The sequence below is a fragment of the Perognathus longimembris genome, chromosome 9 (assembly GCF_023159225.1).
Source record: "Perognathus longimembris pacificus isolate PPM17 chromosome 9, ASM2315922v1, whole genome shotgun sequence".
Lineage (NCBI taxonomy): Eukaryota > Metazoa > Chordata > Mammalia > Rodentia > Heteromyidae > Perognathus > Perognathus longimembris.
In genome coordinates, this window is record NC_063169.1 from 31,564,324 (window position 1) to 31,625,271 (window position 60,948).

General features: G+C 38.6%; 1 protein-coding gene, 2 long non-coding RNA genes and 1 other non-coding gene across 5 annotated transcripts; 2 read left to right on the plus strand and 2 right to left on the minus strand.

The window, feature by feature from the left end:
• Positions 1 to 18,811: 18,811 nt before the first annotated feature.
• Positions 18,812 to 35,593, plus strand: Ogfrl1 (opioid growth factor receptor like 1). 2 transcript variants are annotated; one of them, XM_048353900.1, is made up of 7 exons: positions 18,812 to 19,247; positions 24,915 to 25,001; positions 25,139 to 25,220; positions 28,472 to 28,550; positions 28,643 to 28,709; positions 28,904 to 29,049; positions 34,289 to 35,593. In XM_048353900.1, the coding sequence occupies exons 1-7, from the start codon at positions 19,005 to 19,007 to the stop codon at positions 34,926 to 34,928; spliced, it is 1,344 nt and encodes a 447-aa protein (XP_048209857.1). In that variant the 5' UTR covers positions 18,812 to 19,004; the 3' UTR covers positions 34,929 to 35,593. The 2 variants fall into 2 exon arrangements, with proteins under 2 accessions (XP_048209857.1, XP_048209858.1); XM_048353901.1 differs by having other exon boundaries at positions 25,142 to 25,220.
• LOC125357172 lies at positions 22,615 to 41,556 on the minus strand. Its single transcript, XR_007212078.1, has 4 exons — positions 41,434 to 41,556; positions 40,924 to 40,925; positions 33,971 to 33,980; positions 22,615 to 22,625 (listed from the first exon to the last, which is right to left on the minus strand). It is a non-coding gene; the product is annotated as an uncharacterized LOC125357172 (long non-coding RNA).
• Positions 25,534 to 25,636, minus strand: LOC125357835. The gene has a single exon (XR_007212227.1). It is a non-coding gene; the product is annotated as a U6 spliceosomal RNA (small nuclear RNA).
• LOC125357171 lies at positions 35,619 to 53,094 on the plus strand. The gene is made up of 3 exons (XR_007212077.1): positions 35,619 to 37,635; positions 46,325 to 46,330; positions 53,083 to 53,094. It is a non-coding gene; the product is annotated as an uncharacterized LOC125357171 (long non-coding RNA).
• Positions 53,095 to 60,948: the final 7,854 nt, after the last annotated feature.

The following is a 60,948-nucleotide window of genomic DNA, read 5'->3' on the forward strand; positions in this document are numbered from 1 at the left end:
TTGTACCAGGAGGCATCTCAGAACCTGATGTCTACAGTCTCTCTCCCAGGGCCCCTCCTAGAATGAGGTCTCCTGTTCTTTTCCACTTAAGGGCATTCTCCTAGGCAAGGGCTGGGCATGCACTGTGGGGAATCTCTTAATTGGTTCCCCCAACACAAGCACAGGCACCACCCTATGACTAGATCCCTGTCTTTGCATATGGAAGAAGACTTCTGATTAGATGAATGCTAGAACAACACACACTATGCCTCACACAAGAAGAGCCTAGAACTTGAGGCCTGTTGGGAACAAGCCAGTTATCTTTACCAATATCACTCTGCCTAGGAGCTTAATCACTTAGCTAGGAAAGCCTCACTTCCCCTCAGAGGGCTAGGAATTGAGTCTTTAACACAGAAATATTTCAGGCACAACTTATCCCAGAAGTTGTTTGAGATCATTTAAAATTTCTTTGTACTGTTTAGAATTTCTCATTTATATCTCAGAGTAGTGTTGAATTTATTAGTATTTTACCCAATTTACTGTGAACATTTCTAACTAATTTCCCATGTAATGGCAAAATTCTTTATATCATTATATTTTTTCCCCAGTAATCTTAGAGTGGGTAGGGATTAGATGAGCCTGGAATATATTTCTATAGTTTATTTCTTATATGCAATATTGAATCACATTTTATCAACTTTATACCCATAAACTATGGTTATTTCCAAATGTTCTGTCAAATCTCTAATATCTGGAAACATAAAATGTGTTATTTTCACTTTAGATTGCTCAGAGATGTTAAATATTTTCTTGCAAAATCATACTTATGTCTTTCCCAAACTTTTCAGTTGGCCTGACAGCATTGTAGCAATGGTAATTTATTCAGATGATATCTTGCTTATTATGACTTGAGAATCCTACTGATATCATTAAGTACATATACATATATTGTGTACAATGAATATCAAGGTTTGATTTTTTTACTTCAAAGATGATTCTTCAACAACCATATCCTGTATTTGTACATTTCAAACATATTTTCATGCCCCTTTATAGTGTGGACGACTCATTGGCTCATTCATCAATGATCATAATGTAGGTTTAGCTTTTGTAAGGTCTCACTCAATCTGACCACACTCTATCTCTGCTCTTGGTATTTTCATTCAGTCACCTGGTTTCTGTGCTCCACTATGTGTTCTGAAGGAGATTCACAGAAATCTTCTCTTGGTCCATCTTATTTCCATTTGTGTTTTTATGTCAGTACTTGTTCCATTCATATTTTTATGTGAGCTTTTACTGTTCACTTCCTAGTGTCTCACAAGAGCCACACTTAATTAGTAAATGTTGATTAGTGACAATCCAGGATTTTACATAGACATGAGTCTGGGTGATAGTCTATATAGATACTAGGAGACTTATTCTCAAGCTGCCTTAGCAGATCAAGCCCACTGCCTTTATTTAGCTTTCTTAGTTAGGATGGATTTGGGTGAATTGAGAAAGATCTTGAAAGGTTATGTCCTGTTCTACTTTGGTGTGGGAAGCAATAAATAGCTGGGTGTTGAGAAGGAACTGAAGTTGGGTTTAGAACTTTGCAATGGTTCATATTGATACCACATGAGTGCAGTTTGAATCCTGGGCTCTTATTGTTCCCAAGACTCATTCCATTTTGTTCTGGGCATTTCTCCCAGCATTTATTTCTTGATTTATATCAACAACAAACAGAGGAGATGACATTTCTTTATTCTCATGCAATCTGTATGGAACTTCCTAAACTCACATCTGTCACTATCCACTCAAGAAAACAGGAAACAGTCTATTTCAAACAGAGGGAGTGTCATAACAAAAGACTGATTTCAAAAGCAAAGGAAAGAAGCCCTTCCTAAACCAAGGTGTACTGCAGACCCAGTGACTACAGGACAAAACATAGGCAAGACCCTGAAGGAAACTCTCACTAGACACTGCTGATCATGTCACTGCTGATACCATTGTTAGAGCTGCTGTAACTGGAGAGGGACTGAGGGATGAGTATGGTGCCAGTATGGAATAGTTAAGACCGTGGGTTTGGTCCCCAGCCCTGCAAAACAAAACAAAAAGCAAAAAACCTTAGCAAAGGCCTAGAGGGTGCACTGGCTTCATTGCTGTTTTTCTGTTTCCAGGACAGTTATCAGTGCTGGACACAGGAAGTCACCAAAGCCTGAGTTTAGCCCCTGCTGTCAGAAGAAGGGTGGTTTGTTTGTTTTAATGCAACAAATCTTTTTTTTTTTTTTTTTTTTTTGCCAGTCCTGGGGCTTGGACTCAGGGCCTGAGCACTGTCCCTGGCTTCTTCTTGCTCAAGGCTAGCACTCTGCCACTTGAGCCACAGCGCCACTTCTGGCCATTTTCTATATATGTGGTGCTGAGGAATCAAACCCAGGGCTTCATGCATAGAAGGCAAGCACTCTTGCCACTAGGCCATAGTCCCCAGCACCAAATCTTTCCTTTTGCTTCACTTTTCCAATATCCCATTGTTGCCCTTTAGTGGAAGACTTATTACTCAGAAGTCATTTGCCTGAGAAGTATTTCAGTCCCATGGCATGAAAGGGCACACAGGAAGAAGACAAAAAATAGGAGTGTTGTGTTCACCTATCCTACCAAATCTCTGTGTGACTCCAGTTCTCCATCCACTTTCTCCTCTGTGCTAGAAATACACACACACACACACACACACACACACACACACAAAACACACACGTATATAAAAACTTACATTAAATTTCACTTCACACGAACATTTATAACTTGGAAACAATAGTTTTAGCATATTGAAAACATCTAGGTATTTCTTCAGCTCACCATTTTTTTACACATTTTATTATTTATGTCTGTTTAAAAAAAATTGTATCAGTTCTGGGGTTTGACCTTAGGGCCTGGGTGCTGTCCTTGAGCTTTTGTGCTCAAGGCTAGTGATCTACCACTTGAGCCACAGCTCTACTTGTAGCTTTTTAGTTGGTTAATTGGAGAAAAAAAGTCTTAGGGCATTTCCTTCAAACAGTGATCCCTAGACTCAGCCTCTTGAGTAACTGGGATTATAGATGTGAGCCACTGGTCCCCTGATTCCATCTTGCTGTGTGTGTGTGTGTGTGTGTGTGTGTGTGTGTGTGTGTGTGTGTGTGTGTGTGTGTCCTGGGGCTTGAACTCAGGCCTGGGAGCTCTCCTAAGCTTTTTTGCTCAAGGCTAGTGCTCTATCATTTGAACCACAAGTCTACTTCGAGCGTTTTTAGTGGTTAATTGGTGATAGAGTCTCATGGACTTGCCTACAGAGGCTGGGTTCTCACTGTGATCCTCAGATGTCAGCCTCTTGAGTAGCTAGGATTACGGGCATAAACCACTGGCATTTGGCTTTTCATGTAAAGGTCTCATCTTAAATAACATTCAATTCCTCAAAGAGTCTGTCATGACATGTTTATCTGTTTAGATTCTTCCTTCTTTGTATTTTCTATTACTGTATTTCATTTTACGCATAATCCATATGCTAATGGATACAGGTGTTGTTTTTTTAACACATGCATCTCTGCTCACTTTATTCTCTGTCTCTCCCTTAAAAACCTCCAAGTGTCACCAGGCACTGGTGGCTCAATACCTGTCATCCTACCTGGGAGGCTGAGATCTGAATATATAGTTCACAGCCAGACCAAAGCTGTGGTTCAAGGGGTGTTGACCTTGAGTACAAAAGCTCAGGAATAGAGCCCATACCCTGAGTTTCAAACCTCAGACCTGGCACACACACACACACACACACACACACACACACACACACAGCCTCCAGATATCAGGAATCCTGTTCAGTTGGTCCACTACTATACAGATGACAAAGTTTAATGATGTCAGATGTTGGTCTTGTGGAGACACTTGAGTTAGAGATCATATATTTGTACAATGTATATATGTCTTGTGCATATTTTCCTTCCTTCCTTCCTTCCTTTCTTTACATCTTTCTTTCTTTCTTTCTTTTTGTTTTTTTCTTTCTTTGTTTCTTGGAGACAGATAGAGATGATAAAGAGAAATTCATGAGTTTGTGGTTTTGATCTAGTCCAAACCCAATAAAGGGTTTGTATTTGTTCTGTAATCATGAGAACTCTGGTTCTCATGATTTACAATGTATTTGGCTTCCTTGCAATACTCTTACTATACACAAGAAATTTCAATATTGTTAACATTCCTGTAAGAAGCACATTATAGTATATATTGTGCAGAATATATCTGTTCAACTTCCTCTATGCTTCAGTCTTATAGGCTTCAATTCTATAGATCTGTTTATTGTCTCAATGCTAATCTTTTACAGAAAGTTGAAGAAATGAAATTATATAATCCATATCTTTTGGAGTGTGGAAGTTCCACTTGTATTTGAGATTCATGAGTGCATGTGTCATTCTTTTTAAACAACAAGTAATACTTAATTGTACCATGTTTTATGTACCTGTTCACTCATTGAAAGACACCTGGGCTTTATTATGAATAGATGAGGGAAACACTTATGTACAGGTTTTTTATGAACATGTTTCTTTTCTCTTGCGTAAATACTCAGGAGGCTTTGAATGCTTCCCTTTTTTCTGTTTGAGTAACTGCTACTGGCTTGTGTTCAACTTTGTGGATTCTTGTAGCAGCCCCTAAGGAGCCCCTAAAGGTGTACTTCTCCTCTGTGATTGTCATCTGCTCTTGAGCATTGTCTTCCTTTCCTGCTTGAGATTTAACATATTTCTCCAATTTATTTAAAATTCTCTGTCTTAGAGTTCCAGCATCTCTGGCATATCTTAATGTGGTTGTGTTGATGATGTGTGCAACTGTTCTTATAACTTAGAATCTTTTGTTTTGAGAAGTTGGGTTAGGACAGTGTAGATGAGAAAAATGAATTTATGTCTGGAAATTAACATGCTTATTCTTCTGCTAGGATTCTAGTGTGGACTGCATTAGGAGTTGAGCAGAGCTTGTTTAAAGAATGTCAGTTATCATATTGACATTGGGCCCTTCTTTTATTCACTGATTGAATTTGTATTGTGTACTTAATTTATTAGACTTTCATTGATGTGACAAATACTCAAGAAAACAGCTATTTAAAGGATGAAAGATTTATTTTAGGGCACAGTTTCAGAAGTTTCACTCAAAAGTTCTATTTGATAGACAAGATCTATTGCTTTTTGCCTAAAGCAAGGCAGAACATCATGGTGGTGGGAGTGTGTGGTGAAGGAATGTACTCACCTTTATAGAAGCCAGTAAACAGAGTGACACACAAAGGGGATAGGAACAAAATACCCTTAAAAGTTATGTTCTCAGTGACCTTCTCCTTCAGTCTGACCCTCCTCTCACTACTGCCTCTTAAAATAATGTCATCATATTTTGGGTTCATCAAGGGATTCATCCATTGATTAAAGAAAAGTCCTATTGATACAATCATTTCCCAAAAGCCAATCATCTAGCAACTAAGCCTTACTTTTAAAAGTATACTACCATTTCCTTAAGAATGGCACAATATCATTCTTTCTGATGGAAGCATAGAATTCTATTGTGTAGATATACCACATGTTCTTGATCCATTTGTCCACTGAGGGGCAACTGGGTTGGCTATGACAAAAAATGCTACATTGAACATGGTTGTGCTGGCAGCTTTAGTATAGCCTTGTTCGTGTTATGTTGTAGTAGAATAAATATATTGGAGTGCCCAGGAGTGGAAAAAATTATACTAAAGTAAGATATATACAAAGAAACATAGGTTGCATGGTTTCCGTCACTGGTTGTAAGTAGAATCTGCCTATAAATCTACAAGTAAAAACACTGGATGATAAAAGATAAAATAATATAATTGGAAATGATAAATCATAGAGGGCTCTAGGCATGCACACAGTGAAACCAAAGGAGGATGTTCTAAGGAAAGATTCACAAAGGCTCCATAACTATGTGCATTTGATCATCTAAAATGGTACTTATTGAAATGAGCTCCAAGAAATGGAAACAGGAGGTTTTGGGTTTTTCTTCTCCTTTGTTGCTGTTTTTGTTTTATTTAACTTTTGTCTTATTTGTAAATTTATGTTTTGGGGAGGGTAAGGGGAGGCACAGAAATGGTGGGACAAAGGGTGAACAAATGCAGCCATGGTACTCATTAGACACTATGTTGAAATGAACTATACAACTTGGGGGTTGCAGGAGGGAAAAACTGGGAGAAAGTGAGGGAAGGGATGACTGCTCAAAAAGAGATGTACTCATTACCTGATTTATGTAATTGTTACCCCTCTGTATATCACTTATACAGTAACAATAAATGAAGAAAAGAAAAATAGTATACTACCATTCTGTAACTTTTATTAAATACATTCAACATTGATCTCATACTTTTAATAGCAAGACCGTCCAAGAAATCTACGTAACAATATGGATGGTTCTAGAATTCTCTGTAGCTCCTTAAATCTAGTTTCTACTTTTTCATATTTTTATTAGCACACATTAATAATATAAGGAGTTCATTGAAATAATTCTAGAGATGGTACAGTGTGCTTTGAACAAATCTCTTCCTCTGTCTTGGCTTGCTGGTGAAGAGAAAGGAAGTTGCATATGAAGATAATATAGTGAAGTATAAGTACATAAACATACATACTCCCAATCCCCTTTACCTCTTCCCCTTACTACTGATTATCCCCCTTCCCTAGACACTCATGTTCCATTATTGAGTCTAGACTCAACATATGAGTGAAAAACCTGATACAGTCTTTCTGAGCTTAGATTACTGCACTCAACATGATGCCTTCCGTTGCATGCATTTTCCTTCAAATGACACCATTTTCTTATACTTTATGGCCAAATATACCACATTTTAAAATCTGTCCATTTGACACCTATGCTGATCCACAGCTTGACTATTGTGAATACTACTGTGATAAACATGAATGTGCAGATATGTTGATTTATACTCATGATATATGTCTAAATGGTATAGTACAGTTGCACTGTTGTTGTAATTTTAATTTTTTGCAGAACCTCCACACTGATTTCCATACTCATTTTACTAGTTTACATACCTACCAAGATCTGTACCAGCATTTGTTGTTTGTTTTCTTTACAATTTCTATTCAGACTTGAGTGAAATGAAATCTCAATGCAGTTTCTATTAATACTTCCTTAACAGCTGAAGATGATGAATATTTCTTCATACATTTTTAACCCACTTACTTGGTCTGAGAACTATATGTTCAATTAATTTGCTCATTTGTATTAATTGTTCTTTAACTAATTTGTTCTTTTGGTGTGTAGCTTTTTTGGATATTTTTACATATTCTTCATACTAATCCTTTATCCTGTGCATGCTGGGAGAATTTTCTTTTATTCTGTGTGTTGTCTCTTCATTGTGGTAATTATTTCCTTTGGAATATGGAAACAATTGGGCTAAAGCTTTATAATTTGATGTAATCCCATTTTTCTTTCTTTCTTTTTTTTTTTTTGCCAGTCCTGGGCCTTGAACTCAGGGCCTAAGCACTGTCCCTGGCTTCTTTTTGCTCAAGGCTAGCACTCTGCCACTTGAGCCACAGAGCCACTTCTGACCGTTTTCTGTATATGTGGTGCCTGGAATCGAACCCAGGGCCTCATGTATACAAGGCAAGCACTCTTGCCACTAGGGCATATCCCCAGCCCATTTTTCAATCTTTGTTTTTATTTCCTGGGTAATTTGGGTCCTATTTAGAAAATAATTGCCTGTGTCTACATATTCAAGTGTTTTCCCTGTGTTTTCTTGTGTGGTATCAAAGTTTCAAGTCTTGCTATTATTGATAAATTTTGAATTGTTTGCACAGGATGAGAGATAGGGTATCTAGTTTTAGTCTTTTGCATGTAGAGAGCCAGTTTTGCTAACACCACATGCTGAAATGGCTATCTTTTCTCCTGTATAAGTATTGACCTCTTTGTGACAAGCAACTGTGGCTGAGGGGACTTATTTCTTGGTTATATTTTATTCTAGTTGTCTTATTTTTGTTTTTATGCAGTACTATGGTATTGTTATAACAATGGTTCTTTAGTATAATCAATCTCCAGAGATTGTGATACCTCTAGTGGTACATCTTAAGATTTCTTTTGCTATTCAGGATCTTTTATGTTTTCATATAAATTTCAGCACTACATTTTTCTATTTTAATGGAAAATTAAGTTGAGATTTTGATGGGAATTTGTTGAATCTATAGATTCCTTTTGATAGTATACTACTTTCTTGATATTAATTCTGATATGAATTAATCCATGGACATGCAGGTCTTTCCATTTTCTGTTGTCTTCTTTAATTTATTTTTTCAAAGATTTATAGTTTTCACTTTAGAGGGTTTTTCACTTTTTTAGTTAATGTTGCTCCTGGATATTCACAATTTTTGGAATATATTTTGAGTGGAATTGTTTTCCTGAGTTATTTATCAGCCAGTTCATTGTTGGCATATAAAAAAAAACTTCTGTTTTAAACATTAGTATAACATTATTATAAAATTTGATATCCTGACCATTGAAGATTTGGGGGGGGGCATTAGAGTCTTTAGGGTCTTTTAAGTATGTGATCTTATAATCAATAAACAGGGATAATTTGACTGCTTCCTTCCACACTTCAATCCTTTATATTTATTTCTCTTGCTTATTAGTCTGGACCATAATTCCAGTACTATATTTAATAAGAAAAGGGAAAATAGTCATCCTTATCACATTCCTCACTTTAGAGGAAATGATTCTATTATTTTAATTTCTACTAACATTTTTTGAACTAGGTGTGGTGGTTATGCTTGTAATTCTCCCACTCAGAAGGCTGAGGCAGGGGAATAAAAGTTTGAGGACTGCCTGAGCAACCTAGAAAGACCCTATCTTTTTTATTTTTGTTTAATTTTATTGTCAAGGTGGTGTACAGAGGGGTTACAGTTACATATGTAAAGTAATGAGTACATTTCTTGTCATACTTGTTACAACCTCTCTCGGTTCCCACCCAACTTCCCTCCCCCAAGTCCACACCTCCTCTTCCTGAGTTGTACAGTTAATTTCCAATATATTGTCTTGGAGTATTGCTACTGCCTTTGTTTGACCTTTATCCTTTCTTCTTAATGTTGAATTATCAGTGTATAAAAATGTCTTTTAAAATATACAATCCTATATGCTTAAACACACTTATAACTACTAACACAAGAGAACACATAATTATTTCATGACCACAGAAATTCTTAGTACTCTATTGAGTTACCATCCTTTCCAACTCCTGACCTCTTTAGCTGCTAATCTGTAAATCTGTTTTTCCTCCTTATAAGTTCCTCTTTTCCAGAGTGTGAATTCAATGGAGTCCTACAGTATGCAGCCTTATAAGACTGCTCTGTCCCTCGCTATCTTGCTTTTAGTTCTATCCTTGTTACTCATGCAGCAACATTTTGCTTCTTACCTTGAAATATTTATTATAATAAGCTCAGCCATCATCAATTAGCATTCATTGTAAACCTCCTCTTTGTTTAGCATTATAGACATTGCAGAGCGATTGGTCCATATTGTAAATATTTGGAAATGACATCTTATTAAAATGGAACATAGAAAGTGCTTTCTTGGGAGGAAAGAAAAAAGTGCAATTTTTTGAGGGATTTTGCTATTTAGATCTCCACAATTCTCAAGTATAGGTCCAGAAAGCTATTATACTCTGAGAGTTTTTCTTCTGTTTTAGAAAATATAAAAGGAACAAGTAAGGAGAAATGCTTTCATTCAAATAGATTGCTACATGCAGCTCATAACCAATGGTTGATATAATAACTTCTGGGAAAAATGGAAAGAACAGCCTAATATTTATTTTTAAATAAATGTAATATGTGTATCTTCTTTTACTTGGCATGTGTGGTTCCTATACCTGGAGTCAGACTCAGCTATGTCTGTAACCTCAAATGATTCTTTAGTGATCAATATAGCACAGTCACAATTTCACACCCCTTAAGGATATGGAAATTCTGTTGTACTTTTGAAACATGAAATCACTTCTTTTTATGTTTTCATGTCTGCAAAGTTAAGATCTCATTAAAAAATGAGAAGTAAATATGAGGTTGTTGAAGTCTATGAACCATTAAGTACTACTAATGACAAGCAATTGGTGAGTTTGTTGTTGTTGTTGTTTTTTGTTTTTTTTTTTTGTCAGTCCTGAGGCTTGGACTCAGGGCCTGAGCACTGTCCCTGGCTTCTTTTTGCTCAAGGCTAGCACTCTGCCACTTGAGCCACAGTGCCACTTCTGGCTTTTTGTATATTTATATGTGGTGCTGAGGAATTGAACCCAGGGCTTCATGTATACGAGGCAAGCACTCTTGCCACTAGGCCATATTCCCAGCCCCAGTGAGTTTGTTTTTGTATAAACATCACTCTCTAACAAAATTTGATGGAAGCAAAGAACATCAGTTATCATGAACATTATTTCTAGGCTAGGTTTTTTTTTCCCCATTCATCTGATTATTCATTAGAAAGCATTTAAGTTACCCCTACAATATATCATAAAGGGCTCTGAGGAAAAAGTGATCAATACCATTGAAATTTGCTAATTTTGATTAGTGGTAATCCTTGGTTTATGAATGGGTACTAGTAAGACTCTGAGTAAAAGAGTTTTGCTCTGAGAACTAAGTTTTGATTCAGCATTAAGCAGATTTAGATAGAAATTAAAGTCACTATGAAAAGAAGACTGGCTCCAACACTTCCAAGGCAGCTGCACTCATACATAAAGGACTGGTAATTAGCTTTTCAGCCATTGAAATCTGAAATACTTAGATCCAGATGATATATATAGACACCACCAATCCTACCTCACTCCCCATGGTCCTCCTCCTCCTAGCCAGGTAGCAATTCCCCTCAATCCACCAGCAAGGGGAACAGACAGCAGTACTGCTCACTTGCTGTCATCCTTTCTACTGGAGCCCACGAAGTATGGATTCTTGTAGAATGGGTATTCTTGTCTGGATAAGCCAATCAAGCTTAATCATTTTAATCCTCAGGAAAAAAAAATTGAATCTAAGGTGTGGTGTATCCAACAGAGCATGTCCTGGGATAGAGGGCACATACATCCTTCAGTGCACACAACAGAGCATGCCCTTGGGACTGGATGGTACATTTACAAAATAGCTTAATCCTATGTCTAGGCTGGCAAGTTGGCACTGCATTGGTTGTGGACCCTCTCTCATGGGCATCTCCATGGGGATGATTGAGCATCCTTAAAACATGGCAACTGGCATCCCTCAGGGCAAGAAACTGAAGACACTGGGTGGAAGCTACTATGCCTAAGAAATAACTTACATGTTTTCTCTCATATGTGGAACATAGAATTGATTTATAAATATATAACTGAATATTTTGTGGTGGTATATAAGTATACAGAAGCATGTTAACTGAAATATGGTAGATCCAGGGGGAGAACTCAGTGTCATTCATTAGAAAGGATAATTCACAGTCCACGAAAATAAACACAAGAAAATTGGTACTCAGAAGAAGGAGGTGGGCTAAGGGGAGGAGGGTAGATAAATGGACAGAGGAAGGGAGGAGATTACCATCATAAATGCAATTCCTACAAAATTAAGAAAATTGAGGGAAGAGGTGGAGTTGAGAGGGATGTGGGAGAATGATACAAGGGGGGACATTGATCAAGCTGCATTGTATTAATTAACTGCTTTGTTGAATGGCACCTCCTTTGTACAACCATTTAAAGATAATAATAACAATACTGTACATTTAAAAAATAAATCACTGCCTGTCACACTTATAGCTAGTTTTTTAGTGGCTTCATTTAGTCTAGAAGGGCTTGAATGTCAAGAAAGGAGATCATTGGGCTAGTTTAGGAACTGGGCACAAGAGTAGGCAAGAAAAAAAGTTGCAAATGGAGATAAAGCTACTATATTCACTCACCTAAAGGTAAATCTATACTATAAAGCCTGGAATAAACAGTGAGTGTAATAGGACACTCTTTCTTGGGAGCAGTTACCACGTGGATGACTTGTACTCTCTGTCTAGATGGAGTGCCTCATGGCAAGGCCAGAGTCTGGGGTTGGTTTAGGCCAAAGCAATCTGGACTCCCCTTTTGGGTAAGGCACAGCTTTGTTTCTCTTGATTTGAGGCTGCCAACAAGTCCTAGGATAATGTGCCAGATTTCTGCCTTCTGGTCTCCCTCACCCTCCAAGCTGTATCCCAAGGCTCATGGCAACAGAACTGAGTGCTGATTCTGTTGTGTTCTCATAGCAGTGTCTGTACTCTGAGTTGCCTGGGGAAAACCTGTTCCTTTAGGGCCTTTCCACAAGGTAATAAGAAGGATAAAAATGTGAAAAAGGGTGGAGGAATACTATGAGAGTCACAAGCTCCTGGGCTATAGATTTTATAAGTACCCTGCTGAGATGAGCTGGGGAAGTCCGCAATGTCTTCATGAACCCATTTCTTTCTCAGTTATCATAGTGCTTTAAAGGACCAAGATCAAGAATTATATAATGTTAAAACCAGGTGCTGATGGCTTATATCTGTATTCCTAGCTACTCTAGGATGAGATCTGGTGGGTCAAATTTTGAAGGATAGTAACGTCTGAGAGACTCGATAATGAACAGCAAAATTCTGGGCTGGAGATGTAGCTAAAGTAGCTGAATGAGAGCATGAGGTCCTAAGAAAGAAAGAATGCAAGAAAGAAAGGAAGAAAGAAAAAGAAGGAAAGGAAGGAAGAAGGAAAGAAAGAGAGAAAGTTAGTGGCAATGATATTCATGAAAAATAAACTGTTACATTGCAGGTAATAAGCCAAACTTCTTTTTGAGTTTCCTTCTTGATCTCAAATATTATTGTTTCATAATGTTTATACCATTTTCTAAAGTCAAAATATGTTCTAAAAGTGGCTGAATTGTCCAAGGAGGGCTGCAAACATTGTTTTTAGAATAAATATTAATACTTTTTAACTATGAATCTATCTTTAATCTGCATGTCGAATTTTGTTTAGTTATGCAAATGTTAGTTTATTAACAACTTCTTAATTTCAACTTCTTCTGATAGCATGAACAAATTCAACATGTAAATTCTTTTTTCTCTTTCTTTATTGTCAAAGTGAATTACAGAGGAGTTACAGTTTCATATGTAAGGCAAGTACATTTCTTATCCAACTTGTTACCTCCTCCCTCATTTTCCCCCTTCCCACTTTCCTCCCCCACATAAGTTGTACAGTTGGTTTACACCAATTGGTTTTGTAAGTATAGCTATATCAACATGTAAATTCTAAGAAGCTCTTAACCACTAGTTTAGTAATGAGTTTAGCATGATTGGTACAAAGATTTTAAGCTGTGAAAATAACTGGTATTGACTATGAATCTAAACTTGGCCTTTGACTTGTGAACACATTCTTAGAAACCAATTAACAAATTATTTTTTGTTTGTGTATCTAATACTGGGGCTTGAACTTGGGGCCTCAGTTCATGCTTAACTTTTGTGTGCAAGGCTGACACTGTACCTCTTGAAACACACCTCCACTTCTGGCCGAGATAAGAGTCTCAATGGAATTTTTTGTCTGGGTTGTCTTTGAAGAGAGATTCTCAGCTATCATCCCAGATTAGGGCTTAGCATTATTTGTGAGTGTGTGTCTAAGTACACATTCACGTGGCAATACTGGAATGTGCCAATACTAGGGCTTAAAATCAAAGTGACCTCAAGCTTTCAGTGTTCAGCCATCTACTCTGCACACTTTCACTTTATTACAAAATAACAAAACCTAGACAGGTGCCAGTGGCTCATGCCTGTAATCCTAGCTACTTAGAAGGTTGAGATCTGAGGACTGAAGTTTTAAGTCAGCAAGGCAGGAAAGTCCATGAGGCTCTTATCTCCAATTAACTACCAAAAAGCTGGCAGTGTCTTTGTGTCTCAGTAGTAGAGTGCCAACTTGGAGTAGAAAAAATTCAAGCCCACAGCCTGAGTTCAAGCCCCAGTACCAGCACAAAACAAACAATAAAACGCCATATAGAAATAGGGTTGCTTTGATAAAAGAGACCAACGAATAGATTCTGAAGAAACAAAGAACAAAAATGTCTGCATTCGCTTCTGTGATCTGCTGGTCCCCTTTTCTCTGGCCCCTTGCCCTGGCCTTATATTTGCTCTGGTTATTCTAGACCCTTGGCTAGAAGCCTTCTTATTGTCTGGGTTGTACAGAATTCCTCCCTCTTCTCCTTTCTTTCTTTTTACTTACACATCACCTCTCCAGGGAAACCTCCTAATTTTCTGGCCTCAACCTTGTGATTGCACGTGGCCTCCATTGAATTTGTAATTACTATTTCCAAATTGCTCAGTTTCTGTCACCTTTGATACCAAAGAAACCCTCTAGGTTGTGGGCTCTGCCTTGGTCACAATGGCTACCCATAAATGAATGCTGGTGAAACCATTAAATGTGTTAGTGGGGGATGGGGAAGATGGCCAACACAAACCACTAAAAACCAGGACCCCACACTCATTGGGTTCTGCCGCTTTGATATATTAAATATGGAATGTTTAGAAATACCCCAGGGATGCATAGGAATCTTGGCAGCAGTTGGGTACCAATGAGGGGATATAATTTATTCTTACCAGGATTTGATAACAATTTTTTGATATTTTATGCCAATAATTAAAAATGCTTAAATTTCTTTGTCACTCAAAGTTCAGTTTAGTTGAAACTAGGTATATGTGTATTTATCTCTATTTTGAGAACCTTGGTTCTGCTATACTAAATTACTTGAATTGCCATTTTGAGAGAGTTTTAAGAAAGAGGTAATAGCAAAAATATTAATACAAATAGCCTTGTAAAGATAAAAAGAACAAGCTAGGCATACATGACTCATGCCTGTAATCCTGGCTCTCAGCTCCTGAGGAGGCTGAGATCTGAGGACCGTGGTTTGAAACCAGACCTGCAGAAAAGTCTGTGACTCTTATCTCCAATTAGCCAGCAAGAAGTCAGAAGTAGAGGTGTGGCTCAAAGGGTAGTGCACCAGCCCTGATTGAAAAAGGCAAGTGAGAGCAGCAAGCCCTGAGTTCTAGTCTCACTACTAGCACTCTACCCCACCAAACAAGGCTTGAGCCCTGGGCAGGCAAGCATTGCTCTCAATTTATCTTAAACATTACAACTTTATGTAACATAAAATTTATATTGTAATATAACTTTACATAACTACAAAGTTTATATTACATTTATATTTATAAATATAAAGTTTACAATGTAAGGTTTATATTATATAAAGTTGTAATCTTTTATGTAAAATTATGTTCTTTAAAAATATTTGAAATGGTAGCTAATACAATGGTAAATGGATCCATTTGCCAAAAGGTATAACACATGGCTGTATAATTACTAGGGCTTAAAATCAAAGTGACCTCAAGCTCTCAGTGTTCAGCCATCTACTCTGCACACTTTTCACTTTATTACAAAATAACAAAACCTAGACAGGAGTCATTCACTATTTTTGGCCCAGGAGTTTGAGTAGGGCTTTGCTGGGTGGCTCATTTGTTACATGTAAGGTCAATAGTGGTCACACCAAAAGCTACTTAGCTGGTAGATGTGCTAGCTGGAGGAATCAATAAAATCCACTAAAATCCATCAGAGGATGCCAGAAGGAAGGCAAGGAAGGCTCAGTGGGGACCAGTGACCAGTCCATACCCGGTGGCTGTTGCAACATGGTAGTTTCAAGAGCTTTGAACTTTATACATGTCAGCTCAGGGACACTGAAAGAAATGCAAGCTCCCTATGGCTTAATTTTGGAAATTCTAAAATACTGTTTCTTCCATGTTACAATTAGCTCTATCTTGTAAAAATAGCTGCAGTTCAGGAATGGAGGACTGGACTCTGGACTCTACCTCTTTTATTTTAAATGTGTATAGGTACTGCTGGGACTTGAGCTTGAGGCCTCACACCTGAATTTGGCTTTTTCACTCAAAGTTGGTCCTTCACCATATCTCCATTTCTGGCTTTTTTGCTGGTTAATTGGAGAAGTCTCATAGACTTTTCTGCCCAGGTTGGTCTTGAACCATGGTCCACAGATCTCAGTGTCCTGAGTAGCTAGGATTACCAGTGTGAAGCAACAGAGCCCAGCTTGCATTCTTATCTCTTGATGGAAAGAGAACAAAGAGTATGTGGTTACCAAAAAGCAGAGCCCCTGGGGCACAGCAACTATTCCTACACTTTCTACACCAGCCACATATTCTTGAATGCTTAAGCCTGGAAGGTCAGCATTAAGTACTTTAAAGTGTGGTCTGCTCCTCTGCCAATGAAAGAATCAAAGCCTCAGCTTTCATTAGATTATGTGTTTTGCAACAGTTCCATGCTTTCTTTATTCAGGCGCTGTTAATCTAAGCAACTATCTTTCAAAGAATTGCATTGGTAGTTGGCATAGCAGAGTAAATTATGGGCATTTTCAGGAATGTTAAGGAAAGGGGAAATTATAAAAGAAAAATGGGAGAAATTTAATTAAGTAGTTTTGATGCAGAAATCTTTGGTTTTAGCAATGAGAGGAAAGCCTCACGGGTGTAGTATTCCTGGGAAAGTGTTCAGTTACATGCATTCCATTTTGACTGTTGAAGTCTTAATGCTAAAGATAAATGGTGTTCCAGAAATCTCTGCATAGTGGGAGGGTTGTGCAAAGCCCCAGGGGCCTGTATAACAAAAATAAATGTTATGACCTTTTAAAAAGTCTGTGAGAAAATGCCCCCAAAGGCCCACTCATTACTGTCTTGCTACTATTTTGTCTCGGTCAAAATTTCAGATTAATATAATCAATTTTATACCACTATGATTTTTAAAAAGATTCTTTAGTGTGCTCTGGAAACGGCCAGCTAGAAGACTTTCACAATGAGCTCACCTCAGTGCCTTCCTCTCATCTTCAACAAATCTGAATCTAAGAATCTTTATATTAACTTTTATACCATTACATTCTCCCCCTCCCCTGCAAAAAGTCCTTTTGTTGCAGAGCTTTTGCCAATCATTAATGTAGAAAGCCACTTCAGAGATCAAATCTGGTCCCATTTTACAGATGAGGACATGGAGGTTGATAGTAGTTATGGGACTTGTCCAAGGTTAGAAGTTGATTAGTGACAGAGCCACAGCCTGGATGCCTAGCCTGAAAGGGCCATCCTGGTATATCTCTAAGATGCCTTCTCCTCCAGCCCCCTGGATTCTTGCCTTAGGAGCAGCGCCTTGATTTGGATTCTTGATTCATCCTGAAGCATTAAAAAGACACGGTAAATTTCCAGTACCACCATTTAATCTTAGGTGTCTAATCCATTTTCTCAGTCCAGGTTTAGTAATTTTTTTTTTTTTTTTGCCAGTCCTGGGGCTTGGACTCAGGGCCTGAGCACTGTCCCTGGCTTGTTTTTTGCTCAAGGCTAGCACTCTGCCACTTGAGCCACAGCGCCACTTCTGGCCATTTTCTGTATATGTGGTACTGGGGAATCGAACCCAGGGCTTCATGTATACAAGGCAAGCACTCTTGCCACTAGGCCATATCCCCAGCCCCGGAGATTTAGTAAATATTTACTGAGTTCTCTGTATGGTTTCCAAAAGTCTGAGAATGGAAAAAGTCCCCATAATACAGGCTGTGGAGCTCCTTTGAGTCTTTCTTCAAGTCATAAAATCAGAATATAAATTCCACCACGTCACTTTCATAACAGAGCTCCTCCTGCTAGAGCAGCCAAAGGGCCAAAGATTCTTTCCCTAGAACCAGTTTATCTTTTCATGTTTTCCCAGTACTGGGGCTTGAACTCAGGGCCTGGGCACTATCCCTTAGCTTTTCTTCTCCAGGTTGGAACACTGCCACTTGAGGCATACCTCTACCTCTTGGTGATTAACTGGAGATGAGAATCTCATGAGCCTGGTGCTGGTGGCTCATGCCTGTAATCCTAGCTACTCAGGACGCTGAGATCTGTAAATTGCAGTTCTAATCCAGCCAGGGCAGGAAAATCCAGGAGGCTTTTATCTCCAATTAACTATTAGAAAACCGGTAGTGGCACTGTGGCTCAAAGTGGTAGAGTGCTGGCCTTGAGCAAAAGAGCACCAAAACAGCACCCAGGCCTGGAGTTCAAGCCCCATACCCCACTGATTTCAAACCACAACCCTCCCATCTCAGCTTCCTGACTATCTAGGATTACAGGCTTGAGCCCTAGCACCTGCTTGATCCACTTTATCTGCTTCTAGGCTTCTGATCATTTTACTTTTTAAACACAGAACCCAAATTTGGAGTGAGTGCTAGTACAAGAATTCAGGATCAATGCCCTGATTTAGCTGTTATTGCTTCTTCTGCTTTAAGAGACCTTTTGCTCTTTAGAGTGGTGAGAGATTGCTTTGATTTTTATCTAGACCACGGGGGCTCTATCGGGGTTGCTGCTCCTAGTCCAGGGGTAGTGGCTTAGATTTCCTGTTCACATGGTGTCCTGTCACCATTAGCTTTTGTCTTCTGCTCTCTGGAGCTGTAGCTAATTTATCCTCTTCTAGGACCAGTCTGGAGATGGGCTGAGGGTGCTGGCCAGGGCCCGCCCTCTGCTCCTCCCACCTCTGTCTGTACTCTCAGAACTGGGCGGGATCGTTGGGAGGAGCCTGGGGGTTGGCGGGGGGGGGGGGGGGGTGAGCTCTGGATCCCAAGTGGAGCGGTGTGCCAGCCAACCCCGGTCGTCTCCCGGCGACCCCAAAGGCCCAGTGGAGGCGAAGGGCGGCCTTTCAGGGGCAGGTGCCAACCAGGCGCGTCCCGCCGTCCCAGGGGTGCGGGCGCTCTTCCTGGGGTGGGGTGGGGTACGTTCACGGACTTGGGCCGGCCTGGCTCGGGCGCAGGGAGGGGGGACAGAGCCCGATGGGCGGGTGGGCGCGCGTGCGGCGGCAGTCCCGGGGCGGCGGGCTCCTCCCCGCCACTGTGCCCGGCGGAGGCGCCTGGAGCTGAGTGAGACCCAGCCTGGCGGGCGGGCGGGCGCGGGAGGCGGTCGTCCTGCGCCCCGGCCGCGCGGCCATGCCCGGGCCCTAGCGCCTGCTGAAGCCCCGCAGCCCGCGCCCTGCAGCCTCTTCAATGGGCAACCTGCTGGGCGGGGTCAGCTTCCGCGAGCCCACCACCGTGGAGGACTGTGACTCCACCTGGCAGACGGACTCGGAGCCGGAGTCCGAGCCCGAGGAGCTGGGGCCGGGCGGCGGCAGCAGCGAGGGCCCGGAGCGGGAGCCTGATCCGCCCGCACAGTCTCCGGAGCGAGCCGGCGGGCAGCCCCGCGCCAGTCCCGCGCGCTCCCAGGACGCCGAGGCGGCGGGCGCCGAGCAGGTAGGCAACGCCGCGGGCCTCGGGCGGGTTCGGGGCTGTGCGGAAGGCGGGGTGCTGAGCGGCCGCGGGTCTGCGCTCACCGGCCCGGAGCTGGCCCCCCGGGGGCCTGCGGTGGCCGAGAGCCCCGGGCCGGCCTGGGGCCTGGCGGCGGACACGGAGCGAAGTCCCTCGAGGCCAAATCCCACTCCAATAGGTGTTTGCATTGCCTCTGCAGCGCAGCTGGCGGGTGCGAAGAAGGGTGGGAGGAAGCTGTCTAAAAATAGGGGATTGGAAGGACTCGTCCAAGCGCCTTTTCCTGCTTTAACAAAATATCTGCCCATATTCCGAATCATCCCGTCTTGCCATTGCTATGCAGCCCGAGGTCTTTCCCATAGCGTGTCTCCCTGTCCCAAGTTGCAGAGCCACGAGCCCCCATCCCACCCACGCGAGGCCTCTCACCCGCTCACTCAGCAAAAGTCTTATTTCACCCAGAAGACTTGTTGATTCAAACAGTGCCTAAATCATTTGACCCACACAGTTTGGAAGGGAGGTTAGCGAAGAGATAGATGGCCTCCCTGCCTCTTGGAGGGACTGAAAATAACCAGAAACTTTAAAACGGAAGAAGAGTGCCTAGTATTTCCTATTTGGGCTTTTTCCACAAAGCCTTCTCTATCAGTTATGGGTTGGACGGCAGGGGGAGGGGTGAGAGTTGGGGAAACCCAGAGGAAAGTGCAGTGTGGCCTCAGGTTTTAGGGAAACCACCCACATACTCCAGCGCATGCTCAAGAATCAGAAAGGCCGAAGAGTAAGTTCAGGCTCTAGTTAAGTGTGCGATTAAAATGAACTGTGCAAGGTGAGGGTTTGCTGTTTTTAATTTCCATTTTTGAGAAAGCTAAGGCTATGGAGAAAGAAACCTGCTCAGGTCCTAAAGGGAAAGAAATGAATCTAATGAAATCCTATTGATCTTGAAGTCCCTTGGGAAATCAAATCTGTCTGTCACAGAAGTCACAGCCTGGGACCTCTTGGAATCTTGAGAACTCCTATGGCCTCCTGTCCCCTGATTTGCTGAGCTCTCATTGTTGCACTGCAAAATCCACCACTAAAAAACATTGCATGCTATATTCAGTGTTTCCCCTTACATTCCTCTAATTCACTGGCCTTTGAAGCAAGTTTGTGATTTCAAAAAGCACCAGCTAAGACTCATCCAACTAATGCCAGTCTTATAGCTGTGTGTTTCAATTCGTGTTTCATTCATTCATCATTACTGTTTCAGTTAGTTAATTACGACCTTAGTAAACTGTCTCTCTCCCACTTGTCTTTAATGGCTACTTATTTTAGTATGACCATATAACTTTTAAACAGATCTACTTTTTGATCTTGTGTGTGTACGTGCTCCCTTCCTCACATGCTGGTACTCGGGCTTGAACTCGGGCCCTGGGCACCATCCGTTATCTTTTTTGCTCTGACTGGTGCTCTGTAGCTTGAGCCATAGGTTTTCTTGCAGCTATTTGCTGGTTAATTGGAGTTGGGTCTCATTTTTCTGACCAGGTTGGCTTTGAGCTGTGATACTTAGGCCACAGCCTCTACCTCCAATATAGCTAGAATTTATGGCAACAGAGGCCAGGCTGATTCTGCATTTTGACTATTATCCCCATCAGTTCCCTACTCTTTATAATCTGTTTGCAAGTATTACTGGAGCTACATTTAAAGTATATTCCAGATTTTCTGTGATCCTCATTCCATTGAGTAACAGGCAAGTAATGGTATCATTTACTGACATGAAGATGTATAGAGAGACAGCAGTTCTAGAGATGAAATCCTGTTTGACATCCAGGTAGAATTGTTGAGTACTTGATGATGTCTATAAATAGAGGTGTAATCCAGGACTGGAATTGTCAGCATTTAGGATCCATGTTATTTAATGTTCTGAGACGATAAGAGGTCAGGAGAGGTCATGAATGGAATTAAGCACTGGTTACTCCTCTGTTCAGATGGTGTGAAGAGGAGAAGGAGCCAGAAATGGAGACTTAACAACCAATGAGTCAAGAAGTAAACCAGGAGAGTGTGGTATTCTGAAAGCCAAACTGTAATAACCACGTCTCAGGAAAGGCCCAATGTTGTTGGGAGATCTCTGTTGCCTGAGAGGAATGTTGAGGATTGATTGTTGAGATGGAGGAGATATATCTTCCTAGGAGCCTGGAATGCAGAGGCCAGCATCCTATTGTGCTGGCTCCTGGGAAAAGGTTGGAAGAGGAGAAGGAGAGAGGAAGAGTGAGAAATTCCTTGGTGCTAGTTTGAGCAGAGACAGGGATTTGTAATTGGGGTGGATTTTGGGTCAAGGCAGATGTATACTTAAAGACTGAATTTACCACTGTGTATTTGTTTGCTAAGGGGAGTGGCTCAGAAATAGGGAATTTTGGTGATTCATAAAACAAGAATGGTATTTTAAGGAATAAAATACTTGGTTGAGCAGATGAAGAAGGTCAAGATAAAGTTAAAGGAAAATAATAAAAAGTTGAAGGAGCAGAGACAGGTGGTAGCAGGTTGCTAAATTTGGAGGTTATAACATGCAGTTACTCCCGAGATAACCCCTGAAAACAGGTTGGATGGAAGTCTACATCTCTATTCCATAATAATAAAACTATGATTCCGGTACTTTGCATAAGGCCTCACAAATAGTAACTAGCAGAATTTAGACTCATCATCATCTCTTGAATCTGTCTTGGGCTGTTGATCCTGAGTCATGGAAACCAAGGTTTCTAAATGTCTGTCACTGTTACTGGGACTGGAATTGATTCAGACCAGACTAGTTGGACTCAGAAGCTAGCTAGTTATCGTACTGGCACTGAGCTCTGAATCTTGCTCAGCTTTTCTAAACCTCAGTTACCTTGCTCCTGAGTTGGAAGCACGAATAAGTATGTTGTCTGAATCAAGTAAAACAATATACATGTAAGTGCTTTGTAAATGGGAAAGTGCATTTCTACACAAATGGAGGTTGATGAGTCATATAGTTGTACTCACAATAAATAGATTCAGAGACTTGCTAGGAAGAGCTATTTTGAAACATGTGGCAAGGGCCAGAACTGAAACTTTTGCTTGTTTATGTAACATGACAGAGTAACTAATGTTAAGCATTGGAGGATTTGGTGCTAAGTATCTCTGTACTTGTAGTAAGAATGAGCATCACACCATTGCCAAAATGTGTGAAAATTGCTTCAGAGATGCCAGTTTGTCAACACAGATAAAGGGTAGAAGATGATAAAAGATTCAGGGAAAATTTCTTAATCAATATTAAAGTCTAAACAGTGTAGTCTTAGCATGCTGAACAGTCTTATTGTCCTGCTTGGCACTGGACACAAAGCACTTTATAATGCATGATAAGAGTATATAGAGTTAGAACTTAAAGATAACAAGCCAATCACCAGGGAAAAAGGAAGCCAGATGCCCAGGTAGCTCACATTCAAGATCTAAGGACAGAGTTTCAGAGCCAATCAGGGAAGATAAATCTGCAAAACTCTGATTTCCAATTAACCAGCAAGAAGTGAGAGAGGTGGATGATGTGGTAAAGTGCCAGCCATGAACGGAAAAGCAAAAAAAGGCCCTGCATTCAAGCCCTAATACTGTAGAAAGGTGAGAGAGAGGGAGAGGGAGAGAGAGAGGGGGTGGAGAGAGGAGGATTCAGTGACACAAATCTTCTTTTAATGTGGTGATAAAATGTTTGAAATTTATTCTAAAGATCAAGAATTTAATAGAACGGCTAGCAAAGGAATCGCATAACACCAGTGTTTTGTTATTGCTCTTAAGAAGAATTAATACAACAAAACTGAAGGCATAAACTTTGGGACATTCAACTGTATCCATTCCAATCCTTATTTTTGCCACATAGATGATAATAAATTATTTCAGAAGGAAAAAAAAGAGCATATAGAGTTAGAGAATGCAAATTTGTATCTTAGTCATGAAAAAAATGACATCATGGTGGTGGGAATTTGGTTTAGGATGTAAACAGTGCTAGTCAACTATCACATATAAATTATTTCGATCTGATGTTGATTCCATGTGAGAACTTTTCATTGCTTTATGTGTGTATGTATACATGTATGTACACACATATATATGTATATGTACTTTATTTTAAATTTTTTTATTGTTCTTCTATTTCTTTTTCTTTTTTTCAAATTTTTATTATCAAACTGATGTACAGAGAGGTTACAGTTTCATACGTTAGGCATTGGATACATTTCTTGTACTGTTTCTTACCTTGTCCCTCATACCCCCCTCCCTCCTGTATGTACTTTAAACATGTAAAACTTAAATACATAAGTATACATATACAAATAGATACATACATTTTATGTACATATGTATTTCATTTGTTTTTGTTTTTGTTGCCAGTCCTGGGGTGTGGACTCAGGGCCTAAGCACTGTCCCTGGCTTCTTTTTGCTTAAGGCTAGTACTCAACTCTTGAGCCACAGCACCACTTCTGGCTGTTTTCTATATATGTGGTGCTGAGGAATCGAACTTAGGGCTTCATGTATACAAGGCGAGAACTTTACCACTAGGCCATATTCCCAGCCACATATGTATTTTAAGTTGCTGATTTATGTCACTTTATATCATAATTGAATGGATAGATGAGTATTTTTGCTTTTGTGTACTTGCTATGGTGCTATAAAGGATAGTGTTTAAAAAGTTATTTAGTTTGTTTAGGGGTGTTTTTTGGTCTTGGGACTTGAATTCAGAGCCTAGGCGCTGGTCCTGAGTTTTTTGTGCTCAAGTGTAGAGTTGTACTACTTGAGCCACAGATCTACTTCTGGCTGTGTGTGTGTGTGTGTGTGTGTGTGTGTGTGTGTGTGTGTGTGTGGTTAATTTGAGCTAAAATTCTCATAGACATTCCTGCCCAGGCTGCCTTTGAACCAATATCCTCAGATCTCAGCATCCTGAGTAGCCACTGGGGCCTGGCTATTTAGTTTGTTTTAAAAATCCTTTTCTTTTTCTCCTTCATAAATATTGTTTGAATTCCAAGTGCAGCTAAATGTATCCTTAATCACAGTTACCTTTATAGAATTAATTTGTCATCTAAACAACTTTTAGTATTATATGAAGTATTCTATTTGTGTGTCTGTGTGTGTGCTGCTACTGTGGCTTGAACTTAAGGCCTTGTACTCTTGCTCAGCTTTATTCATTCAAGGCCCTCTGCCATTTGAGCCACACCTCCACTTCTAGCTTTTGTTGATTAATTGGAGATAAGAGGCTCACAGACTTTTCTACCCAGGCTAGCTTTGAACTGAGAGGGATCTCAGCTTCCTGAATAGCTAGGATTGCCAGTGTCAACCACGATGCCCAGCTCTAAAGCATTCTATAGGACCCATGTATAACATCTGATAAACTGTCTTTTGAATTTATTTTATGTTCTATTTATGATGGATATCAAAAGGAATTTGATGAACAGTAAAGTTGATTATTCACTAACATACTCCAAGACCAAAGTTTTTGGTGTAAATAAGAGAAATAGAATGCCAGCATATGTTGCACTGTGATATTGCTGGAAAGACCTTTATAATATTTCCATTGGTTTTGGCAGGTTGATGATATTTGAGGTTTCTTTATCCATGTTCGTTATTTTAGGTTTGTTCTGGAAATTTCTGAGAGAAATTCTGCATGTAAAGTTTCACTTTTTGTTCTAGGCTGGCGATTCCACAGAAGGGACTGCCAAACCAAAGAGAAGTTTTTATGCTGCGAGAGATTTGTATAAATACCGACATCAGTACCCAGTAAGAGTTCAGAATGTTGTTTCCTATAAATTATGAAATATTTTCCTTCTGTTTTGCTAATTTTATGGTACCCAGGAGAAAACCTGATCTTTTTTCAAATAAACATTCTGTATATTACAGATTTTTTTTTTCTTTAGCAGAACTTCAAAGATATCCGCTATCAAAATGACTTGAGCAATCTTCGTTTTTATAAGAATAAAATTCCATTTAAGCCAGATGGTGAGTAATCTGCTATGTTGGTAAAAAGCAAACTTTACATAATATCATTCATGAGTGTTTTTTGTCTCTTCCATGGTTAGTATGGTCATACTGTATTTGTTCATTAGACTGCCATACAGTCAAATGTGTCCCTAGAATGGTAGGCTCTGGAATTGTGGACATGCATGTGAAATTCTTGAGAAATGACTCTTGATTAGTGATAGTTTCCTACCACCTTTATACCACTGCTGTTACCTGAAGAGTAGGAGGGCCAATGTCTGTGTGTGTGTGTGTGTGTGTGTGTGTGTGTGTGCAGAGAAGAAATAATTTTTAAAAAATATATGGACGCTTAACAAACTTGTGTGTCATCCTTGCGCAGGGGCTGTGCTAATCTTCTCTGTATTGGTCCAGTTTTAGTATATGTGTTGTCTAAGCACAAAAGGGAATTTTAAAAAGCATAAAATGTTTGATTATAAAGGATTTAGGAGATGATAGTACTCTAGTATCTCATTTAAAGATGAGCTCATTGGGATTTAAAGCCTAAATGATTGGCTTGCTGGCCTACTCATTGGGATGTAGACTTGGATCTAGGCTCGAAGGTCCACTGTGTTTTACAGTATGCCATACCTAGAAATTATTTAGAACATGAGTGAAAGTGTTATGTGTATTTGGAATTCTTTTTCTGGTTACTTTTAAGAATTAGGGCTTTAGCTGTAATCCTAGCTGAGAGCTGAAGATCTTGGTTTAAAACCAGCACAGATGGAAACTTTTATCTTCAATTAACCAGCAAAAAGCTGGAATTGGAGGTGTGGGTCATGTTTTAGAATGCCAGCCTTGAGCAAAAATACCAAGCAAGAGTACGGAGCCCTGAGTTCAAGACCTAGTACCGGCACAAAAGCAAACAAACAATGAATAACAAAACAACAGGATTTAGCAAGCTGTACTAGTTCCCCTGAGTGTTTCAGGATTGTGGAAAGAGGTCACAGTAGAGTTCTGTTTTTGCCAAATAAACATGTCTCTCTCACGACTCCTCATAAATCTTTTCTAAGGCGCAGTGAGAAGAGGCAATGATTGTAGGAATCTTACCACCAAATCCCATATTTTGTTGTGGCACACTGTCAAAAGGTCAAAGCAGCAAAGCCATTGCTGCTGTTTTCTGCATCAGTTGTCCAGGTGTTTTTTATTTTTCCTCTTCCTCTCAATACAAATAGAGGCAAATTTACAACAGTGTGAGTCATGGAATGAGGGCCCTGTGTGTGTGTGTGTGTGTGTGTGTGTGTGTGTGTGTGTGTGTGTGTGTGTGTGTGTGTGTATAAGAGAGAGAGAGAATAAGAGACAGTACTGGTATTGCACAGGGCCTAGGAACTGTCCCTCAGCTTTTTGGCTCAAGGCCACACTCTGCCACTTGACTTACAGCTCCACTTCCGGCTTCCTTTTGATGGATAATCGGAGATAAGAATTTCCCTTAAGAATTTCTTAAGAATTTCCCTGCCCAGCTGGCTTCGAACCATGGTCTTCAGATCTCAATCTCCTGAGTAGCTAAGGATCTAGGCGTGTGCAACTGTACCGAGCTAGAAATACACATTTTGTTAACCAGGGAAAATATGTTAATTAAACTGCTAGTTTTATTATTATTATTATTATTGGGCTTGAATGTAAGAAAATCTTTTGAAGAAATGTAGCAATAGAGCATTCATCTATTTCTGATTTAAGCTTCATAAAATCTAGCTCAAGGAATGCCTGCATGTATTAAAAATGTGAACTCATTGGGGCTGGGGATATGGCCTAGTGGCAAGAGAGCTTGCCTCGTATACATGAGGCCCTGGGTTCGATTCCCCAGCACCACATATACAGAAAATGGCCAGAAATGGCGCTGTGGCTCAAGTGGCAGAGTGCTAGCCTTGAGCAAAAAGGAAGCCAGGGACAGTGCTCAGGCCCTGAGTCCAAAGCCCAGGACTGGCCAAAAAAAAAAATAAATAAATTAAAAAAAAAATAAATAAATGTGAACTCATGATGCTATTTAATTCTATTTTTTTTAATTTGTAGTAGTTAATTAATTAATTAACTTATTTATTTATTCAGTTAGTGGGTCGTCAGTCAGTCGGTCGTCAGTAAGTCCTGGAGCTTGAATTCAGGACCTGAGTGCTGTCTCTCAGCTTTTTCATTCAAAGCTACTGTTCTACCTTGAGTTGCAGCTCCACTTTCAGCATTTTTTGGTGGCTCATTAGAAATAAGAGTTTTATGGACTTTCCTGCTGAGGCTGACTTCAAACCATGATCCTCAGATCTCAACCTCTCTAGTAGCTAGGATTACAGAAATGAGCCATTGGCTCTTGACAATGAATTTATTTTTGAAGTAATAATTTTAAGTACCAAGTTTAAGCAATACGTTACATTTTTATATTCTTTATTAAATAATATTTTTAAATTTTGTAAGATTGGCAAGAGTCAGATATTTTAGATGAGGTCACATAAAATGTTACTCTAGTGAGTTATATGAATGACACCAGCTCACACCTTTTCTCTGTAGTACATACAATACACACACACTACTTGGAATAATTTCTCTTTGCATGAACAGAGAGGAAATGGAAATAGGAGAACCAGCCATGAGAAAGAGTGTGAGAGCCCTAAGTTCAAATTTCAGTACCATAGTGGCATACACACACTTGTGCGAGCATGCATACACAAAGTTCTATACATGGGCAGATAGTAAATAGTTAAGAATTTTGTGTAACAGTAATTATTGCAACTATCCAACTGCTCTTGTAAAAGGCAGCTACTGACAATGACATAAATGCATGTGAACAGCTGAGTTCCAATAAAACTTTACAAAATAGCTGGCAAGCCATAGTTTGCTCACTTGTGCTTTGAAATACATTGGCCAATAGAATATTCTGTGATTTGACGTGGCCCTTACTATTTTTAAATTAGGTTTTTTGTTGTTGTTTTTTTGCCAATCCTGGGGCTTGGACTCAGGGCCTGAGCGCTGTCCCTGGCTTCTTTTTGCTCAAGGCTAGTATTCTGCCACTTGAGCCACAGCACCACTTCTGGCCATTTTCTATATATGTGGTGCTGGGGAATCGAACCCAGGGCTTCATGTATACAAGGTGTGCACTCTTGCCACTAGGCCATATTCCCAGCCCCATCTTTTAAGAGCATTATTCTTATGCACAATTTTAATTCTTTTTTAAGTTTTGATGTAAAACATGGGATTCAAATGTGAAAATGCTCCTACAATGTTGTTTCATTTTCCGAATATTCTCTTTTTAGGAGTTTACATTGAAGAAGTTCTAAGTAAGTGGAAAGGAGATTATGATAAACTGGAGCGCAACCACACTTACATTCAATGGTCAGTTGTACTCTCTTTCCAAAACCATGCCCTGTTTATTGTGTATGTTTTCTAGACAATGTTAATAGAGAATTTTTTTTTTTAATAAACAGGCTTTTCCCCCTGAGAGAACAAGGCTTGAACTTTTATGCTAAAGAATTAACTACATATGAAATTGAGGTAGTGTAAGCTCATTTTATTTATTGATTTTTATCACTTTTTAATTATCATTAGAAGTTTTCAATGTAACATGTCAGTTTATGAGTACAATGCATCTTGAGTAAGGTGGCTAAATAATATTATCATCACCTTATCCTGGTAACTACTAATCATCTCAGTGAACTTTTTCTGTTTCTGTTTCTTTTCATTCTCAGGAATTCAAAAAAACAAAAGAAGCAATTCGAAGATTCCTTTTGGCTTACAAAATGATGCTAGAATTTTTTGGCATAAAACTGATTGATAAAACTGGAAATGTTGCTCGGGCTGCTAACTGGCAGGAAAGATTTCAGCATTTGAATGAGTAAGTCCAGCCCCTTAGGATGTCATCTTCCTGTGGGCAGAGTTCTCTATGGAAAGTAGATACAGCTAGCTGTTGGACCCAGGGGTTTGGGTTTAAAAGCTAGTCTGAAATGCACTTTAACCCCTCTTCTACATCCTAAAACCAAACAAAACAATAACTGAGAAGAAGGCAATTCTAGGTAAAAAAAATCCAATATTCAACTTCAAAGCTGTTTCTTTCTCAAATTGTTTGTCACAGCAACATATGGCCTCTGTCTGTGTATTAGCCATGTTTCTCAGAATTTATGGTGATTGCCTCTTTATAGTTTTTCCTCTCCCCTTGACCAGGCTATATGCTTCTTGGGGTACAAGCTGCTTCTAACATTTTCAAGTGTTTTATCTTCTAGATGGAACCCATAAACTAAATCCCTGGTGTGTAAAAATTATTCCATAAAAGTGAGACATGCCCATACTAAAATAGAGGGAAAATTTTTACTATTTCCATTGAGGCAAAAAGCAAAAACCCATTTTTGACTAATAAATCCTAAAATGTGTGAAGAAAAAAACCAGCTTATTTGGATTTTTTACATAATTTTTATTGGTATTGTAAAAGTGATATACAAAAGGGGTTTTGTTCCATAAGTCAGGTAAGGAGTACATCTCTTTTTGGACAGTGTCACCTCTTTCTCTCTCCCTGTTTTTCCCTTCTATTCCTACCCACAAATGTATAGCATTTCAACATAGTGTCTAGTGAGTACCACTGCTGCATTTGTTCACCCACTGTCCCTCCATTTCTGTACCCCCTTCATTCCCCCAGGTAGATAAATGAACAAATAAGACCACAAATAGGAAAAAAAATCTTGTTTCCATTTTCTGGAATTCTTTTTCTAGAAATATTATTTTATATGATTAGATCCATTATTTAGATTCTTAAAGCTATATTTTACTTGGATATTTATAACTTTCATTAGTACTTGTAACTGAAGTTTAGTTTTTAAAATATTTTCTTTATATGTGAACTGGCTTTTTTATTATTCCTTTTTAATTATAGGGTGACTTATGAGTACTGGACTATAAAACCAACAGTTTTGAAGCACTTTTTAAAGTACATTATAATTAGCTGAACTGGGCAAGTACTAAGAGAAAATAATTTAAAGCTAACATAAACATTTTCTCTTTGGCCAAAAACTATCAGTGGTGGCATCAGCTGCTTGAGTCCCTGATATTTTTCCAGAATTTTCACCTTATTTTGGTATAAAAATGAATGTTGAGCTTTCTCTTAAACAATGTTACTAAAGTGGTAACTTGTTCTATAAAACATTGAAGAAATGTGCATTAAAGCTTTGCAATCCTAACTGGAAGATTCATTAATTTATAATTCATGTTAAGTATCTGTACTTCTACCTAAGCATTATATCACAGTTCCAAAGCTCTGGTCAAGAATGTCCAGGCAGTGGTGACTCTTGACTGCCATCCTAGCTATTCAGTCGGCTGAGATCTAAGGATTGTGGTTGGAAGCCCTCCCAGGCAGGAAAGTCTGTGAGATTCTTACTCCCCCTGCCCCTCCCCCGCCCCGCCTTAACCACCAAAAGTTTAGAGGAAGAGATGTGACACAAGTGGTAGAATGCCAGTCTTGAGCAGAAAAAGCTAAGGGACAATACCTAGGCTCTGAGTTCAAGCCCCAGTACACACGCATACGCATGCGCACAGACACACACACACACACACACACACACACACGTTGTATGTGTAAGCAAGAACTCTGTTCATATGAAGGACGGTTAGAGTAAACTTTAGGAAAAGCCATAATAGCACCTCTATCAGTTTAGACTTCCTCCTCAATGTGTTCCTTTTGGTTGGAATAGCAATCTTGTTTAGGCATTTTTGTTGAATGAATAAATCATGAACAAAATATGGTTTTCAGCTTAAATTCTCCTTGGGGTTTAATTGTCAGAACCTCTGATTTTTTAGCTAGAAACAGCCTTTTCTGAAGGTTTTAACTGAGTTACTGGCTGGAGGGTAGCAACCAACAACAGCCCCCTTCCTCTGCCCATCCCTCCCCAGCTGCTCTTGCTTCCTCCAGCCCATGTCTTCCATTCCCTTTCTAGCTCTGGATGAACTATGTTAGAGTCTGCCAGGAAACATCTTTTCTCCTCTGTTCTCCTCTATTTTAGTTGCCATTTTTTTTTAATTAACCAGATGTTAACAAATTATGTAGGATGATATGAACCTGTATAGTCTATTTCCTTTTTCAGTTGAATTCTTTTCTGATTAACTCTTAAATGTCATAGCATAGGCATGCTTTAATCTGTATCTTGAGTTTTTTAATGTAAGCATGTTTTTGCCAGCTTAAATGAAGTGAAATAACATTAGGGGAATAAGAGACCATGCTAAAAGTAGTGAAATATTTTCAGACATAAACGTAAAAATGTAGAGAGCAACAAGTAAGATGGAGATCCAGTTTTATTTGTTAGTTTGGATTACTTATCAACTATAGCTCAAGACTGGGCCATATTGGGAGTCCCTTGTAGCTTTTGTTTTCTGCCTTCTGTCTTCTGGTTCTTGTTTTAAGTGTAGTCTATCCTCATCTCTAGTCTCCTGACAGTATCAACACTATTTATTTCCTTTGTCACTGTCTAGAATCCCAGCTTCTCTCTTTAACCCAAGCATTCATTTTGGACTGGTTGTATGAAACTGAGCTGGCTACAAATACAGTATTTGCTCATCATATAAGGATTTTTTCCTCAAACATCCTTCTGCCTTCCCACACTTCTTTCTCATATTTATAGATGTTAAGAATTTTGTCACTGTTTTGAATATACTAACTCCTATAAAGTTAAGAGCTAAGTCAATATTGCTAATAGTGGTACATGATTATATAACTTTCCCCAAGTTATATTGTCTTAAAACTCTAGTAAAAATAGAGATTTTTATAAAACTAAAACTCACCAGTGCTGCGTTTTACCTTTGGGTTCTCAGAATGTTAAACTTTAAGATCATATTTTTTTTTTGGCAAACCACCAGAAAGATGAAAGTGATTAAAATAAAAAATATGTTGGACTTGTCTTTCTCAGTATTTGGCTAGTCCAAATCCATAAGACTTTTATTTTGTGAAAGCTAGTTCACCAAAGTACAAAACTAGGGGATAGCTTTTTATAGCTCAAAGAACTTGCCACTAACTTTACCTTCCTTCCCAGATCATTTGATACTTATCTGTAAGTACTTGGTGAGCACTTTTAGAAGCTAGGGAAGGTATGTGCACAATTTTTGCAAAGAAATCGGTGTATGAGATATAAGCACAGGTTTAGGAAGTGAAAATGTGGTACTGATTAGCCAGGCGCCAGTGGCTCAGGTCTATAATCCTAGCTACTCAGGAGGCTGAGATTTGAGGATAGATGTTCAAAGCCAGTCAAGGCAAGAAAGTCATTGAGACCCTTATTTTCCATTAACCAGCAAAAAGGGGAAAGTTGAGCTGTGGCTCAAGTAGTAGACTGACAGCTTTTAGTTAAAATACTAAGGAATAGTGTCCTGGTCCTGAGTTCAAGCTCTAGCACCAGACAGAGTGTATGCCCACGCACATGTGCACATGCACACACTCACCATTGTGCCATTTGTGGATGTATGATACTACTGGAAAGTAAATCCTTGAGCTGTTGACAAACACATGATATATATATATATATATATGTATCTATATGTTTATCTGGTTTATCTGGGCATGCATAATAAGATAAGAAGTAAATTGAGTTGCTACAGAATTGATTTGGAAAGTAATTTCCTAAGTTTTGAAATAAAAGGGAAATACATTAATATAATCTGGAGAAAAGGTGTCTATGGAACCAAGGCCATAAGAAATATGATTGATTTCATCTTGATAGGATAATAAAAGATAACAATGGCCAGGGTGGGAGAAAATTAGGTTATTAAGTTGGAACTATTACAAACATGGTAGTTTTCAATACTAAATCCCTAGATGATTATAATAATCATAGCAGTTTTACATACCATCTATTTTTTCATGCATATGTATCACTCACTTCAATTTTTTAACAGTCCAGTAAATTGTTATCCATTGCTTTCATTTTATGGATGATACTGGAACTTCAGTAGATATTATAATTCCACATAGCTTCTCAAAGCTAGAGCTCACTCTCTAGTGTGGGACTGACTGCTAGGGTCACACTCACCTGTTAAGTAAGCCAGTTGTGCATCCTTTGTCAGAATTATTCTAGTCAGGTACAGTGGTTTCCTCTGTAAATTAGCTTTTATTTTTCTTCCATGGTACTAGGGATTTTACTCAGGGCCTCCTGCTTGCTTGGCTGGCATTCTACCACCTGAGCCACACCACCATCTGGCTTTTTCCTGGTTATTTTGGAGATAGAGTTTAGCAAACTTTTCTACCCAGGATAGCTTCAAACTGTGATCCTCAAGATCTCAGCTTTCTGAGTATCTAAGATTATAAGCATGCCCAGCTTAAACCAGCTTTTGTAGTACCTTTTCCTACAGAGTACATCAGCAGTTAGCCAATGTGTTTATGTTCAGCCCTGGTTACCTCTGATGGGCACCATACACTGATAGGGTTGCACATGGACAAGTTCCGCCAGCGAACACGTGGGGATCTGTGCACAAGATACCTAGGTGGATGCCTGAAGTAGATGTCCCAGAATACTACACATACAGTTATTCTTTTACCTATATGTCCATAATTTACCAATTATTAATATATGATGCTTATATATAATAATAGATAATGTATAATAATTTACAAATTAAGCATGGGAAAAGATTCACAACAGAAACTACTCATAAAATAGAACAAGATAACAATATAGTGTAATAAAAGTTATGTTAATGTTGCTTCACTGACTCTTCCTAGAAGTCCTATTGTTTTATAACTGCCCCTGTGATTATTTGAGAAGGTACACTGCAGATATCCTCAATACATTTAGTAAACTAGCCATAATTCAACATCCATGGTGATATATTTATAAATATTTCTAATGTGACAAATGAAAAAGTGGGAATTTATTGTTCATATTTGACTTTCAAGTAGGTTGGCATTACATTGATGTGTAAGGGTTTAGAATTTATTACATTCTGACATTCTTAATGGTATCTGATATGACTTTTTAAAAAGACATTATGAAGTATATTTCCTTGTCTTGCACTTCTATTATGTAAGACTTTTTTCTTTTTTTAGTAGTTTGCTTTTCCTCTACTGATTTCCTTCTCCTCATTTTATTTAAACTTCTCTTTTCCAGGTCCCAGCATAACTATTTAAGAATCACCCGTATTCTTAAAAGCCTTGGTGAGCTTGGATATGAAAGTTTTAAATCTCCTCTTGTAAAATTTATTCTTCGTGAGGCTCTCGTGGAAAATACAATTCCCAATATTAAACAGAGTGCTCTGGAGTATTTTGTTTATACAATTAGAGACAGAAGAGAAAGAAGAAAGCTCCTACGGTTTGCCCAGAAACATTACATGCCTTCAGAGAATTTTATCTGGGGACCACCTAGAAAAGAACAATCAGAGGGAAGCAAAGCCCAGAAAATGCCTCCTCCTGCAGCCTCTAGTCAAAACAGTCAAAGTTCTATGCACAAGAAATCCAAGGATTCCAAAAGTTCCTCCACAGCTGTTAATTTAAATAGCAAGACAGTGGAAGAAAAAAAAGAGCCTGGGCAAGAAACAGACAGGCCCAACACTGAATCCAGCAATGAAACTACCAGGTCAGGACACACAGACAAGGACAGTAATGCTGAAAATTCACATTCGCAGCCTGAACAACTAGCTACCAATTCTACAGAAAAAAAGGAGAGTTCATTTCCTTCAGGAAAAGATGAAGAAGGTGAAAGTCATAGTCAAGACTCTGAAAATCCTGCAGATACCAGTAGCCAGGACTAGGTACCTAGGACTAGTACAGTGAATTATCAGAAAACCATGGGCCAGTTTAAGTTAAGGGGAGGGAGAAATCACTATCTAAAATTTATTCTAAAGAACAGAAAGAAAATCATGTCTCAAATATTAACCTTCTATTTGTGATTTTGTCATATTTGTGTTTTTTTAATCTTTGATGACAGTGGATTAGATATTTAGCAAGCAGTTTTAAGACCAGATCCAATAAATGAATGTATTCTCTAATGGATTTAAGGATTTAAGTTTTCAAGTTTTAAACTATTTCCAGTGTTTAGAAATACTCATGTACTGTCTGATACATCCAATATACTCTTGAGAGACTCCAGTCTACTCTCTGAAGAAAATCAAGAGGATCATTTCATTTTATGTAGTCATGCTGTCGTTTGATATTGAGATTAGTTTTGAAGCTGGAAGAGACAGTTTAGTCACCCCAGATGTGTTCAGAAAGTAATTTGGATCCTGTAATTCCAACACCTCAGTGGGCTGACTTCTGGCTTCTGATAAGTCAAGTGGATGTCTTTGGGAGGTCTGGCCTCACTGGCATCTGTCAGCCCTGCTGTCTCCACTCTCCTTTTCCTGAGCTCTCTTCAGCCACCATCTTTGTTGGTTTCTGTCTGCATTTCTAGTACAGACTTATAGGATCTAGTGGGATCTCCTGTATATTGATAACAAAGTGGAAGAGAGGGCATTTTTCTTCTTTTTTGGTGGTGCTGCTGCTTGGGATTTGAACCCAGGGCCTCACACTTGTGAGGCTGGCACAATAACACTGAGTCATGCTTCCGATCCTGTTTATCATTGGTTATTTTTAGAGCAGGATTTCCTTTCCCACCTGAGCTGTAAAGCAGTGATCTACCTACTTTTAGGTTTCCTGTAGTTGCTAGGATCATAGGCACTTGCCACTCTTGTCTAGCTTCCTTCCCTTAAAATGGAATTGCACAGACTTCTGCGCAGGCTGGCTTTGAACTGTAATCCTCCTGATCTCAGCCTCCCAAGTAGATGGATTATAAGTAAGAACTAGTGGCATCTGGACTCACTTTTTTAAAAGGTATTACTGGAGTTTGAACTCAGGGCTTTGCACTTACTCAGCACAAGAGATTTTTTTTTTTAATTGTGCGATTTTTAGGCATTTTCTGTATTTAAAATAATAGAACTATTCTAAGTGCTTAAAAACAAATTTTGGTGCAAAAGTCCAAAATTAGGAAAGAAAGGAATGATGGAAAAGGAAGGATAGGAAGGAAAAGAAGGAAGGAGAGAAGGAAGAAAGGAAAAATGACTTGGCTTCTTATGTCTGTCCCATGTAAGTTGGGTAGTTGGTTCTGGGTGCAAATGTCTGAGGAATTAATTACAATAGGAGAAAGGAAATTACTTTGAGAGGCTTGCTCCTTGCACTGCCATTAAGCAGTAGTCCCTTAAGCCATGAATAACTTGGTGTTATGTGGATTATGAAGTTACTAATGTCGCTTGGTACATAATGTCTCTTTAAGTAGTTTATATAATTTACATATCTTTAAGTAGTCACACTTTGGAATTGAGAACAATTTATATATATTTAGATCTAGTAAGTACCTAACAGTTACATAATATAATATTGATTAAAAACAAATCTATTTCTTATAATAGTATTGCCAGTTACTGTTAGAACACAGAAACTAATTCTGAAACACTGTGATGAGAACTCCAAAGCATTCATACAAATATACACAAAACAATAAACAAACATTTTCATTTTAGAAAAGAATTGACTTTTTCTTTTTTCCTGGGCTTAACTCAGAGCCTTATGATCTTGCTTGGCTTTTTCACTTAAGGCTGGCAATCTGCCATGGAACCACATTTCCATTTCTGGTTGTTTTTTTTTCTTTTTTCTGCTTAATTGGACAGAGACTTTTATGCTCCAGCTGGCTATGAACCTGAGATCTTCAGATCTCAGCCATCTGAGTTGTTAGTATTATAAGCATGAACTACTTGGCTTGACCTTTTTGAAAAAAATATTGTTTAAGAAAAGTCCTAATCACTTTTACCCTCCAGAGAATTTTAATATGTCCCATTTCACATCATATCATATAATCATACATGTGGTATACTGTTAGAACTATGAGTTTAGTTGCTTCAAAATTTACACCAAAATATTCAGTTGCTGGACTCATTTTTATATGAATCTTATTAGCATTCAAGTTATATATCCTATTCTAATAAGTGGATAGAGAATACTTTATTATTTTTAGTTCCTATACTGTATTATTTTGTGCTTTGACTACTTTGTGAAATATTAGAATTTTTGTTAGAATGTGTGTGTACTCATGCATTGCCATTATTGAGGCTTGAACTCAAAGCCTAAGGGTTGTCCTTTAGCTTTTTTTGCTGAGAGCTGGTGATCTACCACTTTGACTTAGAGTTTCAATCCTGGCTTTATAGTGGTTAATTAGAGATAAGTGTCATGAATTTTTCTGCTTGTGCTGGCTTTGAACCATGATTCTCAGATCTCAGCTTCAGATTACAGGCATGAGCCTTCAGCACCTGGCAGTATTAGGAATTTGAGGTGACAAGTTTACATTTAATGCCTATTTTACGTGCAAGAAATATGAACCTGTTATTTGGGGTGTGTGATAGCAATGTCCTTTTAGATCTCAGTAAATGTGTTCAGATGGTTAAGGGACAGTAGATTCTCAAATCAGGCTGAATTGTAGGAGTATGCCAAGTTTGCATCCATGATAACATTTTAGACCACTTTCTGGATATTTAATATTAAAAATACGTGACCAGATACTAAAATAATCAGTTATCAAATACTAAAGTAAATGAATGTAATCTAAATTCTGTAGAACCTGTAGTATATCAGAACCTTTTAGAAATGAGAACATTTCACTTAAGTTAGAATATTAAAGTTAAAATATTATTTCTTAGTAGGGATTTTGTTAGGTTGTGCCATTTAGTTTGAGAATATTTAATCTCCAGGGCAGAACTCCCTGGCTTCTATCTAAAATAGTGGCCTTTTCCCACAATGGTGTTTATTTTTTAATGCATATTTGTATGTGACAGTATGTTTCCTACATTTAATTTGTAAATAACTACTGAGAGGATGTTGTAGTAGAGAGCCAGTTAGAGGATGCTATTGCTTTTGCAGATTTAAAAAAAATGGAGTGTCTACAATGTTTTTATATTAAGAATACTTTGTAAATTTAATAGTTTTTTAAAAAACAAAACAAAACAAAAACAAGAGCTATAGCTATGTATATACATATGGGTGTCTTAGATAGGAACTCCCCTCTGGCTTCGACTCTGCTGTTTTGTATTTCTAAAACTACCATATGCTGTTACAGAAAATGCAATGAAGCATGGCCAAATAGCTAGAAACATTATGAAATATTTGCAAATATATCGCTTTTATTGTACCATGGGCTGCAATAATACTATACTGATTATTGATAAAAATACAAACTTGCATTTCATGGCACATAGGTATTATCTTGCTTTATGAGTTTAGTGCGTTTCTGATATTTTGTGCCTATTTACTTCAAAGGAGAGAATATGTGAAAATACTTCGAAATACTGTGAAGTGATATATAATTATAAGTTATATTTCTGTACAGTAGAGATGTTTCTAACATTAAGATTATTGTGCCAATATATTTCCATGCTTAATCTCATTAGAAATTCAAAAGCATTGTAATAGAAATGAGCGCACACCTGCTTTGTCTAAATCAAGGCAAGATATTAGTTCAGAATCATTTTGTAGTTTCACTTTGTTTTAGGTTTTGAGAATGCATTTTTTTCCCTATCTTTAAGGAGAAGAAAAAAATCTACTGCTCAGGAGTTACTTAGGGAAGTGCTAAGCATTTTTTGCTAAGTGCTAAAGATATAAGCATATAAACTACCATAAAACCTGTTATGGTCATTATATTTCTTAGTTTGTCACATAAAATTACCTACTTTGCGTCTAGCTTTTATACTTTAATCTGAGTGAAAGTAGGAAAAAGGAAAAAGAAGTGTAGTGCTACATCTGAGGTAGTATTTAAAAAATAAATGTGGTACTTAACAAACCAAAGCCCCCATGTTAAATGATCACAAATCAGTTGAACTGACAGATTATTTGATTAAATGTTAAATATCCCAAGTTTATAATATAGTTATGGTTGAGTTTATAGCACACCAAGTAACTAAATCAAACATTTCCTTTTTGTGTGTATCAATACTGAGGCTTAAACTCAGGGCCTGGGCACTGTCCCCGAGCTCTTTTGCTCAAGGCTAGTGGTCTACCACTTTTAAGCCACAGCACCACTTTCAGTTTTTCTGATGGTTAATTGGAGCTAAGAGTCTTATGGACTTTCCTTCCCAGGCTGGCTTTGAACCTCAGTCTTCAGATCTCAGCCTTCTGAGTAGCTAGGATTATAGACACAAATAACCAGTGCCCAGTATTTTATTTTTCCACAGAGGGGAGAGGGGAGGGGTGCAGTTGTAAAATATAAAGCAGCCAGGATTTAGACCTCCTGGATTCATCCAAATTAGGTGCAATTACAGAGAAAAGTGGCCCAAGTCCACATTGTACCCAGGAAATTAGCAGCACTCTATTAGCAATGTTCATCATTCTTTCAGTGTTGGGCTCCGTAGTGTTTACCACAGGAGCAGATTTGTGTGGGTTCACTTAGGGTGACATCGAGTGCTGTCCTGCCTCTTCTTTTCTTCTAGTTATCCAACCCACCCAGCAGATTGTGATTCCGAGACATAGTGTTTTTAGAAGTCTCTTATTACTGAAATGAATAATAAGTACAAATGCCTAGAGGTGTCCAGATGTGCCTTAATGAATGCGTGTGGTTTTCCTTCAGAAGTTTACAATTTTACTTCATTGTAAAATCTTGTCATAAGAAAATTTACATAAATATCAGTTATTTTAATGAAATTTACTTTGGTGCTTTATCATTTTGGAGAAAATGCCACTTAGGACTTCGTTAAGAAGTAAATTGATCCCAATTCTTGACATATTATATTTGACAAAAGGCTGAGGAAGTAAGATTGACCTATGTTGTTTTCCATATTATGCTTTCTTAGGTTTGCTACATGATATACTGTTTACTTTCAAGCTTCTTTAGTAATATTTATGTTTTGTACCTCCTGTTCTTAGATGCAAATGGATGCAGAAAATAGAATCATATTAAAGGAATTAGAGAAATTATTAAACTTTTCATTCCAGTAGATGTTTGGAGAAATCTGGAGTGAAACTGAGTTTTTTTTATCATGTAGTAAGCTTACCTGAAACATTTAAAAAGCTACTCTCTTGCCTTTGCCCTACATTTGAGAAAGTATTCTTTTTATCTGTTTTTCCCTATTCTGTTGTGAAGTTTATTGTTCCAGTTATTTGTGAGAAATCGTTTCTTAATGTGTGTGTTGCATGGAATTAAGGTTTCTATGTGGAGAACCTTCAGCAGCATGTGTTCTGGTGGTGGAGCCTGCTGGGGCTGCACCCCTCGACTGGCTGATGATCCTGAGAGCCCCAGGATCGTGACAGTGTTGATCTTGAGCATACCCACCATCTCTGCTTTATCTTTTTGGGGATGAGAGGCACATTGAACTCCACACACAACTCTAATTTCTATCCATTTACACCAGTTTTCTGCTGAGATTTATTACCATTTTACAATTGTTTAGAAAGTTGAGCAACTGGACATCTGCAATCTAAGTTACAACTATTATATTTTTTTGGTACTAGTACTGGGGCTTTGAATCCTGCCTTGGCTTACTTTACTCAAAGCTGACACTCAATCCCTTGATCCACAGTTCTACTTCTGGGTATTTGCTGGTTCATTGGAGATAAGAATCCTACAGAGTTTTCTGCCTAAGCTGTCTGAACTGGGAGGCTTAGGTCACTAGTGACCAGCTTGTAGCTATTATGTTTGTTTTCTTTTTTCGGGTCATGGGGCTTGAACTCAGGGCCTAGGTACAGTCCCCAAACTTTTTCGCTCAAGGCTAGCACTCTACCACTTTGAGCCACAGCTCCACTTCCGGTTTTCTGGTGGGTAATTGGAGATTGAGAGTCTCATGGACTTTGCTGCCTGGGCTGGCTTTGAACCAAGATTCTCAGATCTCAGCCTCTTGAGTAGTTAGGCTCATAGGCATGAGCCACCAGAACCCTGTTTAGCTATATGTTTATAAAAATCTTGGGAAACATATTCACATGTCATTCTACTACCCCTATTCTTTAATCAAAATTTCTTTCTAGTTGTTCTTTGATAAGCACCTATATAAACATCTTACAAATGATTCCAAATAAAAGCATTCCAAACATTCACACTCACTTGTTTTGCTAAAAAACCTTTTTAAAAATAAAATCAGAATACCTTATAGAAAATATTTAAATGATGATGGAGATAATAGTTCCATTTAGATAGATGAGTTTGTAGGAAATTTATATAAACTAAAGAGATTAGTTAGAAACTTGGGCCTAAGAAATGCTCAAATTCTATACTCATTGGTCAGTGAGCAAGTTTTGTTTTTTTTTCACTGCTGTTAGATTTAGTAATTTAATATGAAGAAGAAATAGAGTAAGATGAAAGAGTGGAAACAGTAACAAGAAACCACAGAAATAATACACCAATGATAAGTTTGTGTGAGGGCCAGAACAGTATGGAGAAGTTTTGTGGTAGAGGTGTGCTTTAAAAGATCAGCAGAAGTTATTCGTGCCAAGAAAATCAGGGACTGTTGTGGGCATAGACCTTGCTTGAACCATGAATTCTGCCTGCTCCATGATAAAATCTCTCATAGGCTGATGGAAGTGCTCAGCTGACCAGACAACAAGTTTACTTCCTTTGTGTACACACAGCGATTTTACTAGCAAAAAGTTAAATGGAGGGACTGGCTGCTTCTAGGAGACACTCAGTGATGAGTGGTTTATAAAAGAAGGCTCTGTCTCTTATGCTGTCAAGAGCTGACAGAAAAGCAATTGTGTCATTGCAATTCAAAAAAAAACAAGTAAGAGCAAAGTGTTCATTCCTTTGACAAACTTATTTTTTTCTACTTTACTTGTTTTATCGTAAGTGATTTTACTATTTTTTGTTGTTGTGCTTTTTTGTGTTTCTGTGCCAGTACTGGGGCTTCAGTTCAGGGACTGGGCACTGTTGCCTTAGCTTTTTGCTAAAGGCTGGTGTTCCATTACTTGAGCCACAGCTTCATTTCTGGCCATTTGCTGGTTAATTGGAGATAAGAGTCTTCCAGATCTTTCCTACCTGGGCTGGCTTCAAACTTTGATTCTCAGATCTCAGCCTGCTGGGTAGCTACAATCACAGGCATGAATCACCAGTGCCCAGCTTTTACTTGTTTCTTAAGTAAGATATCGGGTTATTTTCTATATTACCTAACAAGATAGATCATACTGAGTCTAGTCACTATATCAAGTTGAAACCTATTGTATCTTTTGTATTTCAGATAGTTTAGAAAAATGTGTCTGATTTTTTATTGAGTGTGCGGGATGTGGGGGGTTACAGAAACTGAGGCTTGAACCCTGGGCCTCACACTGTCCAGTGGCTTTTTCACCAGAGGCTAGAGCTCTACTACATAAGCCACAGCATTTATGGCTTTTTGGTAGTTTAATTAGAGATGAGTCTCCTGGACTTTCCTGCCTATGCTGGCTTTGAACCATGATCCTCCAATCTTAGCCTCCTGAACAGCTAGGATTATAGTCATTAGCCACCAGTGCCCATAGATTTGATTCTTACGCAGATGTATGTTGTACTTGTGACTGAGCTCTGGCTCTCCAATGGCCATGGGGCCTTCTTGTTGCTCTGTGCTTATCGCAGTAAGATATACTGAATGCCATGCATGTTAGTGCCAATACCATGTGTGTGTGGTAGAAATTGTAACCAGCCTCTGGATCTGTATGGTACTAAAATGTCCTTATTTTATAATTCTGTAACTGTATGGCAGTGTTATGCCAAAAATGTATAAAGAGCAATAGTTTCTGTTGCTTCCTGCTGTATTTTAAAATATTGTTTCTAAAATAATATATTTAGAGTTTCTTTAGAGCTATTATTTTTTAATAACTTGCAAAATAGACACCCTGTAAGATTAATAAAAACCACTTGGTCTTAAGTAACATATTAGCATTGTGCTAGAGGAAATTATGATGATTTTTGCATGATAAAATATTTTTAAATAGCTGGAAAAATGACTCTGTTTCCCTATAATTAAACAATTTTTATGATTAACATGTAAGATTAATACTATTTCCTTTTATTCTCCTTAAATAAATATTTTATTATTAAAGGTAAAGTCTTATTTACATATGAAGTAATTTTATTGTGAAATTTTACAGGGTAGATTATGAATATAAATTCTTGGCTAGTTATTTTCTGTCTATTACTTTTTTCCAATAATGAGGTCACCTCCGCTCTTTTATTAGTGTATGTTAATCACATCAGGAGACTTAATTGTGACATTTTCATGAAATAATTTGATCAAACTCACCCCGTTATTCTTTCTTACTCCCCTCCTTTCCTTTTAACTTTAATGGGTTTTACTCTTCTGTCTTTACACATGCATATAAAGTGTTCATCCTCTCATACTCCCCCTGTTCAATTGTTACCCCAACATGCCTGTTTACAAGTGTGTCTTTAAAGTGTGGGGTTTTTTTTTTAGGTCAAAGTCCTACATATAGGAAAGAATATTCCAAGCCAGGTGCTGGTGTCTCACGCCTGTAATCCTAGCTACTTAAGAGGCTGAGATCTAGTTATTGCTGTTTGAAGCCAGACTGGGTAGGAAAGTCCAAGAGAATCTTATCCCCAGTCAGCACCAAGAAACCCAGAGCTAGAGCTGTGGCTCAAGTGATACAGTGCTAACTTTAAGCAAAAAAGCCCAAGACAGTGCCCAGGCCCTGGGTTCAAGTTCCAGAACTGGCACAGAAAGAAAGAAAAGAGAGAGAGGCATAGCGATAAGGAAGAGAAGGGAGGGAGGAAGAAAGGAATGAAGGGAGGGAAGATGGAAGGGAGAGAGAAAGAAGTAGCATTCCAACGCAAAGGCTTAACAATATTATTCAGATGACATTTTTTTCATGTAAGCAGGACGTTTTTGTAAATAAAGTTTTTGATTCTAAAAAATACATTTGTGAGATGGAAGTGGAGAGGTTGCAGGAATCACAGAACAATATAGACAAAGATGAGGCAAAGGTCTGGCTATATTAACCTCAATCTAGGCAGGAGAAAAAAAAGGATGGAAAAATCTCAGGATAAGTTGGGCTAAGAGAAGAGCTGAGAAGAGAAAAGATAACTAGCAATTTAGTGTGATTTCTAAATGCAGGCTTTGGATGAATTGTCTAATAGAGGGGCATGCACACAAATAATTCATTGTCATCAGGAAGAATGGACATGTTCTGGAAATAGAAAACAGAGGCTTGCTTTTTCCCATAGATTGTCTGAAGCAATGTAAAGAAATCTCATGAGGAACTGAGTCTCATGATATTGGAATGTGCAGGACTGAGCTTCATTTTTAGTAACATGTAAAATGTCCTAAAGGAGAGATAGCTTTTAAAGAAACGAGTCACTGTTTTCTTTATGGTAAGCTTCAAGTAGGTGCCAAGCAGGCATGCTGGTGTTTGTGGAGCAGAAGGAAACTGCAGCCTGGCTAGAAGTGATGATGAGAATTTGGCTTTGTGGGCGATTCTGGCTTCCAGCACAGTAACTGAGTCAGCAGATTAATTCAGGGAACATGAAGGACTATCTTGCTTTGGGAATTATCTTTATGAATATATAGTAATAATGGGAACAGCATTTTAAAATAGGATAGTAAAGAGAGATTTTAAAAACTCAGCAGGTTTATAAATTTTACTGTAATAGTATTTTTATATTTACAACTTTTTTGCATATTCAACACTAATGAGAAATAAGCAAATATTTTGTTCTGCTCATAAAATGTTACTATTGTTATTATTATTATTACTTGTGTGTATGTGCTGGTACTGGGGCTTCAACTCAGAGCCTCCCACTCTTTCTTAGCTTTTTTGATCAAAGTTGGTGCTCTACCACTTGAGCAACAGCTCCAGTTCTGGCTTTTCACTGGTTAGTTGAAGAAGAATCTCATTAGCTCTTCAGGTGGGAGCTATCTTTCCATCACAGTCCTCAGATCTCCGCCTCCTGAGCAGCTAGAATTAGAGGCATGAGTCACTGGCACCTGGCATCTGGTGCTGAAATATGGCTGTGTGGCCTTGGGTAAGTCACATAGGTTTTGTGAGTTTCTTCAAAGTGATATAGAGTATAAATCTCTGGGGCCATTTTCGAAGTATTTCTACATGGTGGCTGCTGGTATTCTTAGGAAAAATGAGCTTCTTAGTCACAAGGGGAATTGCCCGTGCAAATCAATCTAATCTATGTGAAGGAAGTATATAAACCAAAATACACCTACATTTTATTTATAATTCTAATGTTCTTTTTTTTTGGCCAGTCCTGGGGCTTGGACTCAGGGCCTGAGCACTGTCCCTGGCTTCTTCCCGCTCAAGGCTAGCACTCTGCCACTTGAGCCACAGCGCCGCTTCTGGCCGTTTTCTGTATATGTGGTGCTGGGGAATCGAACCTAGGGCCTCGTGTATCCGAGGCAGGCACTCTTGCCACTAGGCTATATCCCCAGCGCAATTCTAATGTTCTTACTGAGGAAGTTAATAGGAATGATGGTTTCCAGTTAGACATAGTACATTGGCAGGACAGAAAACTTCCCTCACTGTGATTGCAATACACAAAACAGGTATTCATTACTTCTTCAGTAAGTAGCTTTCTGGGACTACTCTTTTTTCTACCAAGGAAAGAGGAGCTAGAGTTTGAGGCAGAGGTGAAGACCTGCAGTCATAATCAGGAGATGATGTGTGCGAGTGCGCGCATGTGTGTGTGTGTTTTACTGAGGTTTGAATCTAAGGCCCTAGTCTTTGTCATTCTAACACTTCAGTTCTTTTGTTAATATTTTGCTAACTTTTCCAACTGCCTCAAATTCTCAATCCTCCTGCCTGTTTCCCAAGTAGCTGTGATTATAGGCATGTGCTACCACTCCCAGCTTCAGACTACTATCAATTTGGTTCTTTTTGAAAACATGAAATTTTAAATTTTGATCTTCCAAGTAGATATTCACTTCCTATCTTTGGCAGTAATGGATAGTTAACACTTATTTAATGCTTAATAGTTAACATAAACAAATGTGCATAAAATTTATTTTATGATAGCATACTGAGCATTGTTTTCTTTTTTTCTTGGTAATGGAGCTTGAATTCAAGACCTGAGCACACTGTCTCTTAGCTTTTGTGCTCAAGGCTGGTGTTCTACCATTTGAGCCACAGCTTCACTTCAAGCTTTTCGGTAGTTAATTGAAAATAAGAGTCTCATGGAATTTTCTGCCTGGGCTTGCTTCAAACCCATCTTCAGATGTCAGTCTCATGATTACAAGCAGGAACTGACAGCACCTGGCCATTACTTTCTTATAAGTATAACTTGAAGAATGAACAATCTGTGCTAAAATGTGTATTTACCTTTCAAAATCTCAAAATGTAAATATCTCTGCACTATGACATCAAAATGAGGTCACTGGAAGCCTTTTTTAATCCAACCCTTTGTCCCCTCACAATGCTGCATATGAATTTTCCATAAGATACAGAATGATTTTGCATTGACTTGAATAAAAATTAAACATTAGTGTTTTCCGTGGGAAAATCTAGATTAATTTCAAACATGTTCCCTAATTTACTGTTTTAATGTCCAGGAAATGGAAGAGAAATAATAGACTTTTAGAGTTGGCAGAGTGTGAATCCTAAAATTATAGAAAATGAAACAGGCACGGAGAGGTGTGTGGTTTCTGACGCCAGATCTAGAAAAGACCCATGCACTTACCTGTTCTACTCTCCCTCCCTCCCTCCCTCCCTTCCTCCCTTCCTCCCTCCCTCCTTTCCTCCCTCCCTTTATCCCTGCTTCCCTCCCTCCCTCCTTCCTCCCTTCCTTCCTTCCATCTTTGTTAGAAATGAGATTTAGGGGCTGGGGATATGGCCTAGTGGCAAGAGAGCTTGCCTCGTATATGTGAGGCCCTGGGTTCAATTCCCCAGCACCACATATACAGAAAACGGCCAGAAGTGGTGCTGTGGCTCAAGTGGCAGAGTGCTAGCCTTGAGCAAAAGGAAGCCAGGGACAGTGCTCAGGCCCTGAGTCCAAGGCCCAGGACTGGCCAAAAAAAAAAAAAAAAAATAGAAATGAGATCTATTTATGTATAAAGCAAAAGATCCACAAGGGCACAAAGAAGAAATGTATCACTTTTACTTGATTTAGGAATTTCATTCTGGAAATGACTGTTTTCTCTGTCAAAGCCTGATGTGTAATATTTCATTATGGCAGGAAATGGGAGAGAGGGCAAATCTTGACTCTATATCCTTGTTTTCATTTTTTTTGTGGGTTTGATTTTTTTAAATTTTTATTGTCAAGATGATGTACAGAGGGGTTACAGTTACATGTGTAAGGTAGTGAGTACATTTCTTGCCAAACTTGTTACCTCCTCCCTCATTTTTCTCCCAGCCTTGTTTTCATTTTAATGAATTTATATTTAGTTCTCACTGAATGCCAATCACTATGATTTGTGTGTATTCTCTCCGTCTTGACTTTCTTTTTCTTATTTTTTTGTATGGCAAGCTCTTGGGCATTCTGCTTTATCACAACATATCGATCATATCTGTTGTATATCTGTTACGTATAACCACCTGACTCCATCATGAAATTAGCCATGTTTAGGACTTATCTCCCTCTTCTTACCTCTTACTATTAAGCACTACATCTTGGTAATATGTATGTGTTAACTCAGCAGGTATTTGTTGGATAGACGATGGGTAGGTAGGTAGATGAACAATTGTTGACAACTTGTTCAACAATGTAAAGAAGCAAAACTGCTTTTGGATATATTACATTGGGCTCAAACACACCTTTAAAAACAACTCAAAAATTTAGTGAAAGTAGCCTAAGAATCCTATCTGTAGGTATGACAACTAGTTCAAAGAACTTAGTTTATGGCCCCTTTGAAACTCAATTGACAATCTCTATACTCATAATGGGTTTAAGAGCATCAATGCAGGCAATGGCTGACCTGCACTTCTGGGATGGTGAGACCAGCTGGTGCATTTGTCAGTCAGCTACTGCTTATAATTAGCAGATTCTGAGGTAGGTTCAAATATTTCCATTTGGGAAACACCTTCCTGCCAAGTCTTTGAATCCGATCAACTCTGAACATCGACCTTTCTGCACCTTTAGATCTCATCTTCCATATTTATCTCAGCAATCATGAGGAGCTCACTGTCCTGCTCTGACTAACCCCATCTCATTGCATGGCCTGGCCTGATCCCCAGGCAGTGGGAAGAATTCAGGACCTGGAAGTCGTTCCTTGCTTCGTCCCGTGCATAGATATATCCATTTGGTAACAAGTTCTATTGATGCCTCTGTACTCCCTCCCTCTCGGTAACACCCACTGCCCCACAGCCCTTGTCCACGGAAGAAAACTTCAAGTTCTTCCCTTTGCCACTCAGGGAGAAGGGAGTCTTTACAATGTGTGGTAGTCTATCTTTCTATCCTTGGTGCAGGGTATATAAACAATAAATAGCCATCAAATGAAAATAATATTTAGTAATAATATATTGAAATAAACTGGTTTTGTATATGGGGTAGCTGTTAGTGATGGATATTTTTCCATAACAAATATGTGTGATATGGTGTCTTCTTCAAGATTAATAGCCTTACAATAAATTACGTGTATGACACTACAAAGACTGGTCGAAACATTTCATAAGCCATGTTTTGTTAACTTGGGTTTCTTGGGTCACTTAGCAACATGTGGCATTAGTTGACTTTAAGATCATTTACCAGTGGTTCCAAATTCAAGGTTAAAAGTAAAGAAGAGAGAGCCAAGGTCTGATTTTTCCTGCTTGACTTGAACCATTAAATAAAACGAAGTAATTTTAAAGTTGTTTTCCGCAGACAGTGAAGTACCTGTTTTAATGTCTGGCTAAATTACATGCCTGGAAGAAGTGTGAGCATGAGTTTGTCTATAAGAAAACCATCTGGAACTTTTGGCAGAATCAAGGCAATTCCCTTGGCAGTTCATGGCAGAGCTGAGGTTTTTCTCTGTTTTTATAATTTAGACAGAAATCCTAATTGATACTAAAGGCCACATGTGAAGCAATATTTTCCTTAATGTCCAATTTTCATATTGCAATACTTATTTGATTTTAGACTTTCTTTCCTCTGTATGTTGGCATCCAAGCTGAGACAAAAAATTCACTTTCTTAAATGGAAGCCCATGGAAGTGTTAGTGGATGGAAGGAACTAAACGGTCCTTTTCATTCTTCAAACATTATAAGCATTCGTTATGAGCAACTCTAAGAAAGATTTGAATGTCTAATAGTCTTAGAAAACCCTGGTGCTTGCTCATCACACCTGACCCACATCTGTAATCATACCTACATGGAAGACTGAGAATGTGAGGGTCATGTTTTGAGGCTAGCCGGGGCAAAAGAGGTCATGAAACTCCCTGGCCAATAGCTGGATGGGGTAGTAAGCATCTGTCCTCAGAGTTTCATGAAAAGTGTAAATTGGCTGATCATGTGTCCCTGTGCACCTGAGCAGGAAGCAAAACTCTATCTCAAAAATGACCAGAGCAAAAAAAGGGCTAGATGTGTGGTCCAGTGGTAGAGCTCCTGCCTAGAAAGCACAGGGCCCTGAGTTCAAGCTCTAGTATCAACAAGAAAAAACTTTGAGCTTAGTGGGTATGTGGAACAAAAAGGGTAGATTCTCATTTTCTTTGTCCTCCGTTAGCTTATGGAGTGATATAAAATTATAAAGTACAGTGAAATCACAAAATTTCTTTTATTTTGTCAGGCCTAGGGTGAACTCAGGGCCTGAGCACTGTCCCTGACGCTTTCTGGGTTCAAAGCTAGCACTCTACCACTTGAGCCACAGCACCACTTCCAGCTTTTTCTGTTTATGTGTGAGGAATCAAACCCTAGTCTTCATGCATGTTAGGCAAGCACTCTACCCCTAAGCCACATTCCCAGTTACACAAACTTTCATATACCAAACTCAGGTAAGTTAAAAAAAAACAAAAAAAGACATTGGGTGGTACTGGGGTTTGAACTCGGCATCATATACTTGCTAGGCAGGTGCTCTACTTCCTTTTTATGTTACTTATTTTTTTAAATTTGTGCCAATACTGGGGCTTGATCTCAGGCCCTTAGCTTTTACACTCAAGGCTGGTACCTTACTACTTGAGCCACACCTCCACTTCCAGCCTTTTGGTGGTTAGTTGGAGATAAAATCTCATGGACTTTCCTATCTGGGCTGTCTTGGAACTGGGATCATCAGTATCGGCCTGTGAGTAGCTCTGACTACAGGTGTGAGCCACAGTACTCTACCAACATCCCCAACACTTTTGCTGTAGTTGAATTTTGAGGTAGCATCTCCTGCTTTTGCCTTGGACCACCATCCTCCTACTTTGACCTCCCAAGGATCTGAGTGGGACCACCGGCATGCATCAGAATTGGAATAATAATCTCTTTGGAATAACTGCTTCTTTAACCCAGTCTGTATCAGATGGGCTTCTAAAAACCATTAAGAAAAAGAGGTTTTGTTGAATATTTTGGCAGTAGCAAACATGTAGTTTCCTATGGATGTTCTCTGAACCACAAATGTAGAGTGAATATACTACCTGCTCCCTGGACTGGTAATTGCTGGTCTCTGACTAAGTGAGCCCATGGTAGAGTGGATAAGCTTCAGTCTTGGAGCTCCTATTGATAGTAGCCACGTGATTTAGACTACAGGTCCCTGGAGAGCCTTAGCCCTAGAGAAGGCATCTGTATGATGGAGAGAAATTTGGATCTGATATTTGAATCTCTTCTTTCAGATTTGGCCATGAAAGTTTGGGAAAGATTAATAACAGTTTATGGGCTTCAATTTATAAAGTGGAAATAATTCTCACCTTGCAACGGCCTAAGGTTTTAGAATTTTAATGGTTATTCCTGATGCATAGGAAATAATCTGTTACTATTGATAGTATTTATTTAATATTTGTGATTTCTGAATCTTATCCTGAATACCAAAATTAAAAAGGGAAGAGAAAGAATATAAAGAAGAAAGAGAAGAAAACACAGAACCAAGGCTCCATATAATGTTTTAGGTCACCATTGACTTAGAGGGATTTTTTTTTTCCCTTTGCTGATACAGTGGTTTGAATTCAAGGCCTCACACTTGCTAGAAAAGTGCCCTACCACCTCAGTCACTCCACTAATCTTAGGGTTTGCTTTTTGGTTAGATAACACCTAATTCTTATATTTAATTTAATTAATTTCTGGATAATCTACTTTTCAAAATTAGGAAAATCTCTCCATAATAAGATATGTAATGTTTCAGAAAGTTAGTTTCTTCTTTGTCATCAATATTTTTGTCCATGGAGAGCAGAAAGATCATTAGGGTAATTAGATTTCCCAAAAATATTTCCAGGAGAATTTTTCCCATCTAGGTAAAACTCTGCTGATAAAACATTTCCATCTACAGTCAGCCCTTATGCCTCTTACAGTCACTCTGTAATTGTACAAATACAATTTCTGACTCAAAGTATGGGGAACTCTACTAAAAGAACCATCCAACCCTATGTAAATATTTTCCTAGTGTTCATTAATGTGATAAGTCAGTTGAATTTTAAATGGTAATGATATGTAGATTTGTATGTTGAGAAATCCATGGGAGAGTTACTTTTCAATCTTAAAGACTGAGTTAATTATCTTGGTGAATAGCTTTATAATTGACAAGAAGATGTGTTCAGTACTCGGTTTCCCTTGTGTGTATTCATTGACCTCCTTACAAGAAGAAGTTGAATGAGATTCCATTTAAAGACTTGTTCTGTCTTTTTGTTTATTCTGGTACTGCGGCTTGAATTCAGGGCCTGAATGCTGGTACTGTTTGTTTGTTGTTTTTTGCCAGTCCTGGGCCTTGGACTCAGGGCCTGAGCACCATCACTGGCTTCTTTTTGCTCAAGGCTAGTACTCGGCCACTTGAGCCACAGCGCCACTTCTGGTGGTTTTCTGTATATGTGGTGCTTGGGAATTGAACCCAGGGCTTCATGTATTTGAGGCAAGCATTCTTGCCACTAAGCCATATCCCCAGCCCTGGCACTGTTTTTTGCTCAAGGCTGGCACAGTATCACTGGAGCCATATGGTTACTTCCAACTTTTTGGTAATAAACTGGAATTAAGAGTCCCATGGACTTTCTTTTTTTTTTTTTTTTGGCCAGTCCTGGGCCTTGGACTCAGGGCCTGAGCACTGTCCCTGGCTTCTTCCCGCTCAAGGCTAGCACTCTGCCACTTGAGCCACAGTGCCGCTTCTGGCCATTTTCTGTATATGTGGTGCTGGGGAATCGAACCTAGGGCCTCGTGTATCCGAGGCAGGCACTCTTGCCACTAGGCTATATCCCCAGCCCCCATGGACTTTCTTGATGAGGCTGGATTTGAATTATGATCCTTACACCTCAGCCTCCCAAGTAGCTAGGGTTACAAAGCCATCATCATGTAGCCTATTTTTTACTATTAAAAATAAGAAGTTATCTACTACCTAGAAATGCTTCCAACTGGAAAGTATTTCTCTCCCATTCTAACCCCTCCTCCACTGCCACTCATTTGAAAAATGATCTAGGAATTAAACTAATAAAACTGATAAATAATGGGTGAAATCACTTTCTATAATAATCAAGTTTTGAGACAGCTATCTAAAATAATTAGGGGTAAATTAAGCAAAATATGTTCAAGATCTGTACATTGAAACTACAAAATATTGTTAAATTAAAAGGAACAAAAAGTTTGGGCTCTGGTGGCTTATGTTCATAATCCTAGCTGCTGAGGAAGTTGAGATCTGAGGACTGCAGTTCAAAGCCAGCCCAGGCAGGAAAGTCCATGGGACTCTTCTCTCCAATTAACCAGCATAACCTGGCTCATTTGGAGGTAGAGTGCCAAGCTTAGGGAAAAGCCAAGTGAGAGCACAAATTCTGAATTCAAGTCCCAGCATTAAAAAAAAATAAATAAAAGGAAAAATATTGTATTCTTGAACTACAAAATTCATGTTGCTAAGTTACCCATTCTTCACAAATAGATCTATAGGTTCAGTGCAAGTTCAAAGTGTCAAAAGGCTTTATAGAAACTGGCAAAACTGAATGCAGAAAAAAAGCCCTTGACAAAACTCTGTATTTGTTCATGATAAAAAAAATGCTAAAGAAATTTGAAATAGAAGGAATATATTTCAACATAATAAAGGCTATATATGTTACAGTTAACATTTTAAACAGGAACTATAGTTAAATATCATTTTTAACAGGTTAACATAGTTAACTAAAGTTAAACTTATTTTAAACAGGAGCAAAATGAAATAATTCGCTTTATAGTCAAGAACAAAACAAGGATGTTGAACTGGGCACTGGTGACTCAGGAGGCTGAGATCTGAGGATTGTGGTTTGAAGCTAGCCTGGACAGGAAAGTCTATGACACTCTCATTTTCAATAAATTACCAAAAATGCTGGAAGTGGAGCTCTGGCTCAAGTGGTAGGGTACTAGTCTTGAGCATTAAAAGAAGTTCAGGGACAGTGCCCAAGCTCTGAGTTCAAGCCCCAGAACCAGCAAAACAAACAACAAAAAACCCCAGGATGCCCACTCTTTCACATACAAGGACTAAGGAGTGGCCTAGTCTCTCTGGTGTCAGTCATGAAGCCACTTGCCAAGAATTTAGGTCTTTAAGGCAGAGAGCTTCTCTTCTATGGATTACCCAGAATACAAATCTATTCATTAGGCAGTGTAATATGAAACTCCCAGGCAGAGCAATAAGGAAAGAGAATTAAATAAAATTGCTTTAAGTAGGAAAGGAAGTAATCAAATGATTACCTATGTGCAGATGATAAAATCCTGTACTTTAAGAAACTCTAAAGATTACACCAAAAGACTCAAATCTGAAGAACACTGTTAGTAATACATTCAACCTATAGTCAACATACAAACTCAACAGGCTCATGATCAAAGTTAAGGTTGTATTCTAAGGTTCACATAGGCTGAGTTAAAATATATTTATTTGTATCTGTCTAGGTATACTTTGTCAGCTTACAAGTTGAGTTTTATAGTTTCACTAAACAAAAAATGGTTTAATTTTCTATATACAAACAATGGACAAGCTGAAAAAGAAATCAAGAAAACATGATTAATACCATGAAAATGGCTATTCTAGCCAAAGCAGTCTATATAGTCAACATAATTTCTCTTGAAACCCCATAATGAGTTATAGAATTAGAGAAATCAATTTGAAAATTCACATGGAAGCATAAAAGACTAAAATTATAACTAAAGTAATACTAAATAAAATAAGCAATGCTGGAGCTATGTGTACTACAGAGCCATAATATAAAACTAGCATGGTACTGGCACAAAACATTTAAAGACTTATGGAGTAGAATAGAAGATACAGAAGTAAACTCGACAGCTATAGACATCTGACTTAATGAAGGAACCCAAAATCATAGTCCCAAAATAAGACAGCTTCTTCAACATGTAGTGCTGAGGAAACTAGTTGTCCATATGCAGAAGACCAAAACAAGATTCTTATCACTAACACTGTAAAAAAAAATCAACTGCAAATGGAACAAAGCTCTTACAATAAGACATGAAAGTTGAAATGAATACAGATCAGCATAAGGAAACTCTGGAAGAACTAGGCATGGCTGCACTTTTTATGACCCAGAACTCCAATTGCCCAGAAAATAAGAGCCAGAGCTGACAAGTGGGACCGCAGCAAACTAAAGAAAACAATGACCAGAATCCAGACAAATTACAGAATGGGAGAAAAAGCTTCACTTGCTATTCAATGGATAAATGTACTTTGTATGGAATATCCAAGGTATCAAAATTTTTAAATAAAGAGAACAAGCAATCCAATTGAATGGATAAGCAAATTAAAGAGAAATCTCAGAAAATGAAATACAAACGATTAATAAATACATGAAGAAAGGTTCAAATTTTTAATAGCAAAGGAAATACAAATCAAACCTGTGTTAAAGAAGTGGATGCAGTGGCTCATACCAGCTATTCAGAGTCTGAAATCTGAAGCTCAAAGCCAGCCCATGCAGGAAAGTCTGAGATACTCTTATCTGAAATTAACCACCAAAATTGGGAAGTGAAACTGTGGCACAGTGGTAGAGTACCAACCTTGAGTGAGAAATACAAAGTACCCAGGCCTTGAGTTCAAGCCCCACTACTGACACCCCCCCCCCCCACAAAAAAGCCACCAAAAACAAAACAAAACAAAACAAAAACTATACTAGGATTTCCTTTCACCCATGTTGCTTCGGGGCATATATTCGGAAGAGTGTAAAATAACTCAAATATCCATTTACAAATGAATAGATACAAGTGAATACAAATAAATAGAAACAAATTGTATAATGTTCATATAACTTACTAAATGAAAATAATAAACTACCTACATACCACTATAATGAATTACTATTGATAAATCCCAAAACATTCGAAGGAAGCCAGACACAAAAGAGCACCTGCTTTATGCTTGCATCTGTATGAAGTTCTGAACAGGAAAACCAACATGGAGTGGTAGAAATCAGATGACTGCTTGCATGAGAGCAGTTGAAATTGCTCTAAAAATATATGAGGGGAGCTGGGCACTGGTGGCTCACACCTTTAACCCCAGCTATTCAGATGGCTAAGATCTGAGGATCACAGTTTGAAGCCAGCCCAGGCAGAAAAGTTCATGAACACTTTCTCCAATTAACCACAAAAAGCTGGAAGTGGAGTTGTGGCTCAAGTGGTAGACTGCTAGCCTTGAGCACAAAAGGTCAAGGATAGTACCCAGGCTCAGAGTTCAATCTCCAGAACTGGCAAAAAGAAAAAAGAAAAGAAATAAGGGAATTGGATGGAGAGCAATTATTATATACATCATCATGGTATGGCAATATATTCATTTCAAACTGGTGTATTTTATTATATGCAAAATATAGTTTAGTAAATTAAGAATGAAGGCGAGAAAGAGATAGAAGAAGGAAAGGAAGGAAGGAAGGAAGGAAGGAAGGAAAGAAGGAAGGAAGGAAGGAAAAAAGAAAGAGGAAGGAAGGGAGTGAGGGAGGGAGGGAAGAAGGAAAGAAGGAAGGAAGGAAGGAAGGAAGGAAGGAAGGAAGGAAGGAAGGAAGGAAGGAAGGAACCTAGAATATTCATTGATCCTGGGATATATATGAAGTGCCTAGAAGGAAACAGTAATCTCTCTTGTCTTTCTCTTTTGATTACAGAGGAATCTATTCCTCCATCCTTCCCAAAGCTTCAATTTTACTGCCTCTCTTAGCTTAAAAATCCTTATAAACATCAAATTAAGTAGTACATGCATTTCTAGTCTGTTATTTTTTCTGTCATATTGATTTCAAGTATTACTTTTATGTCAGTCGTGCTGTGTTATATTTTCTGCTTTGTCTCTTTTTTATTGCTATGAAATCTCTCGAATAAACAACTGAATTATGTTCAGTACATGGACTATTATTGATCTCTTCCACATTTGTCTTCTTAAAGGTTTCTAATGTGTGTGTGTGTGTGTGTGTGTGTGTGTGTGTGTGTGTGTGTGTGTATGCTGTTACTGGGACTTGAACTCAGGGCCTTCTGCTCACTCCCTCAACATTCTTATACGCTCTATGACTTGAGTCAAATCTCCCAGCTGTTGTGTGTGTGTGTGTGTGTGTGTGTGTGTGTGTGTGTGTGTTTTGTTTTTGTTTTTTGCTGTTCAATTAGTTATGGAGTCTCACAGACTTTCCTTCCAGGGTTGGCTTTGAACCATGATCCTCCAGGTCTCAGCTTCCTGAATTGCCAGAGTTACAGACTTGAGCCACTAGCACCTGGCTCCCTAGTTTCAAAAAATTTCAACTCATCTCCCTACCCCCAATCTAACCACCACATGGTCATCACCGTGTGAACAATGTCTCTGAGACTTTTCTGAACTAATCTTCTCACAAAACCTTCAGCCTCTTTACTGACATCAGTACCATTCGTTTTCTAGACATAGCTTCACGCTTCCTGTTTCCTTGCTAATCCTCCAACATTCTGTGAATGACATCTGTTCTAGCTGAAATTGCGCAATTGAACACCATCATTCTGCATCTCCTTTCCTACTTTTGCCTAGTTTCTTCTTTTTCCAGATCCCAGCCACCTTCTAAACCATCTTATAGATGCCTGCTTCATCTCTCATGCAGTCTAGAGGTTCAAAGTCCTTTTCTCAACTAAGCAAAAAGATAAGAGGCAGAGGAGCAGTGAAGTGTAATGAAGCAACAAGTACGCTGACAGAGAAAATTGAATAAAGGCTCTCCATAGAGAGGGGACCCAGAGCCATGATCCATGGGGGCTCCGCCAATATCTCTTTCCTTAGGTGTCCTTTCTTTGATAAGCTTTATACTGATTGCTTGATAGCTGTGTATGTGCTACCCCAGCTCTTACCATTCATTCCTACATCTCAAGATATGAGGTCAGAATTAAATCTGATTGGTCATGCCTGATTGCACAGAGTATGAAAATAGATCTGATTGGTCACACCTAATCCTGCACAAGTCATTACCTCACTACCAATGTACATTTTTGAGTGAGGGTGGGGGGTAGGGGTAGGGGGACAAGAGCAGGAAGATAAGAAGTGCCATTTCGAGTAGGAGTTTGGGGCACTATGAGAAAAAGGAGCCCTGTGGTGGGCCACATATGTTTGCCACCTGCTATGTCTATCATTTTCTATCCCTGTCTACGTAACAGTTCACCTTTCTTTCCTTCACCATCACTGACCACAGATGAGATTTCTTTGATCTAAGAAATTTCCATCCTTTTGCCATTACTCCGGTGTTGGATTATGTCCTCCTAGAGGGCTGAAGTCTTGTTTCTCCATCAGTGCCCTTAAGATTAGTAGGGAAGAAACACAGTTTGAGTAAGTATGTGGGATGAACCATGCAAATTCATGTGGTTAAGATGCAGAGAGCAAGGAGCAGAACCTCATTACTCACTTGATTACATTTTATACCATAGGTGATGGGCAAATCTCCCACAAGACTTTGAATTGCCTCCAGGAAAAGCAGAGGGGAGCTCATTGCTACAGACCTTTAAAATGGAATCAGAGAGGATAGTAAAACTTGCTGCAGGGAATCATCCTAGTAGAAAGATCACCTTTGATGCCTTTTAAACCTCTAATCCTTTATAGTAGCAGAGCAAATAGACTATAAAGCTTCCTTTGGGTATTATATTATATTATATATTAGCTATGTATGTATAATATTATATATTAGCTATATAAATATGTGTATATATACATATGTATATCTTTATTCTTTTTCAGTGGAGATTTATTGGAAACTTCAGTATATTATGTATGTGGTTAATACTAGTGTGTGTATGTATATGTGTGTTTCACACATGCATGCTTTTTATCTGTGCATAAGTGTGAGCTTAAATATGTCAGAACCCTGCATCTACTTCTGAGTAAGGTCAATGATCTAGAGCAGGGATCAGCAAACTTTTCCTGCAAATAGTAAAATAATAAATATGTTCAATTCTATCCAGTCAGTCCTCACCTTGTGATGTAAAAACAAAGTTGGTATATAAATACATGGGCATAGTTGTCTTCTCATAAAATGTTATTTGTAAAAACAGGTGGCAAGCTTAATTGAGTCAAGGGGCTTATAGTTTCTAATTGCTGTCCTCAGATGAAGAAACCATATAGAGAAACTGGGTTTCTAAATAACATGTGGAGCCCAGCTGCCCACATCCCAAACCACTTGCTTTAAAATACTCATGAGAGACATATGCCATTTGTTTTATTTTATTTTGTTTATTTTTATATTTTTTGTGCCAGCACTGGGGCTTGAACGCAGGGCTTCTTGATCATCCTTGGCTTTTTCACTCATGGTTGGCACTCTAATCATTTGAGCTACAGTTCCAATCTGGTTGTTTTGTTTTTTTGGTTGGTTAATTGGGAATAAGAGGTTGTTGATCGTAGCACAATTTGTCATAGCTAGAATCTGGAACCAACCCAGATGCCCCTCAGTAGAAGAATGGATGAGGAAAATGTGGTACATATACACAATGGAATTTTATGCCTCTATCAGAAAGAATGACATTGCCCCATTTGTAAGGAAATGGAAGGACTTGGAAAAAGTTATACTAAGTGAAGTGAGCCAGACCCAAAGAAACATGGACTCTATGGTCTCCCTTATAGGGAATAATTAGCACAGGTTTAGGCAAGTCACAGCAGAGGATCACAGGAGCCCAATAGCTATACCCTTACAAACACATAAGATAATGCTAAGTGAAATGCACTCCATGTTATGAAAATGATTGTTATATCACAGTTGTAACTACTTTCAATGTGCCATATGTAACTGTAGCCTCTATTATTGATGATCTTCTTGTATCACCTTCCTGTGGTTGTACCTACACTTTCTCTGCATCTTATCTGAGTATATTGGAAACCGGGTATACTGGTATTAGAACTAGGAAATTGGAAGCAAATAACAAAATCGAGAGACACAGGGTAAAAAAAGACAAACAACTACAAAAGCAATACTTGCAAAACTGTTTGGTGTAAATGAACTGAACAACTCATGGTGGGGAAGGGAAAAGGGGAGGGGGGAGGGGGAATGAGGGAAGAGGTAACAAACAGTACAAAAAATGTATCCAATGCCTAATATATGAAACTGTAACCTCTTTGTAATTCAGTTTGATAATAAAATATATATAAAAAATAAATTCTATAATTACACAAAAAAAGAAATGTACTCACTATCTTACATATGAAACTGTAACCCCTCTGTACTTCACTTTGACAATAAAGGGGGAAAAAAAGAAAATGATCCCATTTAAAATAGCACCAGAATGTAACAAAATAACTTACAAAGTTCTCAATGTCTTAGACCAAAAAAATAGAAGACATTAATGAAGAAATTGTGAAGGACTTGAATAAATGGAAAGGCATCAAAAAAAAAAAAAAGAAAAAAGAAAAAAAAGAGGTTCTTGGATTTGTTTGCCTGGACTGGATTTGAACCTCAGTCCTCAGATCTCACCTTCCTTACTAGGTAGAATTATAGGAATGAACCCTGGCTCCCGGCATATTTTGTTTCCTTGGGCCACTGTGTTTGGGGGAGTTGTTTAGGGGAATTTGGCCTTTCCTCTAACCAGTACACATGGGCAGGTCTTGTACTCCTACTCAGATTCAGCCTGAGAGCAGAAAGTGTTAGGTACCAGCCATCTGAGAGCCTCATTCACTAAGTCTGGAAGTTCCTTCTCCCTTTTGACTTAATAAGATACACTAATTTTCTTAGTAGTCACTGTCTATTTGGGACATTTTCTTTATTTCCTTGAATCTGATATCCCCTCAAGCCACCTGGAGTGGATTAACATCTAGCTACAAACTATAGTAGTCTCCCATGCATGAGATGAAACCTAAGTTCAGCCTCGCATGACCAAACAAAAAAGGTCAGAGGTCTGTTTGAGAGACCTAGGCTTAGTCAACTTAAAAACAAGAACAACAACAACAATGAAAACCTCATGGGTATGGTGGTTCATGCCTGTAATCCGAGCACTCATTAGGTTAAGGTAGGAGAATTCTAAATTCACAGATGGGGACTATAGAAGAAGTTTAAGGTGAGCATGGACTACACAGAAAGACTTTGTCTCCAAAAAGAATCAAGAACATATGCAAAAACATAGCCACCCACAACAATAACAATAAAGCATATTTAAAATGGTAAAATCTAGACAAGTGCTGCTGACTCACGCCTGTAATTTTACCTAATTGGGAGGCTGAGATCTGAGGATCAAGGTTCAAAGCTAGATGGGGTAGAAAAGTCCAGGAGACTCTTGTCTCTAATTAACCAGCAAAAAGCCAGAAATGGAACTGTGGTTCAAATGTTCGAGTGCTAGCCCTGAGCGTAAAAAGATAAGGGACAGTGCACAGGGTATAAATGCAAGCCCTGG

What these genes read in the sequence shown, in the direction of transcription:
- Ogfrl1 (XM_048353900.1), top strand. Translation starts at nt 19,005, where the DNA reads ATGGGCAACCTGCTGGGCGGGGTCAGCTTCCGCGAGCCCACCACCGTG. An exon ending in AGGCGGCGGGCGCCGAGCAG is followed by an intron (nt 19,248 to 24,914) that starts GTAGGCAACGCC and finishes TTTTTGTTCTAG; the next exon opens with GCTGGCGATTCCACAGAAGG. An exon ending in TAACTACATATGAAATTGAG is followed by an intron (nt 28,710 to 28,903) that starts GTAGTGTAAGCT and finishes TTTCATTCTCAG; the next exon opens with GAATTCAAAAAAACAAAAGA.